General features: G+C 36.5%; 4 protein-coding genes and 1 pseudogene across 4 annotated transcripts; 2 read left to right on the top strand and 3 right to left on the bottom strand.

The window, feature by feature from the left end:
* Nucleotides 1-19,127: 19,127 nt before the first annotated feature.
* Nucleotides 19,128-22,546, top strand: LOC147481226 (GTP-binding protein YPTM2-like). The gene is made up of 8 exons (XM_086577743.1): nucleotides 19,128-19,455; nucleotides 19,653-19,725; nucleotides 19,998-20,045; nucleotides 20,127-20,174; nucleotides 20,721-20,792; nucleotides 20,863-21,018; nucleotides 21,357-21,460; nucleotides 22,227-22,546. The coding sequence occupies exons 1-8, from the start codon at nucleotides 19,436-19,438 to the stop codon at nucleotides 22,321-22,323; spliced, it is 618 nt and encodes a 205-aa protein (XP_086433869.1). The 5' UTR covers nucleotides 19,128-19,435; the 3' UTR covers nucleotides 22,324-22,546.
* A 2,233-nt stretch (nucleotides 22,547-24,779) lies between these two features.
* Nucleotides 24,780-27,251, bottom strand: LOC147481225 (Tetratricopeptide repeat (TPR)-like superfamily protein). Its single transcript, XM_086581036.1, has one exon. The coding sequence runs from the start codon at nucleotides 27,100-27,102 to the stop codon at nucleotides 25,159-25,161; it is 1,944 nt and encodes a 647-aa protein (XP_086437162.1). The 5' UTR covers nucleotides 27,103-27,251; the 3' UTR covers nucleotides 24,780-25,158.
* A 10,333-nt stretch (nucleotides 27,252-37,584) lies between these two features.
* LOC147481224 (Hyaluronan / mRNA binding family) lies at nucleotides 37,585-42,272 on the bottom strand. The gene is made up of 7 exons (XM_086581332.1): nucleotides 41,840-42,272; nucleotides 41,062-41,410; nucleotides 40,901-40,966; nucleotides 40,655-40,787; nucleotides 39,662-39,820; nucleotides 39,463-39,519; nucleotides 37,585-37,949 (listed from the first exon to the last, which is right to left on the bottom strand). The coding sequence occupies exons 1-7, from the start codon at nucleotides 42,006-42,008 to the stop codon at nucleotides 37,764-37,766; spliced, it is 1,119 nt and encodes a 372-aa protein (XP_086437458.1). The 5' UTR covers nucleotides 42,009-42,272; the 3' UTR covers nucleotides 37,585-37,763.
* Nucleotides 42,273-42,540: 268 nt separating this feature from the next.
* Nucleotides 42,541-45,996, bottom strand: LOC147481223 (transcription factor KUA1-like). The gene is made up of 5 exons (XM_086581331.1): nucleotides 45,496-45,996; nucleotides 43,906-44,117; nucleotides 43,765-43,824; nucleotides 43,557-43,673; nucleotides 42,541-43,184 (listed from the first exon to the last, which is right to left on the bottom strand). The coding sequence occupies exons 1-5, from the start codon at nucleotides 45,788-45,790 to the stop codon at nucleotides 42,855-42,857; spliced, it is 1,014 nt and encodes a 337-aa protein (XP_086437457.1). The 5' UTR covers nucleotides 45,791-45,996; the 3' UTR covers nucleotides 42,541-42,854.
* A 5,459-nt stretch (nucleotides 45,997-51,455) lies between these two features.
* Nucleotides 51,456-52,522, top strand: LOC147481222 (transcription factor MYB48-like; annotated as a pseudogene).
* The last annotated feature ends 19,567 nt before the right edge of the window (nucleotides 52,523-72,089 follow it).

Raw genomic sequence — 72,089 nt, 5'->3', positions numbered from 1 at the left:
TGTTCTTGGACTTGCTATGCCCGCTGAAATACAAGACCCATGGGGCTATTGGGTAGATAATATGTATGTCTACACCTATGAGTTTTTGTATGAGGCTTATGGGGCAGGAATTTTCCGTATCGAGGACCAAGGAGAATACAACGTCGCCCTTGGTAGCCTGTCCATGAATGGGGGCACTGTTATGTTTTGGATCATGCTAAACATATTAGGGGAATGGCGTTTTTCATCTGTGAATGACTCCACTTGCAGCGTCTTCCTTGCTTTAGCCACGGGACATATGTTTTATGACTCTCCCCAAACCTTAGTTTCTAGTTTAGCGCGAGCCCATAGCATGAGGCATAAGTACCTTCTTATGCCTATTTTAGTTTGTCATATTATGTTATATTTCTTCCTTATTTTTTGTACCCATTTCACGGATTGGGTTGGGTCGACATTGTGAGACCCACCAATTGTATTATTCGATCTTTCTGTGCAATGACTTAGCAAGGGTGGAGGATACAACCTCATCAGGTTGCACCTTACACCCTATCCGACCAAGTGGCGCTTGACAGGTTAGCTATAGTAGATGATAAGTGGCGTGAGGCTTGGCAAGTTATCATGGCAAGGCAGGACGCGAAGGAACCTCATCTCTTTAGAGAGGATGATGAGGAGGATAATGAGTAAACACGGGAGTTAAGGTAAGTTTTTAGTTTCAGTTAGTGTCTGCTTATGTCCCAAGCAATTTGATTCTTGTTAACCCCATAACGGGTGGAACTCCTATAGAGTTGCGTCAGTTTTTATTTTCTATTAGTATGTTTAACCTTGTTTTGCAGATGTTTCAGAATTTAATGCGTTTCGATGGTATTTATCTACCCTTTTTATTTAAATACTTTGAGGACAAAGCATGCTTCTTGTTTAGGATATAGATATGCATAATATGCACTTGTTTTCTAGTTAAAATTCAAAAATTTCAAAAAAATAAATAAAAAGTTTATGATATACACTTAGGAATATTGATATTGTTTTCTTTCTCTATGCTCTAAATAATCTAGAAGTCCCACGTAGCTTTTGCATTAGAATAATTTTTAGAAACTTAGGTTAATATGTAGGTAATAATCTTTGCATCTATCTATAAATATATTACATGAGTATCTATGATTGTTTGGCAGTAAGTTTCTGAAATCTATGCTAGAATACTTATTCTACAAATTCTGTGAGAATATAGCTTAAAGCCTTATATAAGTTAAACGTTTGAGAAATGACACAAGGGAGAAGTAAAATCCGGATAGAGAAATCACACGTCCACTTGCTTGATCATTATACCATATCCTAAGCGAGAATTTAGGCCCTCTTTGGATCGATATAGCCAGAAATTCAAACCTATGAATTAATTTCCGCTAGTCGTCCCTCTGGGCCTTTCTTTAGCCTTTCATAAACCGCAAATCCTTTACCCAAAAAAAAAAAAAAAAAAAAAAAAAAAAAAAAGCCTACCCATTCTTTGAATGAGTCTGAGAATAGAGATTAAGAATAGAAAAGAGAAAGACCTTTGAAATCAAGAATTTGTTAGTCGCTTCAGATAAGAAAATAAAGTTTCCATCCAAATAAATAAATAAAAGAAAATAAAGAGTTAGAACTCCAAAAAAAATTAAAAAGTAGAATCAAAGGAGTCAAAAGCCAAAGAAAAAGGAAAAAAATATGGCTAAGGATGGAAACAAAGTGTAGAAGCAAAAGTAAAGAACAAGGTTTTCTCTAGTACATAATATGAAGACTCTATTATCTCAGACTTGTCTATTTTGAATATCCATTTCCTTCCTTCTCAAACCATTTCCTAATCCCCGCAACACCTAATAAAGACCTCTAGCTCAATTAGGAATAGGTTAGTGTGATAGTAAGTGGCAGATGTGTTTGATCGACTCCGACTTCCTTGTGTGTCATTGAGATTGTAAGATAAAGTGTGCCCAATTTGCACCGGAGTAAATAAACTTGAAGCGGAAAAATCAGAGTGGTTTTTGTCTTGACATTTATGTGAGGACCTACTTAAGGACGATATTCCGAGTTTTTAGAAACGGACCTGCTAGTGCACTTCATAGTATTACTCATTGTATATATGTTTATTCGTAGATGATTGATTATTATGCATATATTAGCTTAGGGTTCAACTTGATTATTCTTTATTCATTGCTAGTGAGATATATAGATAATTGGGAGCATAAATAAGGAAACAATAGTTTTATTTCTTAGTCGTTGTAGTATAGATGAAGTTTGTGAGTACCTTCACTGGAAAACTCCCACGAGACTATAACTCGTCCACTAGGGAATTCCTAGTGGTTTAAGGCCTTGTTGCATATGGTCAATGCAATCGCACTCGGCGAAACGAGAGTAGTTAGAACTCCATTTTTTATCACTTATTCTAATTTCTCATATTTGCTTGAGGACAAGCAAAATGCTGTTTGGGGGAGGGGGGGGGGGGTTAATAAGAGTTCAAAACTGTAGTTTTAACCCCTTAACAATAATAGTTTTAGACCAATTATGCAAGTAATAAATAAGAGTTAATGCTGATTACGTGTTTTTATGTATTTCAGGCATTGAAGTCAATTATGTGCAGAAATGTGTCACTTTGGCGAGATAAAGGAGCAAGGGTTGGTTGCTAAGAAGTTCTGTGATTAAAGGCCAAGATTCAAGGAGAAAAAGCCTTTATAAAGCCCGGTCAAAGCTGAAAAGTCAAAGTCAACGCGGGCAGAAACAACACACAAAAGTCAGCATAACGTCCAAAGGCCATATCTTTAGACTCAGACCTCGGAATTGGGCCTACCTTATGTCAAAACGACTGGCTCGGAAAGAGATATCCAATGGTCTAAGCCTTGACCCAATCAGAGGAGCAGAAGTGGACGAAATGTCTGATGAAATCAAATCCGGTTGGAAAGGCGTCTGTGGACTGAAGAAATTGGGCTTTGGGCTCGATTTTCCTGCCCAAAACATGGCTCCTTAGCCCATGCATGAAAATATGGATCTAGTTTCCTCCATTTCAAGACAAGACTTAACTATTAAGCATCGGAGTTTTAGGTAGCAAGTAGCCATTAGAAAGTAGTTTTTTTTTAGATCTAGTTTTAAGAATCCATTAATTAGTTTATTAATTAGTTTTTATTATTTTGTTTTAATTTAGTATTTGAATGAATTGTTATTTATTTATTAGATCAATAAAGTAGTTTGTTCTTCATAATATAGTTTCATTTCATTAATCATTGTAGTTTCAATTCCTAAATTTAGTCATTTGTCATTACTAGTTTCAATCAAATCTTACATGAGTAGTTTCCATTTGAATTCAAATAAGCAAAGTTAGAATCTTTATACCATGTCTTGTTTAATTTCATTGGGAAATGATAGCATAATGATTCTAGGCTAAACCTCCATTAGAGGGGTTTTATGAAGCTTGATTTTTGTTAAGCATAGAATCGTTGTGATAATCTATTCAATTCTAGGGAGTAATTAGTTCACCATGAGAATGGATTTGATTGTTTCACATGCTAGATGTTAGTTGGTAGAGATTACCATGAATAACTAGGGATTAGGAAGAACTAATTGTTTTGCGAAAGCATTTCAATTCGGATTACGACGATTTTTCATTAGTAAATTAAGTCGAGTTAAGGTGGAATCAATCTCCCATAATTCTTTACCTAGTATCAATTTAGTATTCCGTAGTCGTATAAATTCATATCTTGTTAGTTAAATTTCCATCGTAGTATAAATTTCGTAAAACTCTCATTAACTTTGGATAGGACCGATAGTCGTAGAAAACATAGAATAAGGAGGAGTGGAACTAATCTTTTACTCCAACTCTATTTCAATAGAATCGATAGTAGAAAACTTTGATAAATAATACATTAGAAAACAGTTTTAGTTTTACTTGCGTTTAAGTTTCATCATTTATTCATAAGTTAAACTATTCAATTTACATTTATCATAACCTAAAATATCTCCTCCACAAGCCTCTCTCTTTCTCTCTCTTTTCCACTGTTCTCTCTCTCTTTTCCCTGGCAACCCCCCTCATTTTCTCCCCTCTATCTTCTTTTTATACCCCCTCCCTCCTATCTGGACCGTCCATCTGTCTTGTCATCCCATGGCTCTCCTTCTGACCGTACGCCTGCCTCATCCGCGGTCTAGGGTTCCGTGGTCTTGATTCGCTGCTCCTCCGTGTCTTTGATTATGTTGTCTCATATCCCCTGCACCACGGACTCAGTCCATTATTCTCATATTGTGCCACTACAAATGCCCCTTCTCAACTCCGCGGTCCTATTAACGGATCCGGGGTCGAAAACTCTCATTGTTATTCTCTTTCCACCGTCCCCGATATTTCTTGGTTTGCGTGTGAAGTGGGCTGCAATCATCATGCACGTTTTCAGCCGCCCCTCGTGTCTTGCGCTTCGACGTGTCTTGCATTGGCTGGACTGTCCGCCTGACTCCTCGAGTTCCACAAATCCTATCAATTACCCTTTTACCCCTCCCCTATTTAAACTCCCCTCCCTCTCCTTCTTCCTCATTTTGTTTTCCCCACTCCCTTTGCTTTCCACTGCTCTCCCCTTTCCTTTTCTTTGATCAACCTCCGGTTTGCGGGCTCTTTCTCCGTCTCCTAGCAGTTCTTTCATCCTTCTGAACCTCTACTCAGGCATAACCACTCTCTTTGCTTCAGTTGGTACATTTTCTAGGCTTCCTTTACTTTTGTTCGGGTTAAGTAGTTGGTTCTGTTCATATCTCGTGCCTGTCCATCTGTCTTTCCGATGTCGGACTCTAACTCTGGCGCTTCTTCCACTTCCCGCTCACATAGAGTAACGTCTTTGCCTCCTATTGCCCCCACAGCGTCCCCCTCCACCTCCGGGCGCCCAGCCTCTTTGATACCTCCACCCTCAAGATGTCGCCGCCTTAATTTAGACGCAATTAGGGAAGCTTATGGCATTCCAGCCAACATAATGTTAGAACACATGCCATCTATCACACACTACCCTCACCTGGTTCCCCGCCGTCCGGGGTACCTAGTAATCACAGTGGGTCAAATTATCGCCAGTCTACGGCTGCCCCTCACTCTTCTGGACGTCGAGGTGTGCAATCATTTCAACATTCCCCCTTGTCAAGGCATAGGGAATTTTTGGAGGACTATGTATGTCACGAATGTATACAATAAAACTGGCGAACCCAAAATCACCAGCCGCGACATCTTCTCCCACTATTTCATTAAGAAAAGTACCAAAGACGTCAGTGTGGGATACCAGTCTTTTTGTGTACGCCCTCAGAAGCTACCCCTCTTGCTCCGTACTACATCCTCAGACAAAGTGTGGCACCATTACCCTTTATACGTATCAGGACAATTTATGTCCGCTAACATTCCTTCAGATTTAAATCTTAACCATCTCACCTTCATCACCCGTGATGAGTATCATTGTTCTTCCCTTCTTTCTTATTGTATTGTTACCGTTATGCTCTAACTCGCTGTTCTTCTCTGTTCTGTAGGTTGGCGGTCAGACTCCAAATCCCAACTCTACTCAGGCATATCTTGCCCTATTTTTCAAAGACTCCACGATCTCGGACCCGCTCAAGCCAATCACTTAGGTATCCACAGCCACCCTACTGTTGCAAATCCCCAGTCTACAAACTTTCCACGGCTTCTCAGCTCCCTTTTACTACCCTCACCCTCCCAAGGAGTGGAAACCCAGAGCCTCTCCGCTTACCAGGAAAAGATCCCACATTTCTTCCTCTCACCACCGTTGTCCTCGCACCTCCTCTCACTCCGTTAGATCCCGTGACTCTCCCGCAACATCCGTGCCCAAAAACATCCCCTCCTACTGCTCCATTTCCAACTGGGACGACCAATACACCTCTCCCAACTCCCCCACCGACAACATGGACATTCGTAAACAGAAGCTGTTTGACAGCGACTCTAAGGATGATGATGTGACGGAGGTTTCCCCAATCGAAGGGCTCCTACCGAAATTCCCCCGTCCAAGAGGTAGCGGACATCAGCCTCTGAAGGATCAGTCCTTGTAGTTCCGCGGACCTTTGTGTCTGAAGCACCTGCCCCCATCACCTCGTCTCTTCAACTTGCAGTCTCTTCCCCATGTGCCCGCTGGCCTGGCAAAGAACTTATTCCACCGGCAGCTCCAGTCTCTGAATTGGCCCCTGCAGAAGACTTCTGCCCCATTTTCAACGTGTGCAACCGTCGAGTATCCACAGCTGACTCGCCTTAGACAATGCAGAGGTAGCCTCTTCCCTATTCTACAATGCCCATCTACCCAGGGACATCACCTATGCCGATGGTGGTTTGTTTGATCAGCACCGCACCTCTTTGTATACTAACTGGGAACGGATACACTCCTCGCTCTTTTTTTTTTTTTTTTTTACCTCTCTATTTCTGTTTCTAGGTGAGATTGGACATCTCTTTCATGATCCACGGTCTTCTCAGCGCAAAGAACAAGTTGGCCGCCTTGGAGAAAGAAGTCAATGGCCCTTCTGGTCTAAAGGCTGCCTACACAAGCCTTTAATCCGATCTAGCCACTGCTAACTTAGCTAAACTCAAGTCCCAGGACGAACTGCAGTCCGCAGAATCATCTCATCAGAACTACATGGATACGATCAATGACCGCCTGAGTCGTCAGTGGGAAATGCTCCTTGAACAACATCAACTCAACCTATCTGCCTTAGCTCAACAACACCAGGCTGTCGTCGACACCCTCAATCAAGAGTAGAAAGATGATACCGCTACCTTACTCCAGCAACACCAAGATGACATGGCTACCCTTCGCGAACGCTTCAAGCTTCTTGCTGAAAAAAGGGTAACCAAGAAGATCCAGGAGGAGCTTGCCCGACTCACACAGGAAAGATGGCTTCTACCTGACAGGCCTACCATCCCAGTGGTAGCCTCCCCAGGAAATGCCAGTGAAGAGGTGGCGGCCACCGAGACCCTTCCCCACTCCCTGATGCATGAAGAAAACCTCAACCCTGCCGCGGCTACAGAAGAGACCCCTGCCACGACCTTGGAGGGAATTACTGCAACGACCACCACTGTACCCCCCGAAGAGGTTCCTAAACGCACTATTTGCTAACAACTCTCCCTCTGAGATGCACTAGACCTACTCTTTCTGTGCTTCTTTGTAATAAGTCACTTTTACCCCATCTCGGCCACTGATTGCAGTACGCTTGTTTTTTTTATATCTTGATGTTAATCTGTTTCATGTGATGTTTGATTTTGTATGGTATGTTAGTTATCTCCTTGTCTCTTGACTTTGCTACTCGTTTAAATCACATTGTATCTCTGTCTACACTCTTTCCCCCCTTCCTCTGTGGTCTAGTCTCTTTGTCTTAATCAAATGTAGTCCTTGCCTTGTCCTCTTCTCTTAGTTTGGCTATTTCACCAACTGTAAGCCAGTCCCTATGTCTCGCGTGTTATTAGTATCTCTAATCCGCGAAGGGTTCCTCCCACTTTGCGGGCTCCCAAGCTTCGGCGGGTCGTTTGAGGCAACTCATCTTGCCCACGACTCCCTCCAACCTCCTATCATCGAAGCACTCCTCACCTCCTCTGTCTCTCTCTCCACGCTTGGATTTCATGCCCCATGTGTGTTTTGCATCTCTCCTCCACGAAGGGCTCATCCCACTCCGCAAACTTTACAATTTCATTTAGTTCTGTGGGGCAACTCATCTTGCCCCAGGCTCTTCTCTAACTTTGTATCAACGAAGGGCTCATCCCCTCCGCTATCTCTCTCCACACCTGGACCCTATGCCCCATGTGTAATTTGCGCCTCTCATCTGCGGAGGGCTTATCCCACTTCGTGGCTCTGTAGCTTCTGAAAGTATGGCAACTCGTCTTGCCCGAGGTCAAATTCCGACCTTGCATCAGCGAAGGGCTCATCCCCTCTGTAGCCTCATTGGTATTCCATGCCCCATGTTTATTTTGGATTCCTGCCCTTACAAATGATAATCTCTTCTCAAAAGTGATGTCATATTATATATTTATATACAACTACAGATTCCAGCTTTAGATTTCCATTACATTTAACTGTGAAATTTTTTCAACATTCTCACGTTCCACAGCTTTTCTATCAATTTGCCTTCTTGCATCCGCAATTTGTATGTGTCAGCCCCTCCGATATCCACCACAGTATAAGGTCCCTCCCAGTTCGGACCCAACTTTCCATCTTTCTCTTTCCTGGTACTAGGTGTCACCCGGCGGAGCACCAGGTCACCTATTTTGAATTGTCTCAGCTTGACCCTCCTGTTGTACTGTCTTTGCAGTCTCCAGTGGTACTCTTCCAGCTTTATACAGGCAATGTCTCTTCTCTCTTCTGCCAAATTCAAGTCTGCTGCTAGAATTCTCCAGTTTTAGCCCTCCTCCACGGCCTTTGTTCTCATTGTCGTTGCCACCATCTCAGAAGGGATCATGGCCTCCACCCCGTAAGCTAATGAGAACGGGGTCTCTTGGGTGGACGACCTAGGTGTGGTCCGGTAGGCCCATAGTACCTGATTCAGCTTGTTGGCCCACGCCCCCTTCTTATCTTCTAATTTCCTCTTAAGGTTGTTCATGATAATCTTGTTGGAAGACTCTGTCTGTCCGTTGCCCTCCGGATTGTAAGGGGCCGAGAACCCCTGTCGCACTTTATAGGCTTGCAAGAACCTAGCCACCTTTGATCCCGTAAACTGAGTCCCATTATCTGCTATGATGGCATATGGTAGCCCAAACCTACAAATAATGTTCTCCCATAAAAACTTGATGATTTGTGTCTCCTTTACCTACTGTAGGGGTACGGCTTCAATCCATTTTGTGAAATAATCCGTGGCCGCGAGTATGAACCTCTGTTTGCCACTAGCCATGGGCAGCAGTCCCACTATATCCATTGCCCACATAGCAAAAGGCCACGGACTTGAGACATTATGGAGGGGTTCAGCGGGGGAGAATATCAGTTGGGCAAATCTCTGACATTTATCACACCTCTTAGCGAATTCCACGGCATCCCTTTTCATATGGGGCCAGAAATACACCTGTGTCAATAGTCGATGTGTCATAGTTTTTCCCGCTGAATGGCTCCCGCAATCTCCCTCATGTAATTCTGCCAACACCTCATGTGACAGTCGCGGACCCAAGCATTTTAACAGTGGTCCATTGAAGTTTTTCCGGTATAACTCTCCTTCTAGTAGAACGTATCTCTGAGAAGTTTGTTCCCATCTCCTTCTTTCCTTCTTGTTTGTCACTTCCTTTCCTGCCAAAAAGCCCTTAATTGGCTCCATCCATCCCTCCGATTCTTCCATGACCTAACAAATATCCATCACTTCCTCCGTGCTCGGTTTCTCTAACCTTCCCACTCGTATCGTTCTTTCCTCCAACCCGAGAATTGTGGCTGCTACATATGCCAGGGCATCGGCGTGTCTATTCTCCCCACGGCCTAAATGAAGGAATCTGATCTTTGTGAATTTTGCAGATCGTTTACGCAACACACCCAAATATCTTTCCATCCTGGGACATCGGGCGGCGAACCACCTATTTGCTTGACACACCACTAAATTTGAATCAGAATATACTGTTAGTTCCTTCACCCCCAAATCTTCGGCCATTCTCAATCCCGCTATCACCACTTCGTATTCTGCTTCATTACTTGATGTCGCGAACCCTAATTTCATGGTTTGCTCTATTATGCCATTATAAGTTGTAACCAACACGACTCCTATGCCGCTGCATGCATCAGTTGCTGACCCATCCGCGAATACCCTCCACCCATTCTTCTTATCCCACGGGTCTAGGAGGTCTGGTTCACCCTCCCTTTCTGGCTCCATGACCCTTTCCTCTCCCCACGTGGGATCCTCTACGGGAAACTCTGCCAGAAACTCAACCACTTCCTATGCCTTTTCCACAGTTCTTATCTGATATTATATCCCATAGGAACTCAGCATCACTGCCCACTTCAACATTCTACCAGATTTTTCTGTCATCAGTGCTTGTCTCAGAGGTTAATTCGTTACCACCACTGATAAGTGCTCAAAAAGTGCTATTTAACCCTCGATTATGCCTCTTTTTTAGCCATCTTAGTGGACTAATAGTGTTTGTAAGTTATGTTTTATGATTCTACAGGTGAAAGGGAGAGTTTTGTGGAATATTAGAGAAAAGGGGGTAAAACGGAGCAATTCGGAGCATTAAGGATCACATGGGAAGCCCGTAGACAATCATGGAGAAGGCCAAGGAATTGGAGCTATTAAAGATGCGACTTGGACCTATTTTAAAGCCTATTTGGAAGCCCAAGGCCAAAGGATTCGTTGCTTGGACCAAATCCCGCAAAAGAGAATAGAAGGATAGAGCAGAAGAGACAAAATAGGCTTACGCATCTGGGACGCATGGATCGAGTGTCCAGACACATTGATTGCGTCTGAGACGCATGAATAGTGAGACCAGATGCATGGATTGACACTATAGCCAATTTCTTCTCCGTTTTGGAGACGAAGTTGGACTCTGAAAGAAGTCTATTTGTATTAGAAAATAAATGACGGTTTGGAATGCTTCTAGAGCTTATTGTAACCTCTATAAATAAAGGACCTAAGTGTCTCATGTAATTTGCCAATTCACTTATACTCTTGTCTCCAGAACTTGAGGCAGAGAGAGATTAATAATAAAAGATCGGTTTTAACTAATGGAGTCTTAATAAATTAGTCTTTCTAGTCTTATGTTCTTTAACTTTTCTTCTTCTCGTTCTTCGTGTTCTTCCTTCTTTATGGAAGGCTAATATTCTCCTTCAAGGGAGGAGATGAAGCCAGTGCTTAAGGTTTAATGATTCTTCTGGTTCATGGTGTTCTTCAATCAGGTTAGTTCTTAGTTATTAGTTCCATTGCCCAGACCAGCGGATGGAAGTATAGATTAAGGTTTTTATTTATTGCAATCGAATATCATGCTAGTTTAGAGTTTTATTTATTGCAATTGAATATTTGCTAGTGACATGCTTTTATTTATTACAATTGAATATAATGCTAGAATAGGGTTTTATTTATTGTAATTGAATATTATACTATTATTCTCTACTTTTCTTCTAGTTGTGTAGTGTTTTAGAGTAAAGGAAGTATTCTTTGTGTTTGTCTTAGATGGTGATTCATTGAATAGCTGCCTAAGCTCATATAAAAGGAAAGAAGATACTAGTAACATGAACATAGGAACAACCTTAAGTAGAGTTATTTGTTAACGATGTTTTGTCCAAGAGGGCATCGATCGGCACTCACTCGATTGCCTAATTGTAGTCTATTTGTAAGAACAACCATGAAGTAGAAGGTCATATATCAAAAGCATTGGTAGATTCTAATCTCTTGAATGCCCTTTCTTATAAATTCTCAATAGTTTAGTTTAGTTTAGTTTAGCATTAAAATCTATAATATCTATAATCATAGTTTTTAATCCCTCAAACCCCCTTTCCAGTCATGTCCTTCATATAAACATACACTTAAAAGTGGAACGATACCCTACTCATCATTTACTTATTGAGGGATAATTAGGTTTTGATATGCTTCTATTTTGTTCAACAACGATCATCTATCTACATTATCCATATCCCACATCTCATCTACACACAAAAAGAGGCAGTGTCAAATGGCGCCACTGCCGGGGATATAATTAATTGTAGCCCTGGAAGAAGGTCAAATGGCATCGCTGCCATTTTAAGTTGTTTATGTTTAACGTTTTCTTTCAAGATTAGAATTTTGGATCTTGAGGTAATTTTAGCCACATCATCCATCCTTTTAAGAAAGAAAGAAGCTTGAAGGACATCTCGAAGACAAGATCTACCATCCAGGTTAGTCGAATTTTCATTCTTTTTATTTCATTCTTAGTATAGCTGCATCGTAGTTTAGTTTTATTGCTTTTTTAGTATAGTTGCATCATAGTTTAGTTTTATTGCTTTCTAGTATAATTGCATTTAGGGCCTTTTCAACAATTGAAGTTGTAACACACGATTGAAATAACAAACTCTAGTGTTTCTTGTGCGAATCTTGACAAATGGACTATTTGTGGGCCGGTGGTACTTAAGCAATCCAAGTGATTCACCATAACCCTAGAAGAGACAGTTTTAGATAACGGGCGAAATACTAGCTGCAAAGCCCAACCCAGTTGAAGGAAAGTAGTTTTGCATATTAGTATAATTTAGAATAGTTGCATATTAGTTTAATTGCATTCAAGCATAGTAGGATAGTTTTCATCATCTTCGCATAGCAAAAATACTAGACAAGATTGATACAATGGCCGCACGCAATGATGGAGGTGTTGTGGACCTGAATAATCCTGAAGCTATCCCACATATGCAAGCACAACAAAGGAAAAAGCTGAGCGATTTCTATCCGCCAATCATTGGAGACCTACCAAGCAATATTGTTTTTCCAGAGACAGAATCTAACCAGTTTGAACTTAGAGCATCAGTAATCTCTATGCTTCCAAAGTTCAATGGTTCAAACAATGTTCAGCCATATGTTCACATGAACAAATTTCTATCACTCCTCAGAACTTTCAAGAACCAGAATATCAAAGATGAGAGTATCAAGTTGATTCTTTTTCTGCTCTCACTCGAAGGTAAAGCCTCTGAATGGTTAACTGCACAGCCGATCAATTCAATAGATAACTGTAGCAACTTACCCCTCCATTCCTCTGGCAAACTGGATCCTATCGATGTGAACTTCTTCTCTTCCCCTATCCCTATATTCACCACCTCAATCTCATCAAGTGTCTTCGGATCCGCCGATGTCTCATCCTTCCCCTCCATCGAGGTGCACTGTAATTGTTATGCCATCCTCTTCCTAGGATTGGACGTCTCTCCCTCTGATCCGTTGATTAACCGCTTCACGGTTCCCCGATGACTGTTCTTAGTCGTTAATTGATCACCGTAAACCTCGTACATGACAGTAGGTGTGGAGAATCATATTACCTGGTAATACGTTGATGGTATCGCCTTCATCTCGTGAATCTAACGCCTTCCCAAGATTGTATTATATTGTGAAGCAAAATCTACCACCATGAATCGGGCAAAGACTATCACTGGCCCTGTTATTGTCACGGGCAATAAGAGTTCCCGCATGGGATATGTCATACTTCCGTTAAATCCATACAAATTAATCCGCGACGGACGCAGCTGCTTAGGATCGACTCCCATTTCCTCCAAAGCACCTCTGAATAATATATCCACTACACTTCCACAATCAATCAACACCTTTTTCACCATGTAGTTTCCCATTGCTACCGTAATGACCAGCGCATCTTCATGTGGTGAGTCCACTGCCCGTAGGTCCGCGCTACTAAATATAATTCTGTCCTTTTCTGCTGCCGCCACCTCTCTCTGTCGTGGTATATCCTTTCTCTCATTGATTTGTTGGATGCTCGCAGTCCGCCGTATCTTGTCTCTATGAGCGTTATGGCTCAGAACCTCCCTGCTGTAAATCACATTGATAGTTCCCCGTATTCTTCCTTGCGGCGGCATGCGCTCCTCATTCTAGGCATCTCTCACAAATTCTCCCATCCTCCCTTTCTCCACCATTCTCTGAACCAACCACTTTAGAGCGTAACAGTCATTTGTCTCTTGATTCCTTATCTGATGATATGCGCAGAAGGGCTTCTCAGGTTTCTCCATTAGCATGTTTTGTGGTCCTTCATACCCCGGCCGATTCTTTATTAGGGGCACGATCTCACTGAGTGGCTTGTTCAACGGAGTCTGCTCCATCTCGCGGTATGGCTTCCTCTCCCTATACTCTCTTCGAGTGCCTTCCCGGCTTCCTTCTGCTCGCGCTCTGTATCGGCAGTATCTCCCACTTTCCCTTTCCGATGTCTCTGTTTTTCATTGCTCTCGTTCCTTCTCCAAAGACAACACGGCCTTCCCTGACCTCTTTGAATCCTTCTGCATAGAATCATCATACCTTATATACTTTTCTACTCGCAGATACAGCTCATGTAGCGTCGCGATCTCATTCTTGGCTACTGATTGGTGCACTCCTATCACCGGACGCAAGCCTCTCTCAAAGGCTATCACTGCTGTCCTCTCATCTAGATTTTCAACTTTTAGCGTCTCTACCTTGAATCGACATAGAAACTCCCTAACTGATTCCGTGGACCTTTGTCGCATGTTGAACAGAGCCGCGATGTCTACCACCCACTTTTTATGATGTATGAAGTGATCTATGAATGCCTGCTCCAATTCCTGGAAATTTTTTATGCTCCCCGCTGGCAATCTGTAGTACCAATCCGACGCCCCTTTTAAGGCTGGCCAGAAACATCATACACCGCAAACCATCGTATCGAGCCTCCTGCTCAAAGTGGCATCTGTTGCCGAAAATGATGGATGTGGTCCGCTGGATCTCATTTGCCGTCGTACCTCTCGAACCTTGGTTAGACGAACCTCTTTCGAACCTCCAAAGCCCATATGCCGTCTGCTAACGGGTTGCGATTCAACCCAGCCACCACCAGACTGGCCGCTCCTCCTTGCTCCTTCGCCTACCGCCGATTTGCCTCCCTATCATTGTCTATCATTTCTTGGACTTACTCCATCGTCAAGCCCGCTACCAGGTTTTCCACTAGATTCGGTCCGGCCTCCTCCTCGTTTTCAGATCCCTCATTTTCGGACCCCTCACTTGACTCTTCCCCGGCCTCTTCCTCCGCCTTTTCTCTCTCTCTCTTCTCAGCTCATCGTTCTCCTCTCTCAGCCTTTCAATCTCTTCTCGTGATCAGGCGTGCTTCTTCCGCTGTTCGCCCTTCTTCTCATTCTTCCCCTCCTCAATCACCGCTTCTGGTATCGGTTCTTGAACCCTCACCTTCTTTGGCCTACCCGCTGCTCTCTTTGGTGTCATTTCTAAGTTACTTTTCTCTCGCTCCCTACAGACAGCACCAAATATATGAACCTAAAATATCTCCTCCACAAGCCTCTCTCTTTTCCACTATTCTCTCTCTCTTTTCCCTGGCGGCCCCCCTCATTTTCTCCCCTCTATCTTCTTTTTATACCCCCCCCCCCCTCCCTCCTATCTGGACCGTCCATTTGTCTTGTCATCCCATGGCTCTCCTTCTGACCATACGCCTGGCACTTCCGCGGTCTAGGGTTCCGTGGTCTTGATTTGCTGCTCCTCCGTGTCTTTGATTATGTTGTCTTCTATCCCTTGCACCGCGGACTCAGTCCAATATTCCCATATTGTGCCACTACAATAGCGTTGGTGAAGAAAGAGAGAAAAGATGAGTGAGACATTGCATGACAACTGTAGCATGTAACATGGTTATGAGCCTCGGGATGAATGTTTTCTAGACAAATACTACTCATTATTGAGCATTAGGGACAAAATTGTTCAAGTAAATTTTGTTTCAGTGGGACACAGTCAAAAGTTTTAAGGACCATTGGAATTAGGGGTGGGAATTTGGCCCTAACGACCCTAACCCGGCCCTGACCGACCCGACCCTAAGCCTTATAAAGCCCTCACAGAGTTTAGGGCCAGGCCGGCCCGGCCCTAATGCCTTCTAGGGCAGGGCTAGGGCTAAGATTCTAAAACATAGGTCCGACCCTAATTCAGCCCTCATTAGCCCGACCCTAACCAAGCCCTAACCGGCCCTGTTTCACACTTTCACTATAAATACACATACCATAATTGTCCAACTCTTTGTTAAATATTTTCAATTAAAATAACATTGTCTTTTGTAATTTATCACTTACACCCAAGGGTACTTCCAATAACTTGTCTTATATAACAAAAATTTATCAACTTAACAGCCATGAAGAACAATGAGCACTAGCCTAATAAAAAATAAGACTTTATTCCTTTGATCATCAAGTCAAAGTCCATAACTTATTATTCTCAATTTCTTTTCTCACTTATTTCTTATAAATTATATTTTTATTCACATCCAAGCCAAGTCTAAAACTAAAGATTTCCTTCCACACCATTAAAGCAAAATACAGAGCAGACATTTGTAACATAGAAACCAAAAAACAACCTTTGTCAGAAAAATGACATTTGTAATCTCAAACCTTTCTCCATCACTTGTTCAAAAGCCAATATTTTCATTTCCATATACAAAGCTTGAATCACTTTTAAATTAGAAGAAAGGTAATATTATATTTGTTTGAATCTATTATAGAAATAATTTATGATATTACAAATAGTTTAACAACTTCCATGACCCTTAACCAAAACTATTATGTTTCTTCTTTATATCTATTACTTCTTCCTTTAAAATGATAATATAATTATTTGTCTATGTATTTCAATTTAAAATGTAATTTTAGTGAGGTTTGAGTACAAGGAAGAACAAATTCCAAACTCTCGATGTACTTCAGTTCATTAGATTGTGGATGTGCATTTTAAATTTTTGGACTTATATAGGATTATTACTAGATTGGTTGGACTTTGAGTTTGTAGATTATTGTACATTTTTGTAATATAAATGAGTTTTAAAACATGATGTAAAAAAAAAGAAAATATATAGGCCCAGCCCTAAAGCCTTTAAAGAGGGCTTAGGGTAGGGTAAGGGCTTGAGGTTTAGACTTGTGACCCGGCCCGACCCGACCCGACCCTATGCTGACTTTAGGGCCGGGCCGACCTGGCCCTAATATTTGAAGGGCTTTAAATGTTTAGGGCCGGGCTAGCCCGACCCGGCCCATTGCCCACCCCTAATTGGAATACCAGAGCTTTCTTCTACACAATTTTCGCACTTAAAAATTTTATGCTCCGTAAATAGGGAGAGTCTATGAAGCAAATAGGCATTCAGTCGAGCCATATTTCTATGAGGTTATTGTTGTTGGCAAATTTAACTACTCTTTTAATGAAAATTATCATCTTCTCGAATAACCAATATCTTTTTGTTATTATATAACGTAACAGGAACATAAAAAAATATTTCGTTATAATGATTTTGTTTAGGGGATTTCGTTGTTTTAGAGGTTTTTCTTTTTTCTAATAGAGAGTGACAAACCACTTACAAAAACTAGACTAGACGTGGAGTGACAATTAATGTTACTATTTGAGAACCGATATGAATGCGATGATCGTGGCTCGAGAATTAATTTAGAGCCTCGGTGCCAAAAAAATACAACCATCCATTATATCCAATAATTGGTTATCGGAAAAGTTATATCCATAAATTCATTCACATTCACTGTTTTTATGTTTTTTTAACACACTATTTTTTATGTTTTTTTCCATCATTAGTGATAGTTTGTTTGTATAAATTTAAATGCGTTCTTTTTTCTAGCTAATCGGCATATAATGGTTTATTTGCAGAATGGATAATCAAATGTGATTATAATCAATCTGTTATATGGCATATAATTATAATGTCATATAATTTAACAATGCCCATTAATCAACCCGGAGTGGTGTGAAGGACTCTGTGGACTTGGTATTTTAAGACCTCATTGGACTTCCTAATTGACTTTTGAAATTAACAACTAGAAATTAAAAGGTAAGTATGTTGGAAAGTGTTACTAGCTCACTTTTACATATTATCTGTTACTAATGCTTAATTTTGATATTTTCTTGGGTGAAAATGTTTCTTTTTTTTTATGGTGAGCGGGTGAAAATGTTTCATTTATCAAAAAGAGGGTGTAACAGCGGAGACCTGTGGTCCAGTTCTATGTGAGCCAATAGATATCATGCCAGATTTGTAATGATGCTGAAGAAATACCAACTTTACATAATATTTTAGTCATGCATTTTTGTAAAAGAAGAAGTGTTTTAATGGGGATTAACCCGTTAATAATGGTGGAATGACTTTGTAATGTTATTAATTTTGGAGTTGAATTTTTAGAGTTTCGGGTCAAAGCTTCAGTAGATATATCTAACAAAGGTTTTGCATGATAACTGACTTCATTAGAAGTAAACTCATGCGTTCGATGTTGTATTCTGTTTTTGTTGAAACGTTTGCTTAGCTTGGTGAAGAGACTTGTTATCTCTGTTACCAAACCAAATAAATTTAAGACACGATAAATCTTCATAATTATTTTTTATCAATGGTCAATTTAGGAATGTTTTTTTTACTTTGTATGTTTGCGACATTATTAATTATGGCATGTAGTATTTTACTTTGAGTAAACACATTTGAACACATGTAAAGTAAATAACTAATTCCGCTAATTCAATATTTCAATGAGGTCCAATCCATGCTACAAAGACAAAGCTACAATTACTAGATTTTATCTCATGAAAAGTAATATTCTATAGTTCTTGCTTAATGATAGCCTTGATGCAGATGCCGACTAGCAAAGTTGGTTAAACTTTTGGGTGATGATATCAGACCGCCAGCATCAAAGAATTACTGATCTCATTTAAAACAGACTTACCAATCAAAAAAAATGATAGCCTTGAAAACAACTAAACAAGCTTCATTTATAGTCCTAAGGTTTTGCCTTAATAATTCAGTATTTTATTCATATATATATTGTTTGATTATGTGAGTGTCATTTTACTTTAGAATATGGCTCACAATGTGCTCAGACTACTCAATAAAATTTTATATTGAAGAATAGAAGATTGTCTTGAAAATCAATATTTATGTTTCTGTTGCTCGAGAAAACGGTAATTGTTTAATATTTTTCCACGATTTATATACTGGACAATGTTTCATATGGTTGTATATGAAGTTATGAACAAGTTCATCAAAAAGTGTTGAAGGCGTGGTAGAGGACAACATCCATGTCAAGTTTTTCCTGAATATACTTTCAGTTGTTTTTGTTCATTTTTTTTCCTAGTAACTTATGGATAGACTCTATAATATTGATTAGGTACAATTTATATATGTACCCAACTATCATTCATATCCGAGTAATCAAATTATTTTGCACATATCAATATTCAAATGTTTAGTTCATTACAATTTAGCTTTATAACAAGAAGTAAAGGAGTAGCTAGATGTATTTAGAAAAGGTGAAATTGTATAACCAGATCAACATACTTTTTATTGTAAAATATCTCCAAAGCTCCAACTATTAAAGGGCACAATGTTTTGGTCTGAGACGCTATCAGACATCCACAAAATAAACAACCATATCAAAATAAAATGTCTACAAATTTCCACTTATACTACACATTTGAAAATATTTGGGTGTAATAAGATTAATGCCACAAACAACATAAACAACTCTTGAGCACCGGTCATACCTGGTAGTGTAATATAGAGAAATATTTGATCAATTTTTTTTTAATATTTGACGAAGAATATTTAGTGGTAGAAAAAATTAAAGTGTAATATAGAGAGGGAGAGAGAATGTGGCTGGTCCAACTGAACATTCTCGAGTCCCGCAAAATTGATTTGTTTACCTGTTTAGGTAGGCCGTATAGTGATTAGATACTGGAATCTGAAGGGTACAAAAGTAAATTAGACGTCTGAATCTCATCATCACCATTCATATAATCATAGCTGACAGCACAAGTATCAAAAAAAATATTTTCCTTTTTCTATCGCAGCTGAGTTATAGTAGAGTTTGGAGTCATGAGCATGAATCCTGAGTAGTATGTTTCTCCACCTCAATTACATCCTTTATATTTATTTATTTATTTATGCTTCAGATCCACTGGTTCACCAAGTTTCATATAATTAGTATTGTCTGTCACCTTTGGTTTAAGTCTTATTTTCCATGTTTTGCTTATTGAATAGAGAGAGTCCGAAGTTGTTGATTTAACAAGCGCTTTTCATCTTCTTTGCCCAGCGACTATCTGTTCAAGCTTTTGCTCATTGGAGATTCTGGTGTTGGCAAATCATGTCTCCTTTTGAGATTCGCTGTAAGTCATTATTTTTTTGTATTTAAATGAGTGCTCAATCATACTTTTTAATAATATTTGCCATTTTAACCAAAATCAACCCAATGGAACAAATGAATTGGATTCATTATTGACTCTCCTATCTAAAATCTAGCAGACGTAAACAAATTGATACATCTCTATGGTCAATCCAAAGTTATCAGTAGGGGCCTCTGGCTACCCCAGCTCGACTTGTAGTATACGTCCACGCTTGGCTTGTGTATGCCCTGACATCTTTCTTCTTCATGGTACAGGACGACTCGTATCTGGAAAGTTACATTAGCACCATTGGAGTTGACTTTGTAAGTGGGGATCTTACCTCTGAGCTTACTTTTGGCATAAATGTAACTTACCAACAATATTCTCCTGTTTGCAACATGTAGAAAATACGCACTGTGGAGCAGGATGGAAAGACCATTAAACTTCAGATTGTAAGTTTTTATTTATTCTAAGTTGGTATCTGCACATAATAGTTAAAAATGTAGTTAGGTTAAAGATTTACAGGTTATGTACTTGTTCCCAAATCAGTTAGGTTAAGGATGATAAATTTGATTCGGTGTTGCGAAGTAAATTCCTATCCTTAGTGGTATGCATCATTTACATGCTAAGTGGTACTTACGACTTATTGGATATCCATCTCATGGAGGAATAGGTTAATGATAAATCAAATTGGTGATTGATAACAGAGTTATGCTCTTTGCACTAATAAACACAGTGCACATCAGACAATTGTGGCAGGTAGAAGTCACATCTCTGTTGAGCCGAATTACAATGGACCTATAAAATTGTGAAATGTATTCTGTGCATGACGGTTACTTTTTATTTTTAATTCTTATGATGAATCTTGATGCTGAAGACATTGTTATGATCTCATCAACTACTTCATACAAATTCCAGGTCAATTTTCCCGGGCGGCTGAAATTTTGTTTTTTTGGCGTAACTTCTCATGCTCTAAATCATGTGCTCTTTCTGTGTAGTGGGACACTGCAGGGCAAGAACGTTTCAGGACAATCACTAGCAGCTATTACCGTGGAGCTCACGGTATCATTGTAAGCAGTCTTATCTGTTTGCATTTTCTTACCATAGTGAATTCTCATATGCCGGTGCTGTCTTGGGCAGGTTGTCTATGATGTAACAGATCAGGAGAGCTTTAACAATGTGAAGCAATGGTTAAATGAAATTGATCGCTACGCAAGCGAAAATGTGAACAAGCTTTTAGTTGGAAACAAGTCTGACCTTACAGCAAATAAAGTCGTGTCATATGAGACAGCCAAGGTAAAACACTACTCTGCTTATTTTTGTGGGATAAACCAGCACCGTATTGTTGAAAAAGGGGGAGGGGGTGCGAGCGACACTGGCCTAGTTGCAAGCTGAAGAACATTAGAACATTGTTTAGCGAGATAGAAATTCTGGGTGAACATTTTCCTCTGGTGGGGATAATTCTTTAGGATGGTTGAGATTTACTTGTGAAATAAATGAAAGTTGTCTTTAAAAATATAAACTCAGTCCAGTCAGTGTACAGATTATTCTCTTTAAGTATTAGGCTGTATGTGTACATGTGGAGAATCTCTTATTGAAATTTGATCAACAATCTTTATCATTTATTTATCTAGGCATTCGCTGATGAAATTGGAATTCCATTCATGGAAACAAGTGCCAAAAATTCTACAAATGTGGAACAAGCTTTCATGGCTATGGCTGCTGAGATCAAGAACAGGTAATGTTTTCCAGTTTTAATATGGTATTTTCTTTATTTCTTGATGAAGATAGCCTGAAATATAGACAGTTCAAGTAAACTTTGCATTCCTGTGAGGACCTATATGAGAGAGAGATCCACTTGAATGTTGGGCACACACAAAGTTAATCAAGATGTGGTAACGTTCAAGGTATAGCTTGAGGTGGTGATTGGTGGCATCTGGACTGGGAAACAACATTTGCTGAAAGTTGTAGCATGTTGATTGCTTTTGACGGTTTTTCTGTTTTTATACATATTTATAGATCTGTCATATTTCAAGTACACAATTAAAAGACTATTCATGGACAATGCCATATTTCAAAAATAATCTGTGTCGGATACGTATCCACGTGTCTGTATCCGACACACACGGACACATTGTATGTAATATACCTCAATTTTTTATATTTCTCCATGTCAGACACTTCGTATCCATGTCGGATACAGACACATATCCATGTCAGTGTAACTTAGTTAAAAGATGATCAGTTGTTTTTGTATTGATGTACATGTTATTATGAAACTTCTACAAGTCAAATGATTGTTTGAACATTGACCTGTTAAAGCAGTTCAAAATATGTTCTACTGTTTAACCTGTATGAGAAGTATCTCTACCATGTGATTGGCTTGATATACAGACGCAGGTGTTGAAGAACCCATTTTTCATCATCAAAAGGCCTCTCCATTTTTCTGTCTTCTTCCAGAAGTTATTCTCTTCATTCATTTGTTTTCCCTTTGTGTTTTGCAGGATGGCTAGTCAACATTCCATGAACAGTGCCAGACCGCCTACAGTACAGATACAAGGACAACCTGTTGCACAGAACAGTCCCTGCTGTTTGTCTTAAGCAAGAAGTGTGTGTTCTGTCTTACGTCCCTGTTAAGTGCCTTGTATTTGTGGCATGTAAAACTACGTTTCTCTCTATTTGTATTCAAGGCACTTGTTTGTCCGTCCTCATCAGCCAGTACTTCTGATTTACGTGTCTCGTAAATTGTCAATTCTTTTCAACTATATGATTTAGAAAAGTACCTGTACAAATCAGGAAATACTATAGAATGGCAGTTTTTGTTTCTTCTGTGTACGCAATACTCTCCATTAGACTTAGATGCTTGTTTGTGACTCTCCAATAAATACTTCTTCAGCTGGCTTTGGCTTGAACCCTATTGTTCTGCCTCTGTGTGCGGTTGTACTAAAAAGGAATCAGGATCATTATTAGCAGTTCTTGGAATAACTAAGAGTGATATTTTATTTTATATTTATATTTGCTTTGAGCCTGAATTTGACATTGCTGCTTAAGAAGCTTTTTCAGCAAGACTAGCATCCATTAAATTGCTCAAATTGTATGAACTCAGTATTCAGTAATGTGAATTCACTGAATTGTAGTCCAAAATAATGTTTTAAAGAAACCTTAAGCTTACGGTTTCTGATAGCTTCTGGACGTCAAATACTACAAATGACTGAATTTAGAGATTGGAGATGATTAGATGAGCCAATATGGACTATGAAGTAAGCTTAAAAAATATGTCATTGATACAAGGTACAGCATTATTCTACACGGTGTAGATGATACACTGATACATTATGGCATGAAATTTTCCTCAGATGTTTCTGTGGCTTGGCTTCTAATTAGTAGAAGTCTGAAGACATGTGCCGGGGAAAAAGAGCGTACAAAATAACTCTGAAGAATATACCGCCTAATTACCTGTCGTATGTTTTCTAGTCAAATTTACAAAAGAACTGCAGTTCTTTTAATTTAAACTGAAACAAATTAACTCTACTCGATCAATCTCAAGAGCCAACCAAAAGATGAGCTGCTACCTTCCTGGGCCTCCTTTTCTTTCTTCCCCCAAAAAAAAATGCTGCTGCTATTTCTCTTGCTGTGCTAGAGTCAGTGCAAGCTCGTTGTCTGTAGTCTGTACCATTGCATGCTCTTCCGTGGTTGCTCCACCTGCTTGTTTTGCTGCCACCATCTCGTTGTGGTCCCTGATGATCACAGCAAACACTGCAGTTTTACATTCTTTTCTTCTCTCTTCTTCTCTTTTTCCCCATTTTTTGTCGTAAGGGCATCACATTTCAGTTTGACCCACCCAGGTGGTGGAGCCATCCATTTATCTTCTATGTTTTCAGATGTATTCACTTCTACATTAATGGAGCTATTAGAGCTCAGCACCACCCATTCTTTTCAACTACTCAAAGGTTTGTTCAGATATGTCGTTTAAAGTGTGTGCTTCAAGCTTGCATTCAACGCCAGCTGAGGTACATAATATAGGACTACAATGAGGATTGCAAGGAAGTATACTTGTCTACAGTACATAAATAAAATGAAGTTAATCCAACTCCATTTCGTACAAAGTCGGTGTATAACTGTATACTCTTCTTCCAAGTAAGGATACAGGCCAAAGTCGATCTCTGTGTCTAAACTCAAAAGACACAAAAAGGGATGGTCTCTTTCACAAATTGATTGCGGGAAAGTGCATTGTGCATCTATTCTCAGATGATGTTTGGCAGCTTTCTACGCATCTTCCTTATGAAATTCTTAACTTTTGCAGGAACTGGGAATCCCCTATACTTGTTTGTGAAACTCATTTCCCAACCGAGATGACCAATATTGCTATGTGCCCACATCGTTTATCTTCTGTAGTGTGTCGCTTGGATTTTATTGATGTCACTGACTAGAACACTAGGTTGAAGTTGGGAAAGCATGTGTCTGAGTGTCTGTCTCCCCATTAGGGTTGATGATACCTTGAGCTGGGGATCAACCTCATCATAGTCTAGGATTTGGCAAATATTTTAGTACTATAGGATTGTAGTACCAGGCTACCAGCCATGGTCCAACCAGAATCTAACCGGTTCTCCATCATCAATTCTCCATACAAGACCTTTTTTAACTGGTGCAGGGTCTGGAGGCTAGGCACCCACACCCATTTGCCTGCACCAGCACGTGTAGTTGTCGGTTATAGAATACTACATTTTGGTTTTTCTGGAAGTTATTTGGAGGGTACTCACTGATATAGGTGCACGCCGGCAGGTTCTTAACCAATAACCCTAAAATAACAGCTCCCATAGGCTTTGCCTACAATTACTAGCTGGAGGTGTTTCTAGCAGGTGAGACCACTCCCCCTCTTCTCTCCCCCAATGCAATATAGCAGTAACAACTCCCACATACTTTAGGCACTAAACTTGTTAAGACTACAATTACAAGTCATGTTCTAGACTTTTAGTCACTGAAATTTAGTGTACGTAGGGGAAGGAGGAAAACCCGGGAGTCTTAAGAGAATTAAGCTTTCTTTATTGAAAGACATACTCGTGGAAAGTGTAGAGGTGACACTTCTTTGGATTAATATGTTAAGTTCTCAATGTATAAATGAACAAATAATAATACAAAATCAGACTAAATTTTCGGTTCTGAATTTATAAATAAACAAATAACATGTTTCGTGATTGGTAGTGGTACAATCTCAGAAAGTTCTAAAGACCGCATCACCATTGACCAACTTCCACTGGGTAAACTTAAGCTCCAGTCTCCATCAGGATATCCTGAAAGTCTGAAACCATACGATGGTTCTCAGGATCACTTCATCTCCATGACATAACTTATATTCCATGATAAGATACCTGTCCATCTTTCTTCCTTTACAAAACATAGAGCCTTATCAACAAGAAACCATATCATTCAATATACTCACCAGTAATCTCCACATGAACAATTCCCATTCCTAAAATGATGGAACCTTATCGTATCTCTAACAATGATTTCCCGTCTTTCGATATCTGAGATGTACTTTATGGCATTGTGGCAGTCCCCGCAGATTCTAAGATTCTTAAACACTCGAATTCGAGTCCCTGGAGGTGAACTGATCAATCCAAATGCAACAGCCAGTTTCTCGCTGTGCCTCATAAGTAGCATCTCTTTCTGTTCCTCCCCAACATCGTGCAATGCAAAATCAAGATCTAGTTTGTACCCTGCCAGCTTCATACTCTTCTCCAACTCATTTAACTTCTGGTGTATTAAAGCTAATTCAGGATGTAACCTGTCTCCTGATCTGAACTCATGAACCACACTCTTTATTTCTATCCAACTATACCCGGGACTTTTCACCACCTTATTGTCCTTCATCAATTGCCGAACTCTGCCAACCTGGTCCCATTTGTTCATCGCAGCGTAAACATTAGCAAGCTGAACATAACCTGCAGCACTTGTCGGATCTAGATCAAGCAAGTTTTGAGCTGCATATTCAGCCACCTCTGAGTTCTTGTGTGTCCTACAGGCGCCTAAAAGAGTTCCAAATATTGCGCAATGTGGTTTAAAAGGCATTCTCTTTATCACTTCTACCGCTTTGTTTAGCAGACCAGCTCGACCAAGAAGATCAACTATACATGCATAGTGATCTGGCCTAGCTTCAATCCCATACTCAGTTTCCATACTGTCAAAATACTGAACCCCAAGATCCACTAACCCAGCATGGTTACAAGCCGATAAGACCGCTACAAAGGTGATCCAATCCGGCTTGACTCTTCTCCTATTCATCTCACCAAACAGCCCAAGAGCCTTCCTACCAAACCCATGTTGAGCGTACCCAGAAATCATCGAATTCCAACTAACAGTATCTTTCTGCCTTACCTCCCCAAACAACTTTCCAGCATCATCTAATTCCCCACATTTGCAATACATACTAAGCAACGATGTTCCAACCGTTGTATTAAAGTACAATGGTGATTTACATGCATACTGATGGACTTGCTTACCTAATTCCAGTGCAGATAAATTACTACAACCAAGTAGAACGCTACTAAAGCTCGACGGATTTGGTTTTACCCCCAAACCCACCATCTTCCGAAAAAGCTTTAAACCATCTTCCGCTCGACAATTCTCCACATAACCTGAAATCATACAATTCCAACTCACTAAATTCCTCACTGGCATCTCCTCAAACATTTTTTCCGCCAACTCGATCTTTCTAAACTTCATATATCCCGTAACCATTGCTGTCCAAGCAACCACACTCTTAACCGGAGCACGCTGAAACAAACCCACAGCGGCATCCAAGTCACCCGTCTCGACAAACCCAGATATCATAGCACTCCAAGAAACACTATTCTTCTCCGGCATTGTCGAAAATAACTCCATCGCTTCACTCATCTCCCCATTCTGTGATAAACCTGAGATCATCGTGTTCCAACACGCGATATCCTTAAAGGGTATTCTATGAAAAAATGCCCAAGCATTTTCGATATCAAAGTTGTGGAAATAACAAGCTAACATTGTGTTATAAGAAAAAACATCTGGTTCAGGAATTTCATCAAACAGTTTGATAGCTTCGTTTAATTTCCCGGGCTTTTTTGAATACCCAGCTAAAATTGAGTTCCAAGTAACAGTAGTTTTAACTATCATGTTTTCAAAAACAGCACGTGCGGAATTAAGATCACCTGATCTGATGTAATTGGTAATCATCTTATTTGATGAAACAATGTTAAGATCTAACGGTTGAGATTGACTTGATAAGGAGATCATGCTATGGGTGGGTTTGGCATTTGGAGTTTGAGTTGTGAGGTGTTGAGGTTTGGTTTGCAAGAATTTGGTTAAGAGGTGATGCTTTCTCTTTGTGTTAATTATTGTAAAAGACATTGTCCATTTTATTGAAACATCACTGGATTTAGTTTGTCAAATGTTTTCAATACTTAAAAACATTAGGCAACCCCAAAAGAAAAATAAAAATAAAAATTAGGCAACCATTATTCACACCTAGAGCATATTATGAAATTGCTTGGCTTGTGTACACCCAAGCTCATTGTTTGTATTTATAGGATTTGTGATATTTGGTCTCATGTTAGTTCATATTCCCCAGTTCCATAAGTTGATTTGATTTCATTCTTCCACAATTATTTATTTTTATTATTATTATTATTATTAAAAAAAAGGAAAAAAGGTTTATAGAAATTAGATTTCCCTAGAATTTACTAAATGCCTCTATATGAAAAAGGAAAATCTAAAATTAAAAATAAGGGAAAAAATACCAATAACAAAATGGAAAAAGAAAATAAATAATTGTTTATGTTTTTTACTTGTTTTTATTTTATTTTTTTCCGGTGGAAATTTATGATAGGGTTTATGTTTGTTCATGGACATTTTAGAAGAAAAAAATGGATACAGTTAAGTGTATATTTATAAACAAATAGAAAATAATAGCTAATCAAATTATCAAAATATGGTAGATGTGTGGTGAATAGATGCTTAGGACACACTGTCCTAAGCCTTATTGACTTATTTACCGAAGTTTTCACAATATTTTGGGAAATATTTTTTGATGTTAGAGTATCTTTAGGAGAGAAACCAAGAAAACACCAAATATTTGAACCAAACCAAATACTAAACCAAAAAAATCATGAGCGATATCAAATAGTTGACATCAAATGACGTATTTTTGGATAAACCACATTGTATAGCCCACGCAGCTTTTGCAAAACATCGCCACAGAAGCCCACCTTAGAAGTCCAAGTCCACGCGGTTTTCCAGAAACTGCGCAATGTGTCACACATCAACTTTTTTCTTTATTCTCTTTTCAAATCTCTCACGCGGTTTTCGCGGTGTTTTCACAAAACCGCGTGATTGAAGTTCACACTTTTGCCCAAGCATATGCTGTATTCAAAAACTTACGCAGTTTAGATTTGATACAGCACCAAAGAAAATACCAAATTTTGGCCGATTTGATGTTTGTTTTGGTGTTTTCATCAACATGTGTCTCAAAAAAAAAAAAAACACCAAATTATTGAAAATTTGGTGTTTGAGATTAGGATAGTGTCTCACCTAAATATGCTCTTAGGATGGGTTATAACTCTTGTCAACTCTTGTCAAGGTAGCAACAGCAGCAGTGTCAAAAGTGGATTGAGAGTTGCATATATTGCTAGTAGGGATTTACACAAGGTGTCAAAAGTGAACAATTTCAATGTAGTTTATGTGAATTACACATTCGGACATTCTGGTTTATTTTTGAAATGCCACAACGATCATTTGATTTGGATGTGTTGAGTGATTTGGTTACTAAAATTGATTTAGAGTTGAGTGAGGCGCAGTTGTCTAAACGTGATCGTCTTCTTGGACTTAAGCGATCTTATCAGCGAGTCTATGAGAGTATTATTAAGACTTGTGAAAGAAAATGATTTCATTCTTAATCAATTGTTAGTTCTTCTTACATTTATATACTACTCTTAGTTAGTTACAAAAGCTTAACAAGAATTAGTTACTAAATCATCTGAGCTGGCATGATTAGTTAGGTGTTGTCCTTGACTGTTGTCTGGCTTGACTGCATTGAGTGACTTTCATCATATATTTCCTTAATACCCCCTTCAAGCTGAAGGGAGATTGTTGAACTGACAGCTTGGATAGGAGCATCTGAAATCGCTGAGTAGACAACCCTTTTGTGAAGATATCTGCCAGTTGATCCTTAGTGCATAAATATTGGACATCTAGAAATTTTGAAGTGACTAACTCTCTGACATAATGGTAATCAATTTCTACGTGTTTGGTCCTTGCATGAAAAACAGGATTATGCGCCAAGGATATTGCACTGATGTTGTCACAGTGTAGAAGAGGACTTCTGGGCAAAGAAATATGAAGATCTTTAAATAACTTGCAGAGCCAATAAATTTCTGCAACAGTATGGGCAAGAGCTCAGATTACATCAGATGATGATCTTGCCACAGTGTGTTGCTTCTTTGCTGACCAAGAGATCGAATTTGATCCTAAGAACACAACAAATCCAATGATGCTTCTTTTGTCCACTGGACAACCAGCCCAGTCAGCATCTGTGAAAGCATTTAAATGTAAAGAACCTTTTGTAAACAATAATCCATGAGTGATGGTACCTTTCAGATACCTTAATATTCTTTTGACTACACTTAAATGAGGTGACCTTGGATTGTGCATAAACTGACACACAAGATTTACAACAAATGATATGTCTGGCCTAGTCCAAGTGAGGTATTGTAAGCCACCAACAAGAGACCTATACTCTGTAGGATCCAAGAGATATTCACTAGTATGAGCATCAAGTTTACAACTGCTAGAGATGGGAGTAGAACATGGCTTGGCATGAATCATGTTAGCTTGGCTGAGAAGATCATAGACATACTTGGTCTGAGAAAGAAATAATCCATTTGATTGTCTTTTTTAACTTCAAGACCAAGAAAATAATGTATTGAACCAAGATCCTTCATAGCAAATAAAAAGCTGAGTTGAGAGATGATCCTTTTGTAAGTTGTAGGACAACTTCCTGTAATGAGAATGTCATCTACATATACTAGGACATATGTCAGAGATGTTGAATCTTTAAGTATGAAGAGAGAATGATCAGCATCTGGTGTAGTAAATCCAAAACTGAGTAGAGCTTGATAGAGTTCCTCATACCAAGCTCTAGGAGCTTGTTTCAATCCATATAGTGATTTCAGAAGTTTACACACATGCGTAGGCTTTTGAGGATCTTCAAAACCTTTAGGCTAAGACATATACACTTCTTCTTTCAAATGGCCATGAAGGAAGGCATTTGACACATCCAATTGCCTAATATCCCAGTTGAAATGCACTGCCAGTGACAATATAATTTTGATGCTAGTAGGTTTTGCTACAGGACTGAATGTCTCTTGGTAGTCTAAACCACTCTTCTGATGAAACCCTTTGGCTACTAACCTAGCCTTAAACTTATCCAGTGAACCATCTTGTTTCTATTTAAGCCTGAAAACCCATTTGTTTTCCACAATGTTCATTCTTGGTGAAATGGGAACTAAAATCCAGGTTCCAGTTTTGATTAAGGCATTGAATTCTTGGGCCATGGCTTCTCTCCAGTGTGGATCTTTGATGGCTTGAGAATAACATGTTGGAGTAATAGGTAAAGATGAAAGAGATGTATGAAGAGCATAAGAAATAGGATGTTTAGTTGATAAAAGAGATTTAGGTTTAAAAATGCCATGCTTGGATCTTGTGATCATTGAATGAGAAGAAGTTATTGTATTGTTTGAATTGATAGAAGTTGATACAGGAGAGGAACTTGTATTTAATGATACAGAAGAATCAGTAGAAGGTGAATCAGATAAGATTTCAGCTGGAGTACAGAAAGAAGAAGTTATAAAAGTATCAATGGAAGTAGGAGTGATTGATGTTTTAAAAGGAAACTCTTCCTCATTGAAGATGACATGCCTAGAAAGATAAATTCTCCCATTTGTACTATCAAGACATTTGTAGCCTTTGTGGTGTAAGCTATACCCTATGAAAACACATGATTTAGATCGAAGTTCTAATTTATTTGATGTATAAGGTCTTAACCAAGGGTAGCACCTACAACCAAAACTTTTGAGAGAAAGATACTAAGGTGGATTGGTGTAAAGCTTTTGCCAAGGTGACAAATGGAGAAGAGATGAAGAGGGAAGTCTGTTTATAAGATAAACTGAAGTGGAGAAAAGTTTTTCCCAATATTTAGTAGGAATGTGAGACTGAGATAGTAAGGTTCTAGACATGTCTAAAATGTGTCTATGTTTTCTTTCCACTACACCATTTTGTTCTGGTGTATGTGGACAAGAAAATTGATGAATAATGCCATGATCTTTTAAGAAATTTTCAAATATAGTACTTGTGAACTCACCACCAGCATCAGTTCTAATACATTTGAGTTTCACAGTAAAGGTGTTTTCAATAGCAGATTTGAAAGTTTTAAATGCTAAAAAAAATCAGATTTCAAAGTAAGTGGAAAAATCCAACAGTATTTGGAGAAGTCATCGACAATGCTTGCATAAAATCTCATCCCATTTATTGATAAAACTGGAGATGGACCCCATAAATCTATATGAAGTAATTGAAAAGCAGAAGTACTTTTACAAGATGAAAGCACAAAGGGAAGTTTAGTACTTTTTCCTAAAGCACAATCTGAACAGAAATGAGAGCTTGAAGAGCCTTGTATATCAATGATCTTAGCTTGAATGAGTTTATGCAAGACAGTAGGAGCAGGGTGGCCAAGCCTGTTGTGCCAAGTTGTAGCTGAAGCCTTAGTGGAAATGAAGGCAGTTGAAGTAGGATGTTGAGATTGATGATGAAGATGAATAGGATATAAACCATTTTCAGTTTGACCTTGGAAAAGCATCTTCCCCGAGACAATGTCCTTAACATAAAAGGCATTGGGAGCAAAAATTAGAACACAATGATTGTCTGTAACAAACTTATTTACACTTAGAAGATTATGTGTGATATGAGGTACATGAAGTATGTTTTGCATTTTAAACTGATGATTGGAATGTAAAGGAGTTAATAAGGATGAACCTGAGTGTTGTACAGGCAGACCTTGTCCATTCCCAACAAGTATCTTGTCTGATCCTTTATAATCAGTATGCATGGATAGATTTGAGAGGTCTGAAGTGAGGTGATTGGTAGCACCAGTGTCAGCATACCAGAGAGAGTCCTTTTGATTAGATGAGTAGGAAGCAGTTTGATCTGAGCAATCCTCATTCATACTAGCCAACATAGCTAGTTTGGCTGGAGGTATTTGACCCACATAGGAGTGATTCATCCTATTGTGGCAGTCTATTGCAAGATGACCAAATTTATTACAGATTTGACATTGTGGTTTTGCATTAGCTGATGAACTGGCACCATCATAAGAGCTAGTATTTCCATTGTAACCACCTGAGTTATTACCTCTGACATTGTAACCATTGAAACCTCTACCTCTGTTGTTAGAACCTCTGCCTTTGTTATTTCCTCTATAATTATTTCTTCCATTTCCTCGAGTACTGTTGGAGTTGTTATATCCAGAATTTCCATAATTGTTATAATAGCCATTGTTATAGCTAGCACCAGAATTGGATGATTGTCTAGCATAAAAGGCTTGTCCAGAATTGGAGTTAACAATTGAATCCTCTAAATGTAATTCTTCACTTAACAACAAGTTGTGTAACTCATCAATTTGAACAGGATCATTTCTGGATCGAACTCTAACAGAAGTTTTGAAAGCAGCATATTCATTTCCTAAACCTTTCAGTACATGAAAAACAAGATCCCCTTCATCAACAGGAGCACCTGAAGCAACTAAAGAATCTGATATTTGTTTGATCTTATAAAGATATTCAGTCATTGTGGAACCACCCTTCTTGATATCCTGTAACTTTCCCTTGAGTTGAATCACATGAGACCTAGATATCATATCAAGTCGTGATTCTAATGCATCCCATAGAGCTTTGGATGTGGTTAAACCAACAACATAAGGAAGAAGATCTTGGGACAAAGTAGCACTAATCCAAATTAATAACATTTGATCTCTTTTGATCCACGCAACATAATGAGGATTCACTTGTGTAGTAATATTACCACAGTTATCAACAAGAAATTTAGGTGGACATAAATTAGTACCTTCAATAAGTCCTGTAAGATCATAAGTTATAAGAACAGATCTGAACAGCGTCCTCCATAGATGAAAATTTTCTCTAGAAAGTTTTACCGTGACCATGTTACAAATATTCTGAAATGAGTATGAGGTATTTGATGGTGGAACCGCCATTGGTAACATATTTGGTGAAAAAGATCCTTGATAAACCTGATTTTGAGGTAAAAAAAGTGAATTCGTCTGATTTGATGATGAATAGAACAGATTTGGTTGTTGAGAAACATTGAAAATTGGAATCTGATGTTGGTTTTGAGTTTGCGCTTGAATATTTGGTATTTGAGTAAAGAATTGACCTGAATTAGTATTGAAATCTGTAGAATGGATCGAATTTGGTAAAGATTGGGTATTCAAGATTGAATTTTGAGATTAAACCTCATTAATTGAAGTAAGAATTGCTGGAATTTGAGCAGCAGCAAGATTCTCACCTGGGTTTTCAAGATGAACATCATCATTACCTTGATTGATCGCCATTGTTGAAGGTTGAGTTGTTTGATTTGTTCTTGTCATGATCGATTGATGATATGATTTTCTTCCTTGAAATTAGCAAGTGAAGATTTGAGAAAATTTTGAGAAATGAGGAACTTCCTCAATTTAGGGTTTGATGGATCGAGCACCAGTTGGTGATCCGCTCTGATACCATATTAAGACTTGTGAAAGAAAATGATTTCATTCTTAATCAATTGTTAGTTCTTCTTACATTTATATACTACTTTTAGTTAGTTACAAAAGTTTAACAAGAATTAGTTACTAAATCATCTGAGCTGGCATGATTAGTTAGGTGTTGTTCTTGACTGTTGTCTGACTTGACTGCATTGACTGACTTATGGAAGTAGCAGGGCTGGTGTGACATGCCTGTTTACTCATCCCTGCGAGTCATTTCCATCTGAAGATGATAGGCTGCTTCACATGGTGGCTATGAAGGAAATTCTTGAACAAAAGCATCACGACTTTTCTAGAACAGATCGTACCGAGTTGCAGTTGTTATTTACGTCTCTTCACTTCAGAACGCAGATTTTGAAATAGAAGCTACTGGCTACTGCAAATAAGAAGTCCCTTTGATATTCGATTAATTCGAATGATAAGAAGTTTTTAAAAAAAACTTCGTTGTTTCTTTTCTTTTTAATTATTCTTACCCGGTAAGTTTCAAAAGTCGTGCTAGCTGAGTATATGGTCTTTGCATTTAATACAATCAACCCTAAGTAAAATGTTTATAGTATATATGTGGGCTGGTGAACTTGTTTCCAAATGATATTTGGCTTGTTATTCAAACGAGTTTTGAAACTTTGGCATAAAGGATTTACATATTAGCATGTGCTTATTGCATGATTAGTCATATTTTAGTATTTTTCGTCTTTAGTTGTATGTTTTGTAATCTAATCACATGTTTAGGTTGAGAGAATATATTACCTGTGTTTTTCCCCCTTCTTTATAATACATTAATTACGTTAACTAAAAAATAATAAAATAAATAATAATAATAATAATAATAAAAATAATAATAATATCCTAATAATAAAAATTTCATCATAATCATATTAATAATAATCGCATAATACATCATCATCAATCATCATCATATTCCATCAGTGTCTAGCAAACGTGAAAGATTGAGGTTACCTAATTAAAGAACGTGCTAGCACGGAAAACCTCCCTCATTTCTCTCATGTGACCTGACTGTTGGAAACGTTATCCTAGCTTATCTGCTAAAGTTTTCAACACACTTTGTTTGCATATTGATCATGCAAACACTCCTTATACATCTCAATCCTAGAATAATACCCGATAATCGTTGTCCATGCAAACACATTTGGTTCACGCATTTTATCAAATAAGACATGAGCATAAACCATGTGGTTGCAATCCGCGTAGAATTGGATTAGTTTTGTTGATAGAATTTGCAATCCGATACAATATTGCTACCTGGCAAATCCAGAAATGTTCATACTTTTGCTTGAGTGATCCTCCTTCTTTGATCAAAGTTAAGTTCTTTCTAAAAGATCCTCCCCCAATCAATTTTCGTCGTCGATTAAACAATCTAAGTTCCTGCAATTATTAATTTTTCAAAAATTGAGTAATGAAAGCTTGTCCTTCCTACACCAAACATAACCAATAAAAAGTTTGATTCAAAACGATCAAATTGCACCCAGATTTCAAATATTTTACTTCACCATATCCATTTGAATGAAATTCGAATCAATTTGAGCTTAATTTGTAATTGAAATTACCTAAGTGCTTTGTTCGAGTGCTACGTGAGGTTGTGAGAGGTGAAATGATGAGAGGAAATTCAGTTTCACTTCCGTAATCTTGTTTATGAAATCGGAAGAGATCCAACCAAAAAAAAATAAAAAGGTCATGATATAGTGAGTCGAACCCGCGACCCAAATGGAAACAAAGCCAAAATAACCAAGCGGGAGCCGTTTCCATTAGTGTCCCGATTCTAACAATTCAAATTAACGCACAGTAGCCGTTAGAGTTTCCTGAAATAGATCTAGACCGTCCTTTGTGTGTTATTTTGTCTTTTAGTGAGAAAAAAAAAACCCTATCTTATTAGATAGATAGATACAGAGGATGGTTATATATACTCCACCTTATAGTGACTCTAAAGTTATTCCACTCCTAAAAATGAACTTACAAAATGAATTGTGGACTAATTTTTTGTGGATATATACATCTCATGATGGAGAACACCCCCACCAAAAATCAGTTTAATTGAATATGTCTAACCTTGTCAAATGTTGTATCGAAATTAAAAAAATCTAGACCATTGGATAATTTCATAACTTTCTAGACGATTTTTTATAAGATTGTACATTTTCAAATGAGCTGCTTTTTTGTGAGAATGATCGCTATTGTGCGGAGAACATCTCCACCAAAAAACAACTTCTAATTCATTGAGTTAAGCGGTGGAGTTCATTTGGAGTTAGTTTTAGGGGAGTTCATATAACCATCCGAATAGATATATCGTACAAAGTTTGCCAGCGGATATATAAGGATATATAAGCTAACAAATTATCCATATCAAATCTGATTCTAAAAATCAATATTTTTAAACACGAAAGCTTCTTGGATTCTTTCATGCCAATTAGAAGAAATGGTAATCAAGGGGATGGAAAAGCAACGTTATTGGTGAGCAACACTTGGCGACCGATTAAACGTTGTCCTCAATAGATTTCCCAGTTAAAAAAGTCATGGCCAAGTGAACTTGGAATGTCACACAACTATTTAGTTCTAAGCTATAACCCCTAACAACTTTAGCTACCTGCTATACCCCTATTCCTCCACCGCAACCCAGCACCACCACCTCCTCTTCTTTGGTCAATAGATTTGCAAAATACGTGGCGTGGTGAAGATCTATGGAACCAAACTCTTTTTCATCTGTGGTTTCGGTGTTTCACCTTCCCAAAGCCAGAACACTATTCTTAGCCATCTCTTGCGAATTTACCTCGAGACCTTGTCCACCCTTTTACACTCTCAATGATGTTACTCTATATTTCAACCACATCACCTCTTCCGCTAAACTTTCCCTGTTGTATGTTGTGTTTTAATTCTACCAACTCTTCTCAAGCCAAGAGCGAAACAAAATGAAGATGCTTGCGATCCTCGCAGCTGCTACACTTGGGGATCTTTCTTCTCGTTGGCTATATTAATTCTGAAGTATTGTTGAAGACCTAAATAAGACCACCAAGCACCCTACGGAGCAAGACGTACATATCCATAAAGATAAAAGAGAGTTTTGATTTTATGCATCTAAGTGTTGGTCTTGAACAATCATATTCATATAAATAATTTTTTAATCAATTACTAGCATTAGGTTATTTACAGAGTACATCCAGCAGTGTTGGTAGGGAGACACTGGTCAAAGCGTATACTAAATTAAAGCAGTATAGTCGGCAAACACTAAATTTCAAGTCGTAAAAAGAAATTGCAAAAACAAATCTTACTAAGACCGTTCCATTCCCATCCACAAAAAGTAGAAAACGCTGTATCAAAGTTCAAATAGGCGAAAAAGAAATTGAGGCAAATATCACCGGCAGTAGAGCTCTCCCTCACATACCTACTGGGTTCAGTTCAGTGAATATCTAAGCATCTAAGCACAAATGGGAAAGCTCTCCCTCACATACCATTTTGGACTATTGATACCATACCCGAGATGGACAAATAACAACCTCTTAAGCCTACCCTCAAGAAGTAGAACTCTCCCTCACCAAACAACTTCCACCATTAACATCAACACCTCTGATGGAGATCATAGTATCTTTGAGGAGTATTTGCACAACTTCTGTAACAAGAAAAAAAAGGCACTGGAGCTAAGAGTCTAAGACTCCTGTAACTTTGAGCATCACGCACTAGGCTTGGGGAAAGATCAAATTTTCTAAAGAGTATTTGCTCAACTCCAATACCATGAATACATGCCAAATAAGCTCACAGCCTAAAACTCCTGTCCATTTGAGTATCCGAAATGAGATGCGCAAAATGATATTCATTCCAAAGCCGCCCACTCACTTATTTGTCAGCAACAACATTAAAAGACAACTCACTTTGGTCTAACCAGTCAACAACCAAATTAATCACTTTGCAGTACTGAACATGAGAACATAGCCACAACGTATGTTTCATAACATGCTTCAAACTTTTTTGCCCAAAAATGCAAGCATGTGCAGAGATCATAAAGAAACACTAGAAAAGGACAAAGAAATACCAAAATTTACACTAAAACATTCAAATAACTTTAACAGATCTTTAATACAGGAAACAACATTATTCCTGTTCATGTCCTACTACTCACCAAATCCAAGATCAAAAGGAAAGGACTAACCCAACGGAAATAAAGACTGAAGTTGTGAGTAAAATATAGGTAAAAATCTCACTTCAAGTTTCCTAGGTTAGGGAAATGCCCCTGATCTGCAATAGAAGGAATTTCCACTTTCGTGATGCCACCACTGAAACCTCCATCACCTCTTCCGCCTCGACCACGGCCCCGGCCACGCCCTCCTGGATTGTAGTACTTTTCCCCTTCAGCGGGCTTCAGAAACTCATTTATGCTGACAGACTACAAGAACAAAAGCAGTTAGAAACATGATACACAGGAAAACACCAACTAGAAAACAAAAAGAACCAAATAATCACTGTCAACAAGACTAGAAGCAATAGTCACACAGCTACAGTAGCATACAACATTAGTTGCAGTTCTACAAATCAAGCACTTCAAAAACATGGAAATAGACGTTCGATAAATGCGGCAAATTAGCTTTAACATGAAACTTGCATATAAATGACGTGAAATCGCACCAACTACAGAATATTACACATGACGTAATCTTAAATTTGTGAAATTTATGCAGTTAACACATTTAGAGGTCAATATATGCAAGTGTAGAACCTACCATCCACACCTTTTGTTGTAAATTACCAGAAAAAGAAAGAAAAAAAACACATTGTCAAAAACTCAATCTCAGTGTCGGGACCTATGATGCACGGATACAGGTACAGGTACCGATACAGCGACACCGGTATGGGGTACAATACGGCTTTTTTAAAATATTAGGATACGGGTCCAGCCTATGGATACGGCTAATTAATATGAATATTTTAAAATGTGTATTTTGAAAATTATGTTAGTAGTTCTTTGAGTAAAGTTAGTCAGGAACATGTGAAAAACTATTATAACACATGTCAAAGTCAATACAGCTTGAAGCCTCAAGAACAATTTATATTTCAACGGAGTAGAACTATCGGATCAGGTTTATTTCAGGGATTCCAGTACCCTTGAAGTATCCAGTATCCGTATCAGTATCGTACCCAACCGATAATGGTGAAATGGCATTTTAGGAGTATCCATGCATCATAGGTCGGGACGTTGTCGATTCATAACAATGTAAGAACACGTAAACAAACGATATACAATATTAATAAAGTTAACTGTACAGGTTTACAAAAAAAAAAATTAAGTAAAATTTGCGACGAATGTTCTCCAAAATTAAACAAAAAAGTAGATAGAAAACTAGATATCCATCACATTTGAAAGATTTAAAAGATGTACAAAAAAATCTCAATCGTAATCAAATGTTAAGATGGGGCAAAACATGTGTGAGTATAGATTCATACCATCACATGATTGTGTTGTCAGCAAATTTAACACATTAATAACTTTAGGGAACATGTGAAGAAGTAATATATAATTTAATGATGCTTAACTTTGCATTTTATCTTTCCCAAGCAAACTTTTTACTGAAGTTCTCAATACAAATTGAACTTCAACAAAGATATATATAATTAGGTACCTTACTCCAAATAGATTTCAATATCAATGACATACAAGGTGAAAATATACATCAGATTTTAAAGATATGTGAACAGAAATGATTAATCTCAATCATTATATAAATATTGAGAATGTCAGAGTGTAACGGGGAGAGCGGGGGGTGTTGTATACTATTGTAAGAGCCTACGCTGGAACACAACCACATGAACAGCAACAAGAACTTAATGGACACTCGAACCACTAAAAAAACAGGTAAACAAATACTCAGCTAATAGAACAATATAACAAGATAAAAGCTAACCTTTTTGGCCTTCTCATCCTTCTCAGCAATCTCTTTTTTCTTGTCCTTGTCAGAGCCCTGTTAAAAAATGTAAGGAAATGATCATGATCCCGGTAAGGAGGGTGAAAGGATCACAATATATACAATGTCTGCTGAACTCCATTCATTAAGTAGCCAGATAGGAAAGGAACAAAAAATTTGAAGATCATGTGAAGCTCACTAATTTGATGAAGATGTCAGTATTGCTCTTTTTGCCAGCAAGCTGCTGCATGGACGCAAGCTCCTTGTCAACAGTAACCTTCCTCTCCTCAACCTTCAAGGCTTGCAGAGCCTTCCTCTTCTCTTCCAGTATCTTCTGATACTCATCAAGAGTCATTTCCTGCATTAAAAAAAATCCAGGACATCAGATATATGCCACTCAGGCTGAGCACTTCATAACCTGGTATAAAGAAGTACTACAATTAAATAAGCATGTAAATCTCTGATAAAACAGGAGGAACATAGAACATTTTACAAGAACAAGCATGTAAATCTAAATGTAAAATCCCCACTTCGAACAACAAATGAGCTACGTATCAGAACAGACATTTCAAGGTAGGTGCAAAACTGCTATTATACACATAAAATTTGCTTTACTTTCATTTTTTAAATAGCTACATAAAAAGCCTAAATACATAGGCCATTGAATGAATGAACTATGGCGAAGGACAAAGACACAAACATAAATCTTAGATATGGACACACTATCACTATAATTTTATATCTTCAAATAATTGTTGTTTCAAATGGACGCTCTTATATTTAACAAGACGAGAAAAAACATGCACTTAACAAAATAATCCGGGAATCCTAAACCACTAAAGCAGCTGCGGTAAACAAGAGAGCTCTTAAAAACCACCTCATGCATTTTAAAGACTCCTTCAGCAAAGCTTAGGCTAATGTGCACCTAAAGATGCACCTAGCAAAAAAAAAAAAGGGTGCGTATACATCAGCTCCAAAAAACAAAAGAAGTCGTACGGCACAATTCCAAACCACACCAACAAATTAATATCTAATTTTGTTTTCCCATATGATGACTAACATTTACAAAACATGCATACTATGGGTCATTTGGTTGGTCAGTAAACAATGGACTGGTTGTGTCCATCTTGCTTGTAATATTCCATTTACAGTGAACATACTTCAAAACTACATTAGGCTAGAAGGTATTCACCTTCTCTTCCGGTTCTTTCTCTTCTGGCCCAGTCACAGGATTCTCCTTGTTAGCATCTGCAGTTTCTTCCTCTCCAGGCTGCTTCTCTGGAGTCACAATCTTCTCTTCTGGATTGGCCACTTCCTCAGGATCCCTATACAAGTTTAACACCATATTTTAGAGAATTACATACATGTCAGGTTAATGACATAATTAATCCGACCAGAAAACAGAACTTTAGAGGTGGTGAATAAGAAAGGTACTCACTGAATAGTTTCATCAGTGGCTGATCCCCAGTTTCCTCGTCCACCACCCTCTTTCTTGATCTCGCTCCTGCATGTGCACCACAAAGTTTTAATTTACAAAATAAAAGATTGTGTATTCCTTTATATAAAAAAATAAATAAAAACAACAAATATAATATTCACCCGCGTCCAGAGCCACTGCGACGATCAAATACCCTCCGAGGGCGTTCTCCATCAGCTTCCCCATTGTTAAAGCCGCCACGACGAACACCGCGGTACGAACTGCGAGGACCACCATAGGCTCCACCACGCCTTTCAGAAGATTTGTCAACTTCTCCATCTTCAGTGGGGGCTACATACCCTCCAGAAGCACCATTGTTGCTGAATGAGTTTTCATTGTTGTAGCGATCACGATTGAATCCACCTTCACGGCCACCACCTTCACGGCCGCCACGACCACGACTAAATCCACGGCCTCCTCCACCTCCACCTCCACGGCCCCCTCCGCGGCCTTCATTCCTGTTTTCCCTGACTACACAAGAAGGGAATAATTCAATTAATCCCACAGAAACAATCCAAAATCAGATATTTGTAAGTAATCCAACAAGACACAAAATAAAATAGATATTACTAAAAATGGTTCGCAAAGTTTTAATCAGTTGACAAACAAATCAAATACGCATAGGCAAAAGAAAAAACTGTTTATTTTAATATTTAAAACTTTATTCCCCAATTCCTTAGCATTGTTTTACTCTGTACGGAAGCAAATAATGTACTTAATAAAATTACAATCTTTTATTAACATAAATGAAATGAAAGTGTCTCCTCAACTTCATCCAATACAACAACATAAAACAAAAACAATCAGACCAAAAAAATAAACAAATCTACCACCTGTCATAAAAATTAGTCAAAAACAGAATAAATTATATGAAAATATGAGTAGATAGAATATTATTACCAGCCTGAGCAGGAGGGAGAGGTTTGGAAGGCAACTTAGGCTGAGCCTGAGAAGGTTTGACTGATTCAGTGACAGCTGGTGGAGCTTCAGCAGCTTTCTTAGCAATAAGCTGTGAAAGGTCATCATTATCATCATCACCCAACAAATCAAATGGGTTCACACTTGCCATTTTTTTCTCTTTTTCTTTCAACAAATAACTTCAACCCCCTTAGATAACTCAAACAGCCTTCTCTTTTGATTTATGATATATTACTACTGATTCATCGGTTCCATTTTTTTAAATTTACTGATTGAATTGAAGAAAAAAAATGAAAACCCTAGCCGCAATGAGAGAGAGAGAGAAATGAAGAAATGAGAGAGAGAGAGAGTGTATGTGCGAAACCTAATCTCGAAAACCCTATTTATGTCTTTTTTGATTATTTGTCTATTTTTTTATTAATTGTGGTTATTACCATTTTGTTTTCGGCTATTTACGACTGTGGCATTTTGTTAAGTGAGCTGACGTGTCTTATTAGTGTCTCATTACGTGAAGTTTTTGACGATTAGTTTTGTGTTTAGTACGATTAATTAATGGACTCAATAATTGAACCAAGTATGGTCGTCTAGTCGTCTGGCAACACATTTCGTACAAACTTGTTGATAAAGCCCACCACGTGTCAAAGGACGGAAAAGCCCGAATTCCAGCAAAGATCAAAGGCCCATTTGAGAAACAGCCTGCTGAGTGCTGATGTCTTAATATTAAATTTTTCACTGAGGTGCGAATTACAGTATTTGTAAACAAGCAAAATTGACAAGCCTTATGATTAAGAAAGAAATGACAGTATACAGTAAAGAAAAGCTAAGTTTATTTGGACTCATGTAACTGCACTGTTCAGTTTTTGTTTGTTTTTTTTTCATCCACCATCAAATCAAACAATGTATAGCTGTCCCTTGAGAAATCCACCCAGAAATTTCAGATCACTTCAAAGGCTCCATCCGATAAATGAGACCATTCAAATGATTCTGCACAAAAGAATCAGATCACTCCAATGGCTCCACCCATATTCAACATATGTGTAGGTTGCTTAGTTCTGGTACCCAAATCAGGTGGTGCAATGCCCAGCTCTAAGTCAGTGTTCACTCTTGATGAACTATGAGTCTCCACCTTAGCTACACAGTGTGAAGCTGATGGAGGCAAGGGATTGATGAGCGACTGAGAAACAATGGGTGTGGAAGCAGTGAAAGTGCTCTGTGGTTTGGGCTGATAACTATAACAAACATTGCCTATATTAAACACAGGGACCACCGACACGGCTGGGAAGACTCCATGACTGAAATAACTGATGTTCCCATTCGTGGTTCCGGTCTGTTAAAAAAAATCAAAGTGGTGAGTTAGTGTCGTTATTTTACTGGATTCAAATTAAACTTAAAGATAGTGCGGAGTACGAACTAACAGGAATTAACCACTTCGACATGGTTCTTCGTGCATTTACACAACTCAAGTACGTAAAAGACTAACCTAAGTGCGCAGTTCTATATCAAGATGAGTCAGAAGGGGTCTGTCAATCGATCTTTTTACTGGGTACTGATATAGTACGTCTGCGGGACTCAGTCTAATAGTACCCTTGTATAGGCTAACTACACGTCTACACTCCATAATATAAGAAATTCACTAGAGGTGACCATTTCACTCATAAAAAGTGAATGAATTAGGGAGAACAGAGACAAGCAAATTTACCATGTACGGAAACCCATTAAAACTTGGAATGCAGGGAGTTCTAGCCACAGGAGTGGTTGGGGGGGTTTCCATGCCATTGGAAGCTACTTGGTTTGCAAACTGAACTGGTGGAGCATTCTGCAATGAGCAAACATCCAACTTTAATTAAATGAGCAAGAAGCAGATAAAAGTACAACTTCTAGATTTCAACTTTAGATAGAGTACTAACCTGTTTGGGGACATTGTCAGTTTCCTTCAATGGTAATGGGGCAGAATCCAATGCTTCACCCTGTGAAGTTAACACTTTATGAGAAAGATAAAATGAGAACAAGGCATTAGAGTTATATAATGTGTTGAAGCAAGAACTTACAGAGTCCATTATTGCCATGTCAAAGAGACTTGATCTGCGTTTTTTCTTACTCGCAGCAGCCTTCCTCAGGAAATACTTTTGAGCATGGCTAGCCACCTGGGTTGGAGTCCTTGTGGTGACAAAACTCCTCGAAATCCCTCGCCAATCTCCTTTACCAAGCTTTGTAAGTCCCTCAAGGAAAATTCTATGTTCTTCAGCTGTCCATGGGACCCCTGAAAGACAAATGACATATGAGTGTGTTCATACAAAATCCAAATAGTTATGTTCATCCCCACATAAAAATGTTTTCATTAGACACTGACAGTACTACAGTAGCAAAAGCCCACGCTATAAATTCCAAAGTAGTTAGACACTCACAACATAAGGCATCGGAGGTGGTTAATAACAAACAGAAACTGTAGAGATACACGAAAATATTCCTCTTTAAAATCAAGGATATATTGATTATGGTGCCGATAGCCAATAGAACTATCAAGACATACATTCAATTTGGTCTGCTGTTAGTGTACTATAATAAACAAGGATATGTGTACGGGTATCATTTTCAACTGCGATAAATCTGGGTCTAAATAAATCAATGAAACCATTCCATACTCGATAAACTAATTCTAAATTTTGTAAGTTCACAAAAAACGAAAGACTGTACCCTGCTTACTTTTCTAGCTTGTTTGTTTATTTCACAGGAAAAAAAACATTCTTTCCAATCAATGTAGGCAATTCTTGTCTGTGAAACGCACACAAAGTGATATAAGCTATTCCACTAAATCCGACTACCCATGCCACTTTCCGCAGTAATATATTTAGCTCTAAGTCCGCTTGAAATTTTAATATACTAAAATCCTTCAACTAATTCTCTACCTAATATGTTACCAATATGATACAAAATTGAAAACTTTACCCTGCATTAATTTACTAGATTGATTTTTTTGGGGAAGAAAAAAATCATCTAAAACAATGTAGGCAATTCCACAATAGATGTCTGTAAAACGCTAACACGGGGCGTTATAAACAATGGACTAAACCCATGCCCATGCCATTTTTTGCAGCAAAAAATCTAACTTTGTGTGGCACCATATACTTGACACCATATATCCGTCATTGAAAAAATTATATACTTGACACCATATATTCATTATATACCTATATAATAACCAAAAAGCTGTAAAATGCCACTAAACCCGATTGACGGTGCCAATTTTTACAACAATTAATCTAGTTATAAATCCATCATTTTAAAAATTCTGAACTTGAAGCCATGAACTAGCTCTATACTTTATATGTCACCATAAAATAAAAAACGTTAACCTGCAATTTTTCCCCTAGGTTGAATTTTAGGGGAAAATTTTTATCTTGACGCAATGTAGGCAATTGGAGTCTGTTAAAAAAGGCTTTTACAGGGCGATATAAAAATGCCACTAAAAATTCAATCTTCCTATATAATTACAATCACAGATGAACAAACCAACCAAATACTAATGTCCACAATCAAAAACAAAACTCAAACAACATCAATTGTCAACAAAATTCAATCAAATAAATAACATGTATAATTGGAATAAAATAAACAATAAAAAAAAAACAATTTATTACCTTTCTTCCTCTCATGACCATCTTTTTTCGATCTAACAGGTTCACCATCAGACAAATACCCACGATCAACATCATCCTCATCATCACAGTGTTCGGATCGCATTGCATGTTGTAAATTCCCCATGCTAAAACTTTTCTTCCCCATACTCAAAGTTTTCTTAACAGGATCTTCTTTTTTATTAAGACAGATTTTAACTCCAAAAAGCTTGACCGTTTTCTCAGTGCATGTCCTTGAATTATGGCCATTTTTGCCACAATGAGAGCACTTTGTTCCTGCCTCTTTCCCCATCACCATCTTAAATCAATCTTTTTCGTTTAAAATCTTCAGCCAATCTTTCTCTTTTTTACGCTCTCTTGTAACAGACATGACAAAGGCATGCTGGACAAGGATTCTATCTTATTTATACTTGCTTTCTTTCCTTAATTACCCATTGCTTCGGTTTCTATTATCTGTTTTTTCTTTTTGCCTTTTTTGTCGATATCTTGGTCTCGAAGTCTGATTCTATAGTCCACCATACACTCAATTGTTTTGTACCATTATCTTGGCATGAACAGTTTGCCACGTGGAGATCATGTGGGGGTTTGGGTTAATGTAATTTTGATTACCTTCTGAAATGTTCTCACGCTCCCACCACATATTCTGCCAGATGGGTATAACAAGGTGGGACTGGAGTAGGATTTGTATATGTATACGGGAGCAGGTGATAAAATAATTGCAATGTTTTAGATTCCTGAAAAATCCTTTTTGCAGGTTTAAGGATTTTGGTGACGTCATGACGCGTGAGATTGGAAAATTTTGTGTTGTTTTTCGGTTTCTATTTTTCTATTAAATTTAGATTTTAGATTATCTGTCTAATTATAAAATCAGTGAGAGAGAGAAGGAAAGAGAGAGCAGTTGGTATTTTTATGGAATATCTGAATAATCTTACTGTATTACTCTATATATTTATTCCTCTTCGTCTCTTAATTAAGGCAGCACAAGGATTTTATCTTCTTTTAACGATTAGGTTCTGTAAATGACCAACTTATCCTATGGACCCCTCATGAAGTATTAAGATTGGGTTCTTCATTTTCTTTTTCTGATTTTTTATTGATTAAGCCAATTTTCATTTTAGTTTGTAATTGGTATTAATTACTTTTGGAATCGATAAACATGGTTTTGCTCCATTGATGGTTAAATCATTTTTATCTAAAGAACTTTTTACTTCCCTCTAAAACAAAATTAAAGTATAAAGACCAATCAATCTAGTAGTTGGAAAATACTTTTTACCACATACATCTTCATAAAGATATTTTAAGTCAATGAGACATTTTCCAGGGTGTTATTAGCACTCAATGATTGATGAGAGATCGATTAGATTGAGTGGAATTTGTTTGATGAAATGTTTGTAGGAAATAAGTTTCCGAAAGAGGTTAGTTAGGAGATCTTGCATATATGACGTTTAATCACAGTGATTTTATGTAAATGCAAATTCAAAAATGAATTATGCATAGTAACAATTATTACATGATTTTATGACTTTCCCTTTCTAAAAACACAATATGTTTTCAATTGAACTAGCCATTGACACCATACCAACTTTAAAATCAGTATACAAGCTCGATTTCCGATTTTCATGTGGAAATTTAAATTTACATAGTTACATAGTAGTTTGACATATGAAAATTTAATTTTACATAGTAGTTTGATATATGAAAATTTGAATTTACATAGTAAACCTATTTGATCTATGAAAATTTATAGTGTGTTTTTTTTTTTTCTTTGAAATTGACCAATCTAATATCGACAAAAAGCGAACTCATGTAATTTTCTACAAAACACTCTATGAAAAGTTTAATTTTCAAGAAAAAAAAAATTATCTCATTTCAAACCCTCTCATTCTTATTCTTCATTTCTTCTTCTTCAAATTAAAGTGCCTTAAAAAAACTATTAAAAGTGGATTTCACGAAAACCCAATTTGGATTGGAGTTAGGATCAACAAAAAAAGTTACCCACTCACACTTTTAGTTTTCCATTGGCTTTTCTTCATGGTGCTAGAATTTGATTAGATTCTTTTCTTTGAAAAATTCACGATTTACATACTTGAAAGTTTGATTTTTGTATATTGATGTCTACAACGAGTTTGGAGTTAATGCAGGAGGGAGGCCTGAAAATGCAAGATGGCGTGCATTATTGCTGTCTAATCAATGATCGAAAGGAGCGTTGTCAACCTCAAGTGTATGGTATTGGTATGTCTATAGTGTTACGAACTTACGATCTATCTTTTGGTGGTCTATGTCTTTGAATCTTTGATTTATGCAATTGATTTATTTACAACCCACCCCCCTCATACACATATTGTTATGGATTTTAATTCTTGAATCCTATTCATTGTGGTTTTCTCTATTCTTCATTCTGCTTTTCCAATTACGTATTCAGATTATGCTGAATTGGTGTAATTTTTTTAGATTAAATCTATATCAAACTATTTATTTGTACTTGAAATGATATGAATAAGTGTTATATTAGTGGTTTGACAATATAAAATTATAGAGACTAGGAGGTGCTATTAGAAACTTAACAGGTGCAATGTGAAAGGTTTAATAACTTCTTTAGTTTAATGTTGAGTGGTTTGACATCTAGCTCTATATCTTCTACAAACATGCGTTTAAGGCAATCTATATCTTCTCACTTTCTTTCTTCCAGTTTTTATTTTCTTTCTTTGCTCGATTGAATACGATCGTCAATAAGATTATTTTCTTCCTCTTCAAATTGGAAATTTGGATAATCGTTACTTTTCAATAGATAATAGATAGTACCTTTCAATTTAATTTTGGAGTAGACGAGGATTTTGTATGTATATCTTTTAATTAATAGCAAATCGAAGGAACCCATTTTGCTTGAGGTACAAACTTCCCTAATTTTTGTATTTGGGTTTCTTTAATTTTTCTCTTTACATATTTCGTTTCATTCTTTTCTAATGAGCAACTTGATCTTTTGAGTTTAAAAAACGCTTTTATCGAGTTATGGAATGCAAACTAACACAACCATGGGAATACACGGTATGGCCGTCTTAAAATGCTATTCATTGTATTTGATTTTGTAGTGAGCATAAACATTTTGTTAGTAGGCCTAGCACACATACCTTCAATAAAAGAATCATTGTAACAGACACTTTGTACTTGGCAATTTGAGTTGCACTTTGAGAATTTTAAATTTTGCAGAGCGAGGGTTGAATCGCGAAGTCAGTTCCTTGGGTAAGGTCCAAAACAATTTCTTTAAAGTTAAAAGCATCTTCATATCAAAACAATTTCTTTAAAGTTAAAAGCATCTATGCAATTAATAATGTTACTCGAGACAGTCCAAATGCACTGAGATCTCATGTTCTGGAGGTATCCTCAAGTCTTGCCGATATAATGGATCAGGTGTGTCAAACCACATAAGCTTAAGAGGCGGGGAGTTTGTGTACTCGATGGTGGCGGCATAGTTGTAAATGTTATCGCGTCGCCACCACTCCAACCGGAGGTGTGGTCACACTTTCGGGCGGTTCAAGATACTATCATCCGCCGGGTACATCTGCTCCACCACCCACCACCACCACCTGGTGCGGGGAGGACTTGCAATATTTTTATCGAGGAGGTCAAGGGCGGGTTGTTGGTGGAAGTGTCATTGGACCGTTGATGGCATCAGTCCAGTGGTGTTGATGGCGCTTCATTTGCAAAATGCAGTGTTTGAAAGGCTACCATTAGATGATGAGGAGTCTCCCCGTCCACATCCCCCTACTGACCTCACAATCCTCGGGGGTTATAGGTAGTGGCGGAGGTGTTAGTGCGCAACTCGCTGATGGTGGCAATGGAAATGGTGCAAGTGGTAGTGGTGTATCTTTTTATAATCTTGGAATGAATATGGGGAATTATCAGTTACCTGGGAATGCTTTTGGTTGGGGTGGCAATGCTACTAGGCCACCATTTTGATAGAGGATGAAGTAATTGTTCGATAGGTTCAACAGATATGGTGTTGCTGCTAGGCCACCATTTTGATAGAAGTAACTGTGTCGAAGCTTCAACATATACTGAAAAATTGGCTCTTCAACAAGATCAAAGAAGAAGAGACTTCACTAGGTAAGTAATTGAAGTTGATGTACAAATTGTTTTATTTTGCAGAACATTTCTCCCTTGTATTTCTTGATTCTGTCACTTTTGCGATCGGTTTTTCCAGATGTATATGCTTACTGGTGAAACTAAAGATACTATTGCTGAAGGAAGGGTCGTTCAAGTGACAGTTCCTAAAGTGCTACCTCAAAAAGCAATCTATGAACTTGAATCTCGAGTGACTGGGATTCTTACGGCTGATGATTACTCGGAGGCGACCTGATGTCTTTAACAAGAGGGAGACTCTTTATGATATAAAGATGGAATTGTTGCATGGATTTCGTGATTGGCAGGATGAGGCATTCTATATGCTTACTGGTGAAACTAAAGATACTATTGCTGAAGGAAGGGTCGTTCAGGTGACAATCCTAAAGTGCTACCTCGAGAAAAGCAATCGTGAACTTGAATCTCGAAAGTATTTGGGATTCTTACGGCTGATGATTACTCGGATATGAGGCGCGCCCGATGACTTGAGTCTAGAGTTGAATGAAGGCGATGTTCTAAATTGCATGATCAAAAACATTCAAACGAACCGCATCAGGTGTATCTATCCTATAAAGAAAGTGAAGTGAAGGGAGACCAGTATCGGAATACTGTTTTGGATACCTTCTACCATCCTGATGAGGTATGTATACAGAGTGAGCAAGAGAAAGCTCGCAAAGAAGAAGCACTTCAAGTCTAGGATGATTGATTCTTTCATGTTTGATGATGACGACGATGAGGGTGACTTTGAAGATGATAAGGATGCGGAGCTGCTTGAGAAGCTTAGTGCCATTGATAAGAACCTTGAAGATAAGCTGACTCTACTAGATCACACGTTTGGAAGGAAGGGTAGGGCTATAGAGGAAGAGATTAAGGATCTTGCCGACGAGAGAAACGCTTTGACAGAGGCAAAAACACGCCCACTTTACAGAAAAGTAAGTGTGCACGTCTTTGTGTTATGGGTATTTTGTCTTCCATTTATTTATTTAGTTTTCTGGTATGCCTTTATTTCGTTTCTGATACATACTTATATTAAGTTGCGGTTGATGTTCTAGGTTGCAGTTATACTAATAAGAAAAAGGGTCCAAACGTCTAATGAATATTGACTTTAGATCCATCGACAAAGATAGTGAAAATCGTATGTTTATATTAAAAATTAGTTCTGCACTCTTTGGTCTCACAAAATCTGGGTGCATTTGTCATTTAAGCATTTTGGATTGCGTGTTCATTGAGAATTAGTGTATTGATGATTAAAGAAATAGCATGGCCTTCAATTGTCTCGGTCGTTATGGCTGTTAGAATTGAGATATAGGAAAATTGAGGATAAAATGAATATGGACTTATTGACTGGGACCATAAATGAATGTAAATAAGGCCTTTACAATTTTGAAAATATCTCTTTGGTTGTGATACTTTTATATATATTGGAGAAAAAAAATAGGTGGGGTGCATTTGATATGGGTCACTTCCTTAGTAATGGGAGTTTTGTAGCGTGCTTATATATTGATCTTATTAGGTAGTATACAATAAGAATCATGATCATAATCCGGCATATATATCTTAAGTGACACTAGGATGGTCAAGACATGGTTGGGAGTTAATTACTTTAGAGAGAGTTATTGTCATGAGAGATGGATTTATGCAAATTTAAGTTTAGGTGCATCTGAACACTTTAGATTGGAATCGATCTTAGATTTGAGGACATCATTCTTTAGAGAAGTGGAGACAGAGGTGTTCATTTGATAAGGACATTTATTCAAGGAATACAAGATATATATATCCATTATGCAACAATGTCATATTGTCACATAACTAGGAAACATTATTACTATCTCAACTGTACAATAATGGTTGGTTTTGGTGGTTGGGGAATTCCAGAACAAGGTTGGAGAAAGAGCCCTTGGGCTACTGAAGAAGATAAATTGCTTATTGGCTATGTTAGTGTGTATGGGGAGGAAGCTGGAGTACAGTGGCTAAGTCAGCAGGTAATCACTCTTAAACCAACATCTTAAAAAAAACAAAAAAAACAACAAACGAAAATGGTCGCTTACCAAAGTTAGAATATGATTAATAAACGCTGTTTTTGAGTTTGTGCTCACTGTATTGATCTTTTGAGTACTTGGTCTTCAGGCTTGAACAGGAATAGGAAGAGTTGTAGGCTGAGATGGGTTAACTACCTGAGGCTTGGCCTTAAAAGGGGTCAACTAACTCCTGATCGAAGAAGAAAACATTATCGTAGAGCTGCATGCCATGTGGGGAAACAAGTAAGACTATAACTATTGTATTATTTGAAGAACTTGATCATGTATATGTAGTATTTCTTAATTTGAATGTCAGGAACATAATGCTAAGATACTTTTTGTATTACAGATGGTCTATGATTGGAAGATGCTTGCCTGGGAGGACTGATAATGACATCAAGAACTATTGGAGGACACATTTTAAAAATAAAGCCAGACCTTCCCGAAGTGAAGAAAAACCAAGAGTTAGGGACACCGAGGCTACAAAAGACAAAGCAAAGAAGAAGAACAACTTCGCACCGGTAGCCACAATTAGTTAATATGAATAATGTCCAATGTCAAGTAGAGCAAAGTGAGTACCAAGTATCTCTGGCGCAAGGTGGGCAGGAAATCATGTACCCTAACATGGAGGAGCAATGCTTCTCTATGGTATCACAAAATGGTGTCTCAACCTCACGTAAAATATGTCTCAGTTTTTCTATGAACAAAAGAACAATATTCCTTTGTTATTTTTTGCTCAAGAAAGTGACTTTGCATGAAGAGATAAAACTCCATAAATGACTTTTTGTTGTTAGGGCATGGTCTCCCCCGGTGATGTGGTCATAGTAGCTAATCGCTATCAGTTGACCTTTGATTCATCTCCTTATGGACCAAACGAGGAGCATGAGAAATGAAAGTGGTTTTGACATCATCAGCGATTCTTTGTTTGCCTATTAGATTAGTGGACTTGGGTTTTTCAAGAGATGCCCAAAATAAAAATTGATCAATTTTATATACTTATTCCACCTTAAAGGAATCAGTACAAATGAAAAAGACCAAATTGTCGATATAATTGGAAAAAAAAATTACGTAGTCTAGCCGTATGCAAAATATCGTTAAATTGTAGGAAAATCACTATCAAATAATGAGCTTTACAACGAAAAAAGTCTTGACGGACCCAAATAATTTTAAACCCCAATACACATAAATAAGAGACTTAAGCATGTGAAAATTAATGGGCTTTTCCATCTATCAATGTAGCAGGTCCGTCTTAAGTAAACCATATTTTCTTTTCTTTTATATTGAAATTTTTCCGAGAAGGTATATGGATCAAATGTTTCCAATAAAATGCTATAGTTCTATATTCGTTTCTTAACAATTAAAATATGTGTTTGCAATGTAATAACAGTGCACTACCATGTATATAATTGAGCAGGTGATTCCATGTGAGGGTGTATCTATTTGTTCTCTTTTTCATCCGTGCAAGGAACAATGCAACTTCTTGGTTCATTTATTTATTTATTTTTTTTTGGAGAGTTTTGGTTTTTGGCTTTGTAGCTTATGTATGATTTATTTTATAGTAGTGATGTTTTATTGATTTGGGTATTGCTTGATTTTAGGAATGTAAATCATAAGATTTTTTTTTCTCTTCTTCTTCTTTTTCTTTCTGAAGTTGGTAGATAATTGCATTGTTTTGTATTGTGTTGTTACTTTGTTAGCTTTGAAACTTGGTCTTTTTGTTGTTTTTGAAGGCTTAAAGTGATACCATATATTATGCAATGTACTTAATCATAAGATCATCCACTATTAATGTAGCCAGCCTATAAGCAGTGAATCATTAGCTATCAATATACATATATTATTTATTCAAGTAGACTTTAGGTTTTTGAGTCATTAGCTATCTATATAGCAAGTCCGGCCATAGGCCGGGCCAAATGGCTAGTCTATATATTAAAGTAGAGATCTAAAGGAAGAATTTCTCTCTCCTAGGTGGCACTCTAATATGAGAGATAGTTTTTTTTAATAGCCTACAATGCCACATGGAACCTATTTAGAGAGTTTGAGTGTGTTTCTACTTCCTATATATTTTACCAAAGAAAAAAAAATTGCTAAAAAATAGGTTATTTGAAAGAGTTTCACTCTCGATTTAGAGAAATTTTAGTAGTTCCCATTATTGCCGGACAAAAAAGTTTATATATTTAGGGATGGTTAAACGAACTCCAAAACTGTTTCTCCAGTCTCCGAACGGCTTCTCTCTCATCCTGCTCTCTCTCTTGCGAAATTTAGTATATGCATAAAATTTATAAATTTATTTTGCTTCTCTTTGAATCAAATTTTCAATTTTTAAAGTGATGAAGTTCCCTAAGAAATTGGAAGTTTTTTTTATGTGATATGGCCTCACCTGATCTTAGGGGAATGCTGAATTTTTGGACTAAACTTTGAAGTGAGAAAATCCAAGTGTTTCACATAAAGTTGATAATACTTTATGGATGATGTCTTGGTGTTTGATTTTGAGCTTTGATTTGTGCAAGTTTTTTTTTTAAGTTTGATCGTTGCAAGTACAATCTGGTCTGAATCAAATGAGAAATAACTAATAAGTGTTTTAGTCCCTTACTATTTTTTCGACATCCATATATATGTACAACCCTACTATACAACTCCTGCCCGCAACATTGATGATTAGATTTCGAAAGATGGATGGAGATGAAGAGTGAAAGGAAGAAAAGAAAACCCAACCCCATTTTTGTCGTTGTTGTTAAGAGATTTTTATTACATACCCAAATTGACCTTTGGCCCCATTTCTGTCGTTGTTGTTAAGAGATTTTTATTACATGCCCAAATTGACCTTTGTTATGTGGCGGGCATATAGTATTCGTTGGATTAGACGGGATCTGACGGTGAAGATATGGCGTTAGATTGGAGTCACCAATTTTGGAGTTCGTTAACTTCGTTTAACCATCCCCATTGAGGATATAGCCATATCATTTATTTTCTTCCTTGCTTACGTTTCCATCATCTTAATTTGGAAACCCATATCTATTCACCTTACTTATTAAATCATGTCCATATATATTCCTGAAATTTAAGAATTAATATTAATTAATCAAGAGTTACATAAGAGTTTCTATTTCTCCAAACTCAAAACATGTTTCAGGAAAATTGGTTTGATCAATGCACTACACAATAATGCCAGATATGGCGATCAAGAAGTCAAACATTATTGTTAACTTTCTTTTTCTCTAGACTGTACTAGAGGATAGCTAGTTTGCTCTTAGTGAAAGTTTGTTCTCTCATCTGAAAATGTTAGCATTGCCTCTATAAATATATATGTCATTGGCCATTGCCAATTCAATGTTACTAAAATGCCATCAAGTATGACCTCATTGCCAACGTTACGAAATGTGGTAACACTACTAAAAGAAGGGCATTTTGTGTCATTTTAAGTGACACAAGAAGTCACTTGTGTCACTTTTGAAACTAATTCTGAAGTGACCTATAATTAAACACATAAAGTTCTACCAAAAGTGACACAAAAGCCTTACTAAATGTGTCACGTTTTGTTAATAAAAGTGACACTTAAGAATAGTCTCTTGTGTCACTTTTAAGAAAAGAGTGTCAAATGCTTGTCAAAAGTGACACTAGTTGTGTCCGTTTTTGGACCGAGTAGGACATAATTTCATCAAAAGCGACACATTAAGTATACTAGTTGTGTCACTTTTTGGACTGTGAGTGAGACATAAGTACGTGTTGACCACATTAAATATACTAGTTGTATCACTTTTGGACTAGAGTGAGACGTAAGTACGTCAAAAGTGACACATTAAGTATACTAGTTGTGTCACTTTTGGACCAGAGTGAGACATAAGTATATCAAAAGTGACACATTAAGTATACTAGTTGTGTCACTTTTAGCCAGAGAGAGACATAAGTACGTCAAAAGTGACACATTAAGTATACTAGTTGTGTCACTTTTGGACCAGAGTGAGACACAAGTATGTCAAAAGCGCACAAAAGCCCCTTACTTCTTGTGTCACTTTTAGGAATCAACTCCATGTAACTCGTATGAAAAAGAAAGTGACACATAAGAGTGGTCAGTTGTGTCACTTTTAATAGATATTATGTCACTTTTTCCAAAAGCGAGACAAATGAAAATAATTTTTTTTTTAATTTTTTCTCATTTTTGTATTCGATCGTATTCATTTCTCAACCTGCATCCTATACGTCATAAATAAAATCTCATTAACCTGCTTTATGACAGAAACAACATCCACATACATTTATCAAAACATCACAACCAAAATTACTTTAACCTGCTTTATGATACGGAAACAACATCCACTCGAGAAGAAAGAAACAACATTCAAAACAATTAACTTCTATTAATTTCATCGATCAAACCAAGTATTTATCATCTAGTTTGACTCCCAACAAAAGAAGTCATTCCAATACCAAAATATATATATAACGCCAATACTATCCTAGCAATATCTTAGCTTGTTGTGCGCACTTCCAACACCAAAAAACCTAGCTGCCATCTACTCATCTGTTAATCGATCCATGCACCCAAGTAAGAAAAAAAAAGCAAGTGAATCAAGAAGGGTATATTGTACAAGTAAGAAAAAAAATCGATAAGAAAAGTATATATACATAAAGAAGGGAAAATATGGAAGCCCACTTACCCAAATTAACTACTCAGATAAATTGTTGGATAAAGTCTATGAATTCAAGACGAAGTTCATCTATTTCAGTGGTGTAACTCTTCTTGCTAGAGAACTCCAATATCTGTTCGACAAAAAATATATTATAAATATTATGAAAATGAATAATACAGGCAATGCACTGCCTACCATATTTACACATGCACCAATTTATAAACTAGCTAAGAGTATATGAAAAATAATGCTACTTTACAGTCACCTTCTTTTTTAGTGGTGGACCAGGATCCTCCACTAAATCTCGCATAAAACGCAATACATAATATCCGCATACAATACCCCCTAGTTGTTATGGGCACTACACATAATTAATACTTGCATTAACGCATACACAAATTGGAAGATACTTTGTTTTGTATTCCAAAGAAACTAAATTTACTGTCACATAGTTCCAATTTGGATTTGGACTCATCTTTCTCTTTCCTTTGGACATATTTGATGGATTGATCGCACTGAAAATGCATTTATTTCATATATTCTCGTTATTTTCAAGATAGAATCAAATATACAATGAAAAATACAATAAATAAAGACTAAACTCACGTGTTCACTAATAATTTAAAAACTAGATCCGACGGCCCTCGAAAATCTTTTAAAGAGTCCAACCAATACACTTCCATTGATGGTATGTCAAGAACCATTAAGACCCAATTCCCCCTACATGACCAGTTATGTGGATACAAATCCAATCAAATACTTTTAATTATATAACCAATCGGAAAAAATAAATAAAAATAAAAATAAAATAATTTTAATTATATGAAAATAATAAATATGTATTGCAAATGTATAAACACAGTTACCCCGTGTTGAAAGGAATTAAAAGCACACGAAAGGTGTTCTTCACCAACTTCTGAAATATATCGAGCCTTTCATCATCCTTTGTATAAATAGTAAAATTTTCTTGGTTACCAAATGCTATACTTTGCTCGAAAGCAATTCCAAAAGTCGAATATAAATATCTACAAAGATATATATACATTATGTTAAGTCGCGCATGTGAAAAGTTAAATTATAACCAACACAAATAAGTTCACCAAATTATTCATACCTCATGTAAGAGATAATGTAACTAACATTTAACATTCTCTTCTCACACACTATGCTTGAATCCGATAGGGACCTTGCAAATTCAATCTCATGGTCCATATTCAGTTTTTTAGAAAAAATCCGTGGATTTTGAAATCCCAAACTATGCTCGAGGCTGTTTGCCTACGAGGTTTAAGGCAAGGCTCAGAGGCTCTTGAGACTTAAGCCTCAATAAATATTAAAATAATAAAGGAGAACAATGAAAAATCTAGGAAGCTTGGGATTCCTAATTGAATGAATGTTTTGATGCTCAAAACAAAACTTCTTGTCTTTAATATAATCTTTGGAAAAGTTAAGAAGGAGATAAGTGTCAAAAAAACAGGAAAAAAAATGGGAAGAGAATAGAAAGATGTAGGCTTAAGCCTCAAGGCGCCAAATAAAAGGCTTAAGGCACAACATGAGTCTTCCGCCTCAATACATTTTTTAAAACCTTTTATGTAACAATGTTGTAGATATGAAGAAACAATGCATCATTTAGTAACAGACAAGTAGTTGAAACCCCATAGCCTCACAACGTTTATTATTAAGAACCAAATTTGGACAGCTACATACAAAAGGTATGTTAAAGACCACTTACAGTTCCAAAGGAAGGCTTATCCTTGCTAGCCTCGATTAAAAACAAGCCACCAAGCAGTTTTCGCTCTGCCCAAGCAACCTAAAAGAATGTAATCCAGCCTAAAAGTGAATATCATTTTAATGCAATTTGTTTAACTTTAATAAAATTGCTTGGGGAACCTTAAAAACAATACCTTTTTCTTAAGTTCCACTAGTTATGGACTCTTAGATCACTTGATTAATAACAATAGTTACAATATCATGAGGGATGAATTTATCCGACCTTGATTAAATGTCATTTAGATCTATTTGATATCTTTGACTTCATCGATCGGGGAATACCCACAATGTCATCTTCCTTCAATAAAAGATGAGTTACCGGATGTACATTTTTGCAATTATTGGCATATTAGAAGATGAAAGAAACCATATGTGCCTACTGCATGTCCTTTAGATTCAAGAAGATGGAAATAATGTGAACATTTGCAAAAGATTTTTGGAATGTACCATGAGCTTTGAATTTCATTACAAAGGTTTTGTGTAAAAGGATAAAGATGAGATCATTGATATTAACCAATGGGCAAAGTAATAATGGTTAATTTTCAAAATTAATTCCATCGCTTATACAATAACACAATGCAAATCGTGAAAGTGAAGCCGCTTAAAGTGGTATGAACCAATGCATTGCTCAAGTATCTAAGCCCTCCATGTGAATATCGTGACGTAAAATTTTATTCCACACGTGAAATGAAGAAGATTTGGGGTATTTAGTATAATTACATTGGAACAGGATATACTTATGATGATTAACATTGCTAGACTTTCAAGTGAATATCAACCAGATCAACTTATTCATCATTTAAAGATCCAAGAATTTGATATTATCATGAATGATCTTAACATTCTTAAAAACTTCAAAAAAACAAATAATCAATTTCTGCAGCAAAAAACAGTTAGATAATATCAAATTCTTGGATCAGCAAGGGTTTCTTCAATAATAACAAACTTGACATTACTTAGAGTAAGAGAAATGAGGTTGGAACAACCACTGAAAGGCAAATCATTTTCCAATTAACCTGATGAACCTTGTTAGAACTAGTTCAAGTAACGATGTACATTTGAAGAAGCCACAAGGAAAAGTATATATTTTCTTGGTGGATGATCAATAACAAAATAGTTCCAAGTTCTCAACACGTCTCATTTTAAGTTCTTCAATCCATATCTCAAACTGGCCAGATACTATATGCTGCCTATAATATGTAAGTAGGCAAGAACTTATACTACCGGTGTGAGATGATAGGACTTACCCGAATAGACACCATATTCAAAAAGGTTAACAGAACCAGCAACATCTATGTTTTCTCCTATATTAATATTCTGAATTGATGTATGCATAAAATTTTAGTGTTGGGGTCGACTTCCATATGTTCCTCCATTGTCTTTGAATGCATGTCCTAACTGCCTCAAGTATAGGAAGGAAGCCCAAGATATAACCGAGAATAAAATCGGGGAAGGTCATTAATCCCGCCATAGCCTTTAAATTTCTTATGTTCCATTTTTTCAGCAAAACAAGTGAGAGAATTATGCCATATAGAGAAAAAAATGTAGAGAGAAATGGTATACTCATATTATGATTCAAGTATTTAACAACAGTGTTAATAAGGAAAACTTAATTATATGCTTTGCCACAAAATTGATTGATCATTCCACTAAAGTCCAAGGGATTTGTTGGGTTGGTATTAGCCTATTAAAGCTAAATCCAACCCAATGATATCCGATTTACAATCTTTGCTATAGAATATAGGTAGACACAAATACAGTAGTCATTTAATCAACCTTTTTTCAGAAATGGAAGTAATCTTATTGGCTTATAGCAAAAAAGGTTAAAGCATCAAATTTGTCACAATTGCCAAATGAAAAAAATAGAGCCAACAAAAGACCAAAAGATATTGAGTGGCAACAGGACTAAGAAAGGCTAGCTGCGAAGAATTGAATTACCGGATGTACGTTTTTGCGTTATTGGCATATTAGAAGATGAAAGAAACCATATGTGCCTGCCGCATGTCCTTTAGATTCAAGAAGATTCACATTCGAAAAATGAAGTCCTTCAACACAACTAATTGATGAACCAATTACATGTCTTATTAAAACAGTAGTGAGAGATTTAATAAGGATTGGGTTTGGAGAAATGAGGAAATGGCTGGAAAACCCTAGAGAGAGAGAGACAGATGGAGAAGGAAGGATGGACAGAGCGAGAGACCGCGGGGTGTGGGAGAGTGCACATGGGGAGGTCTAACGAACCCCGGTGAGAATTAGTTGGGAGGGAGAACGCGATGAGGTATGTTAGACTTCAGTGTTTTTGGGAGACGGAGTTTTGCTTTTCTGTTTTTTTTTTTCTTTTTTAACCCTAATCCAACGGATTTCATTTTATTCTCATTTTATTTATCTTTATTTTCCTTTTATGAGGGAACCTAAAAATATAGCCGCCCACGCTCAAATCAGGCAATTTGAGTTTCATTAGCATAGAATTTCTTGTGTCGCTTATTTATTTCGATTAGTATGTTACTTTTTTTTTCGTTTTCTGTTACACCCAGAAGTGACACAACAAGGCAAGCCAATAGTGTCACTTTCAAATAATATGACACAAAAAAAAAAAATTACCTGGGTCATTTTTCCTAGAAGCGACACATCAGCCCTCATTCCATAGAAAAGTGACACATCAAAAGTCTATGTGTCACTTTTTTCTAGTAAGTGACACGAGACATAAAAAAAAAAGTGACACAAAAAGCTCTTCCTTTAGTAGTGTAAGCGGAAAACTTAAGCAAGATTACGAGCTCAACTATACAATATTTTTTTTCACCGATGCCTTATTCTCTTAATATTTGATTTTAACTGGGTAGTGCCAATGGCTTTTTACCAATACCTCATGATGTAATTGCCTTTATAATTAGTGGCGGAGCCATAAATTTATTCCAGGGTGAGCCGATTAGCACAACAAATTTTGAGTGCAAACTCAATTTTGTATCAATGCAGCACCTTTTTAACATTTCTACCACACTTAGCCAATTGGACTAAATTTTGTTTAGAATTTTATTTCCCCATGGCCATTGACCAACGCTAGCAGCATGCACTTTAGTATGCTTTGAATGCAAAATGCCGCATCATGCATTCTTAATTATTCCCAACTCCAAGAGTCCAAGGTGCCTACTAGCAATCCTCTATTTGCTTATATGGTCAAAAATTTATCTACAATCTCCTACTACAACGTGACTGGTTTCGATTTTTTTTTTATATATAATAATCATATTGGGTTCCAATAGAAGTATATAACTAACTCACACAAAAATGTATACGGGACTACTTAAAAGTAGAGCCAGACTTTAACTTTAGAATGAGATGAACTAAATGTACATCCAAATATAATACCAATTTACAATATAATCAAATTTTATTTGGGTAATTTTGTAAAAGAAAGGACTTTCTCATAATCCTCAATGATACAAATTCAAAAGTTGTCCACTCTCCACTCCTGGTGGATGATATGGAGAGGTGAACTGTGAACATACACACTCTTACAGTCTTACATTGATAGGACTATATTTATGTCGTTTGATATCGATTTTATTTGTGAATTTCACGTAATTGTTTCATGTCGTTGTGATTAAATCAACATAGAGTTTTTGTGATTACATGCTCAAGAAAGTTTTCATCCCGGTTTTTTTTTTAATGTATTTAAGGATTCTGATTGTGGGGGTGCATTGTTAGGATAGCTCAGTATATTATTGAATTACATATGAGGTGTGGTATATGCTCAACACACACTGTCTCTAAAATCCTTCGACAAAAATTATGCCATTATACCAAATTAGTATAAATAGTTTGAATTGTAAGAAATGTTGTAGGTTCATGATATTATTTCCAGATAAAAATAGTACTACTCAAGTCTGCTCAACACCAATCGAGAAGACATAGCTAGCAGGAGTTTTAAGGGCTTAGAAGCAGGAATAATACAATTAATCTTTTAGAGTAAATAATGTTAATAGGGAACAAGAAATGAAAAATTAAGATTTTGGATTGTTCGATTCTCGATAGTGTTATTAAAGATCCTTTTAATACTCAAATATGCGTTACATACTCAATGTATTAGATCAGTTTGGCTTTTTTTAGTGAGTATTGTCACTATGTCGAGGAGAGCACTTAAGATCATACTTTTCTTAGAAGATCTATAATGTGTTCCTCAAGTAGAATCTAGCATGTACCCAGCCCGTCTATGTTTTTTTTTAAAAGGTACTCACATTTATTAGCCCATTAGGTCACATTATCTCTTCTGTCTATATTTGTTAAATGTCTTGCTTTCCCTATCTGTAAATTTATATTGTGATTTTATAACAAGTGAAGTCTTTTCCCTTGAGGTGAAAAATATGAAAGAGTCCCTAGAGTCGGAATACAATTTTAACAAATGCTCACCTTCAGCAACAACATGATGGATCTATCATTTTTTTTTTTTTTTTTTTTTTTTGCAAAAGCCTCTAGAGGGGAGGGGGTTTGGCACTCTAAAGGAGATTTTAACAAAGCTGATGCCCATGAAGCTATTTGATGCCCATGAAGCCATCAAGAAAAGAGTAATGAAAACGTGGTGGAATTAGCATCTCATGGGAAATACACCCCAGATTACAAGGCATAATGGGCAGCTTGGAAACTCTTGCATTGCAAAATCCCATATAGATTATATAGTGTAGCAACAGGGTGTGCATCTGACATTCTTACTCTTAAGCGTACAATCAAGCACTCAAGGCCTACTATTACAGAACTGTGGACTGTTACTGTTGTATCTCTAATGGATGGTGGAGGTCTACAAGGAAAGGAATATATGTTATTTTGATGATATAGTTGTTAGCATCAACACATGCAAGTTTAGAATCCATGGTATGAAGTGTAGGAACCGTTATGGTTGCATCGAATGATTTACAAATCGTGAAAACCCATGCGCAGCGGAATAAGGGGTGTTAATGATTTTGGTTAGAATCATATCTTTGATCAGCTGTGATAACTCTGAGAATTCAAGCTCTAGAAATCAGCAACATCTTGATCTTCTGTTGTATTCATATCCTTGGAATGGACGTTGTGTGGGCAACGATCTACCAACCCTTTCTTTCTCACTAGGCCTCTCTTGAGCACTCACTTGATTCATTTCGGCCAAGAGAAAAGGGTTTCTTTATATAGGTTACAACAGGGACCATGAGGAGAAATTAGGGTTAGGTATCCTGACGGGCTTTGGCTTCCCATGTTCGCCCAGAACACACGGCCCAAGTCCGTCAACTAATAGTTTATTCCACTAAAGGTCATTGTTGCACTACCGCCCTAATCCCAAATTACGTGTATTACGGTTATGGGCTCCATATTATATGCTCGTTGATCTCCCCGTGTTAAAATATCGAATGCCCGTTGATTAAGTCAAGTTACTGACAACTATATTAATCAACTTCTTATGTCCTTGAGTAGTACCACTCAACCTCATTGTCATGTCGGATTAAATCCACCTGCAGGGTTTACATGACAATCCTTATGAGCTCCTCAAGGGGACATCATCAACCCGATTTCCTGCGGGTCACAGATTCCTTCTATAATCAACAACACACCTTACATACAATGTCATTACCCAATCCATCGAGTTTGTTGATTCACAAATGAATCTCACTCATTGATGATTTAAAGTAATGTACAATGCACGTAAGTGCCTGTTATTATATCCGGATTAAGAGGACAAACATCCATAATAATAGAGGTGTTTGTTCTCTTATATGGTCAGTATAAAGAGAAACAACCTCATTTGGTCTTGTTCAATACACACAAAGTGTACTAATGTAATCCTGTAGTCAAGATAGACTAATACCAGATTATACTACAACCGTACCAATGGTTTGTCCAAATCCATCTAGGTTGTGAACATTTACTTATACATTATAAGGTACTGATGATATGATCTTCTGTGTGTCACCACACACCATATCATCTATAACATAAAGTATTAGACGCATGCATATAACTAATAACATATATAATATGCATAACATTTGCCCATATGATTCTCATTCAAAATATGAAGAATTAGAGTTAATACAAAAATAATGTTTTTAGTATATAACCCTATCATGAATACCATCTAAATAAACCCTCAACTCATTGTGAAACTTCCTCTTTTGAGCAAGGTATTTACGTAGGTGTCTAAATAAGATGTCCATACTCCATATATCTGTTCCCAGTAAAAAAATATTATTCTTGTCACGTAGAATTCCTTTTGCAACAATATTTTTGTATAATAGTTTTTGGATTAGAAAAAGTTGAAGAAATTTAATTGATGAAGCGGGATCGAATGGAGCAAATGGAAATGAAAAATTGATTGTCAGACGATACGTCAGATAGTAGTGGTGTACAATGTACTAAGAGCAGCTCATAGGAGTTTTTTATTTGCTATGGATGCCAAGAAATCAATATTAAGTCTGCAATGTTATGATGTTTTATCATAATTAATTGGTTTAACATACCTTTACCAATTGATTTCCAAAATATTTCAAAATTTGTGCACAAAAAATGAAGCATTTTTCAAGCAAAATATCTTAAAGATCCTGGACGTATGTCCGGGTCCAAAATCTAGTATATATAATAACAGTCCCTTTTCGGGCTCATTGGGGCTATCCACGGGGATTAAGAAAAAATAGGAAAAAAAATAGTAAGTAAGAGACTCAATTAATTATGTTTCCTTTATATACTAAATCTATTTTCAATAGTCCTAAAGCGGTCCCTTTTCGGGCTCATTGGGGCTGTCCACGTAAGCAGGGGATTAAGAAAAAATAGGAAAACTAAATCTATTTTCAAAAGTCCTAATTAATTATGTTTTATGTTTCCTAATCTATACACATTCAAACAAAGAATAATAATCCAGAATAATAAGGATTACAAAAGAGACTCTCTTTTTTAAGAGTCGTAATTAATTATGTTTTCTATTCCTAATTTATACACATCCAAACAAAGAATAATAAAGATTACAGGAGAGACTCTATTCAAATCAGGATAAAAAAATTGCTGATAAAAAAGCTAGAGAAACAAGCTGCGAGAAAAAAACTAAATAGGAACTAAAAGTCCCAATTCTTGAACTTCTAAGTATCCCATATTCTCGAGTTTTTCAATTTACACCTCCCCAGTATGTGCTAATTTCAAAAATCTTCTTTCTTTTGATTTGTGTTTACCATAAAGTTTGAAGTGTTAAGGGAGAAGGTAATGCATGTCTAACATTAGTACGTTTGACTGTGACTTCCGAGATTGACAAACTATATATTTTAGGTATATATACCAACCCTAACTGTTTATCAACTCAGTCTATTTTCCCATCTAGGAAGAATGTTAAGTTATTTATTTTAGTTGTCACTATCTATATACTATCCACATATTTTAGTATGTTCCATAAAAAGGTTAGTAAGTGGATCTAAAGTTTTAAACCTTCATGTATAGTTTCGGAGCTTTGAACTTCTCTTTCATATGAGCAATTCTTGATCAATAAATTTTTCAAGTAACTATTTTCACTCACCTAATGCTCATCTACTAGCTGTATTTTATATAATATGTTTAAGACTTATATTTTCTTTTTCTGTAGTTATTAGCATGCCCCATATCCATGCTAACGGATAAACTTATTTTGACATAATAATAAGATTTCAGTGCATCCTAAAGATGTAAATGTAGTTACTTATTGATGGATCTGATAACTAAGTGTTTTTTTTTCCCATATTCTATATTGTTTTTATTTGTTTCAATATGTGGTTGTTATTTTTTATTCTTCACTCTTAATTTCCTAAGAGCATTTCTAGACCAATTCGTGTATGGGTAGACATCAATGATTCTATCCTTAATATCTTTAGAAGTTGAAGTCATCCAAACTTACTTTCATGGTTGTTATTTGGTTATATTTGCATAATCTGATAAGTTCATGATCGTTGTTTAAATTTTGAATGGGGTTCTTGGTGTTAGTAGTGTACTCAAATGGGAATGAATTACTTTGTACATGCATGTTTAAGGTTTGTGTGTTAGTAGTTTGCATGCCGATGACATTTTGGAGTAAATAAATTTCTCAGGGAGTGTTAGTGGCGCTGCTAGAAATAGGAGATTCTTACATGAAAACACAAATAGGAAATTCTTCAACAGAAGGTAAGTTAGTAGACTAAATGAGGTTTTTTTTAATTTTTTAGGTTATGTTTTGTTGAATATAATATATATATAATAATATTAATAATAATAACAATAATAATAATAAATAAACCTCGCAAATCTAATACGATATAACTGAGTTAGGTTGTGTTTTGTGAAGTTGTTGGACTATATATTCAAAACTTGAAACTGTACTTCTAAATTTTTTGGTCGCACTAATTTTATTGTGTACATATGTTTATGTTGGAACATTTGTTCCATTCAGACTACCATTCTTCAAATGCATACTTAAAGTAAAATGATGTAAACCTACATGATAATATAGATACTTGAGGGAAACCAAAAGGTTTCATGATCATGTACCATAATAGTTGAGTAATATGCTCATATGAATTTATTTTCTTAAATTTAAAGTTCAGGCACACAACACAATTCATATTTGATATTTCTTAAATTTTGTGGGAGTCAGTTTCTCCGATTTTTCGGTTCACGAGTTAATGTTTAATGTTTTAATAGTACATAAATTCATTGTACAATAAAACACATATACTAAGATTACTCGTTTCATGCCACGTGGGAAATTTGAAAAAAAAAAATGTTGTGGCTCATCCATGTTGGGATGCCATGGATGAACCACAACACTTTTTTTTTTTCAAATTTACAATCGAAGTGAAATTACTATTTTTCCCTCATGTGCAAACTTTTTTCCCAAAACAAGAGCGTATACCTTCATTTAATTACAACAAGGTACATTCCGATTTCGATGCCGTTTCGGTTTTATCAAAAAACCGAAATATTAGTAGTTATTCACTTAGATTAGTGAGAGAAAAAAAATGGGATACATAATACGTATAAAGCCCAGTGACAATATCACACTAAAAAAAGAAAATGCATAGGGGCAATTTTGTAATTTTTGATATACGACACTTTTGTAATTTAAATTGGGTAGAAAAGCATAAAGACTTTTTTTATAATTTAGATAAACTATATGGATTAATATTTAATTTAGGCAAAATATAGGGAATGTTATATAATTATCGTATAGTATAAGGACGGTTCTATAATTACCGTAAAGATAATTAAGGATTGTTTTGTAGTTTATATAAAGCACAGGGACCTAAAATTATATAAAAAAAACTAGAAAACTAAAAAATGATAAAAATGCCCCTGTGACAAACATGAAACGCGACATGAATTTTCCTATTCACCAACCACACTTTTCTAGTATAGTAAGATATGGAGTAGTTTTGAAGCAACAACAACAATGGTGGGTGTTTTTTAAATCGGGGAAAAATTGATCGATGAGTTGCTATTTTTGTCAAGTTCTCTGAGAATTTATGTCAAACGTGGTCTCAAACCAACAAAAGAAATTTCACGATTCATATTTCAGACTCTATATAGTGCTGCAATTAATAAAAATTGATAGCAAAAAAATATAGAGAGAGAAAGAATGAGAAATTGGTTATGATATGGTTATTGATGGAAGGGTATATGGGAACATGCATTTTGGTTTTGGGGCGGGATAGTTATCAAGTTGAGAGGGTAAGAATATTAGCACCTTTCTTAAATTCTACAAGGACCACAGCTTCATGTTGTTCAATGTTTCTGGTGATTATTAACCTGGTGTGATATGAATAGGTGGGACAAAATATTTGAAATAAGAGCTTGAGGGAAAACAAACTATTTGAGGCATTTCACATGTCAGATCTCACTCTTGACTAGGGAAGTGAACGGGTTCCACCATATTGCATTGAGGCATGAGGGTTTGTGGTTCAGACTTCGGAGAGGGTAACGCTAATTAGCTATAGTTCAAAAGGGAATATGCATCACCATGTTTCAAGTAGTGAATTGATTTCGCCTGTCATCTAGCTGATGGAAGTGTTCCCAAAAAACTGTAGATAGAAAGAAGCATAACACTTCTGATAAATTAGACAACCATTAGAATCTAAGTTTTAATTTCTTTGTAAGGATTATTTTGGAGCGCATATACTTCTTCCAAGCTCAAGCACCCTTACGGGTCCAATACGCTATCCCAACCACTCACATAACTGGGTATTCGGTTTCATGCTTACTAGTAGAATTAAGTTTTAAGAGGGGACTAAATTTGATTATGAAATAACTCAAATAAGTGATGAAGAATAAGAATCAACAATATATCCCCTACTTATAAGTTCTACATTGTTGAGCATATTTGTTATTGCTCCATCATATCAGCTATTATGCATCGTAGTGATTAACCTAATCAAGTAATTAAACAAACAAGTCCAAAGAAATGTCTTTAATAATTAAGCAACTGTCAAAGGACTGTTGGTATTGCACCAAAATATGACAGATAATTATATATATATTCAAGGACTTCTTTAATTCAACGAAGGCGATTTATAATGTCTTGCAAGTTACAGGTATAAATGTATAATCAACTCAACAACTCATATTAGTCAAGTTATGTTTTTAGTACTAGACCAACTTGTCCCTTATAAAATAGACATTTGTCTAAAATGATATGTACGACGCTACATGTATGTCTTCCTTAAGTTCAACTGTCTGATATCAGAATGTTATGCAAATATATATTGTATTCGATCTTATTGAACAAGCAACAAGTAATAGTTGACTAATGTGTGCATCGAAGTTGCTCCTTAATTTCATCTTTTTGCTTAATTAAGGGAGGCCGGCAAAAGCTATAAAACGATTATACTCGTATTGATAAAGCTAAGCATTTTAAGTTGGCATGTGTGATGCACTTGCTATTCCATGAAAATATGAGATGAAGTTGTTCCAAAGTAGTTGTGTGGATGATATGTATGCAAATTAAAAAGAACGTCACTAAGCAATTAAGTTGATCAAATATATCCCATTATGCTACAAATTATAGGTACTCCAACAGTCCAATATCATGTTATCTATGACTTGTGGCAAAATAAATAATGTAAAATGCGCTAAACAAAAAGCTAGGCTTTGATAAGAAAGTTAAATAATGTCGGAAAAGATCAACGATGAGATTGTAGAATATTATGAAAGCGAAACATTAAAATTTAAACTACGTACTTTGAATGATTAATTGTATTATTATACATTTATTTACAAGGTTTAGCTACAAATATATATATAGAGTCAAGTTATATCCATTTTAATTTGTGGAATAAATGAAGGCTAGAAAGCTTGGATATGGTTGTATTATGATCATGAAAGCTGAAAGTAAACTCATAAGAAATTGATAATTCCCCGGTCATGTGCACATGTGAAGAGGCATACCATTTTAATTTGTGGAATAAATGAAGGCTGGAAAGCGTGTACATAATTCGGATATAGCTGTATTATGATCACTAGAAAATATACACGTGATTTGCACGTGGTAATCATCTGTGTGTATGATTAGTGGTAGGGTCTCTCTCTCTCTCTCTTACTTTATTTGCGGTACGGTCTCTCTCTCTAAAACAAAACATAACAACAGATGCGGTTATTGACTTTTGTTTTGGTTTTTTGTGGCTCAAATGGCTAACATGAGACGTTTCAAACTATTAGATCTTGTTAGAACTGAGTAACAACTTTTGGTGGCTCAAATGGCTTAACATGTGACGTGTCAAAAAACTATGCAAAGTTAGAACCGAGTAACAGCTCATGTGGCTAACTCAACCACGCCACTTATAAGTAGTAGAAATGTTTCATGAAAGCTGAAAGTAAACTTATAAGAAATTGATAATTCACGGATCATGGTCATGTGCACATGTGAAGAGGCGTACGGTAAAAATGCATGAAACAGACATTAAACACGTACTATGATCTCCACATTACTAAACTTTCATCTTACTGCTTTTAAACGCTTTCTTCCCTGTTTTCATCAATCTTCGTGTGGGACCCCTAAAGATTTTCGCTTCTAAACCCAATTAAAATTATCAATTAATTGATCTTGAAGGTGACTTCTATCCTTAGAAAAACTCCAAACTTTCTTATACACCATGAAAGAAAACAAACTCAATCAAAAGATATTCCCTCAAAAAGTTTCCATTATGCAGCAAAAGTTGGCTTGCCCTCCGTATCCTACAAGAAATAAAAATCAGCCTTACCCTTTAAGGAAGAGAAGCTCCCCTGGACATTACTCACACACTAAATGCTTGTTAGGCACATTCTCACCTTCCAAATTCAGTATACAGTACACACATATAGTTTAAATTTTGCCATGGTCATCGCTATAGGTGACTTCGATCAATAATGGATGTTTAATTTGAGATTTTGTTACAATCTAACGAAATGATATCCATATCCACCTCAAACTTACCTATTCTGCAAAAAGATCACTGATCTTAAAATTGATAAGTTATTATACGGTCATATGAGTAAATTCCTCGAGCGAGAATATATATATATATATATATATATATATATATATATATATATATATATATATAACTACGTGCTTTAATTGATTCTTTTGTATGTTTTCTTGTAAACGTATTAGATCAATCCAATACGTGTTGTACGTGTTTTTTTCATAAGCTCACATATACATTAGAGTTGGAATCAACTCCGGGCTAATATGTATGGCTGTATGCGTCATAGTTAAAAATATTGCAAAATATCGCGATAAATATCGAATCAGCAAAAGATATATAAATATTGTGATAAGTTTAGAGATATATACAACTGCAAATATCAACGATGTTTTTGATATTTTATGATATATTGTGATATTTGGGGATATTTTGTTTAGATAACAAATTTATTTAATATTTATCATTATATTTCAAATAAATATAAATGATATATCGTGATATATCAAGAAATGTCCACAATATCCACGATATTTGTCGATAGTTTAGATATATCTATGATATTTGCATATTAAACAATGTAAAATATCTCCAAAGAGAAAGATATATCCACGATGCATATCAAGAAATTGGGTATCGATAAACACCCATATCCTGATATTTTGTACTATGATATGCGTATATCTATTATCGATCTAATTTAATTTTCGTTTTCCTTATTCCTCTTTCAAGTTAATTGAAGTACGGTGATTTAAAAAAAAAAAAAAAACGTGTACATACATTAGCATGGGCAAAATTAATTGGCAAAATTATTTTAGCTTAGGCTGAGTCCAATGGCTCTTTATCCCCATAAAAGTGGAGTCAAAAGTAGAGGTTTTCACTATGTGTGCAATTTACTCTATATATATAGAGAGAGAGTAATATTAAGATACAGAATACATTTGGGGCCAGTTCAAATGGAGTAATATGACTTTATTTATTTTTTATTTATTTATTTGCATTCTGCGCCAGACGAAATAGAGTAGTTTGTTGCATAGTACAAAATATCAGGATATGAGTATTTATCGATATTCAATTTCTGGATATGTATCGTGGATATATTCCCCTCTTTGAGGATATTTGACATTGTTTCACATGCAAATATCGTTGATATATCTAAAATATCAACAAATATCGTAGATATTGTGGATCTTTCTTGATATATCATGATATATTATTTATATTTATTTGAAATATAATGGTAAATATTAGATAAAATTGTTATATACACAAAATATCTTCAAATATCACAAATATTATCAAAATATCACCAATATTTACAGTCGTATATATCTCTGAACATATCGTGATATTTATATATATTTTTTTGAAATCTAAATAAATATCTCCAAATATCACAATATATCGAGATATTTTATACTATGGTTTGTTGAGGTTTTCATCCGTATCTATAAAACCATTGGACCATTTTCCTCATCCATATCTAAAAAACACTGTTAAATTAGGGATAAAGAATCCAAAACCATTGGACACAGTCGGGAAAATCGGGGCCAAGCCAGTGAATGTTGCATGCAGCATAAAAGTTAAACTGAAGGCCTCTTGGCATTATTGGTCGGAAAGTTACTTTTGTCATTTTTAGCATCTCAATT

This window comes from Coptis chinensis, chromosome 8 (genome assembly GCF_015680905.1).
Source record: "Coptis chinensis isolate HL-2020 chromosome 8, ASM1568090v1, whole genome shotgun sequence".
NCBI classification, from domain to species: Eukaryota; Viridiplantae; Streptophyta; class Magnoliopsida; order Ranunculales; family Ranunculaceae; genus Coptis; species Coptis chinensis.
Note: the sequence above shows the minus strand (reverse complement) of the source record. Positions and strands in the feature narration are given on the sequence as shown.

Coding starts and splice junctions, on each gene's coding strand:
- LOC147481226 (XM_086577743.1), top strand. CDS start 19,436: ATGAGCATGAATCCTGAGTA. Junction 19,726..19,997: donor GTCTCCTTTTGAGATTCGCT/GTAAGTCATTAT, acceptor TTCATGGTACAG/GACGACTCGTATCTGGAAAG. Junction 20,046..20,126: donor GCACCATTGGAGTTGACTTT/GTAAGTGGGGAT, acceptor TGCAACATGTAG/AAAATACGCACTGTGGAGCA.
- LOC147481225 (XM_086581036.1), bottom strand. CDS start 27,102: ATGTCTTTTACAATAATTAACACAAAGAGAAAGCATCACCTCTTAACC.
- LOC147481224 (XM_086581332.1), bottom strand. CDS start 42,008: ATGGCAAGTGTGAACCCATTTGATTTGTTGGGTGATGATGATAATGAT. Junction 40,788..40,900: donor GCCACTGATGAAACTATTCA/GTGAGTACCTTT, acceptor AAACTTGTATAG/GGATCCTGAGGAAGTGGCCA. Junction 39,520..39,661: donor CTGACATCTTCATCAAATTA/GTGAGCTTCACA, acceptor ATTTTTTAACAG/GGCTCTGACAAGGACAAGAA.
- LOC147481223 (XM_086581331.1), bottom strand. CDS start 45,790: ATGGTGATGGGGAAAGAGGCAGGAACAAAGTGCTCTCATTGTGGCAAA. Junction 44,118..45,495: donor TGGTCATGAGAGGAAGAAAG/GTAATAAATTGT, acceptor TTTGTCTTTCAG/GGGTCCCATGGACAGCTGAA. Junction 43,185..43,556: donor TTAATGGGTTTCCGTACATG/GTAAATTTGCTT, acceptor TTTTTTTAACAG/ACCGGAACCACGAATGGGAA.